Source organism: Equus caballus, chromosome 29, assembly GCF_041296265.1.
Source record: "Equus caballus isolate H_3958 breed thoroughbred chromosome 29, TB-T2T, whole genome shotgun sequence".
Taxonomy (NCBI): domain Eukaryota; kingdom Metazoa; phylum Chordata; class Mammalia; order Perissodactyla; family Equidae; genus Equus; species Equus caballus.
This window is the reverse complement of record NC_091712.1, coordinates 16,396,673-16,467,496: the sequence shown is the minus strand read 5'-3', so window position 1 is coordinate 16,467,496 and position 70,824 is coordinate 16,396,673. Positions and strand designations below refer to the sequence as shown.

The following is a 70,824-nucleotide window of genomic DNA, read 5'->3' as shown; positions in this document are numbered from 1 at the left end:
ATCAACATTTGGACAGAAGCTGTCATCTGGACAGAAGCTATCAAGGTCCCTGGAAGAGACACTGCTGATCAGATCCTCTACACCTGTCTCACACTCCCCCTCATTTCTGTGAAAGTCACAGAGTTCTGGGCCTCTCTAGGTCTGGCCTGTGCAAGTGATATCGTTGGAAGTTAACTCCCAAAACTGTCACAAGAAAGGCCCTAAAATAAACAGAGCATAGTAAAGGGTTAAAAAAAAAATTATGATTCAAGAATGAGTGACAATATGAAATTTTTTTTTTTTTTTTTTTTTGGTGAGGAAGATTAGCCCAGAGCTAACATCCACCACCAATCTTCCTCTATTTGCTGAGGAACATTGGCCCTGAGCTAACATCTGTGCCTGTCTTCCTCTATTTTATATGTGGGACACCTGCCACAGTATGGCTTGACAAGCAGTGCATATGTCTGCACCCAGGATCTGAACTGGTGAATCCCGGGCCATCAAAGCAGAGCACATGAACTCAACTGCTACGCCACTCGGCCAGGCCCTGAAGTACATTTTCAAAGCAGAGAAATTCTTCATGTCATTTTATCAAACATTAAAATTTGATAAATTGATGGCAAATTTTATTTGTGATAAATATTGCACAAAATGTTTTAATCTTTTAGTTATGCACACAGACATTCATCAAGAATCTGCATCAAAAGCTGTTCTAGAAGAAATGCCAAAGAACAAAGACATCCAGCTTGGAGATGCTCAAGTTAATCAGATTTCCAAAAGAGATTTACAACAAAAGGTGACCACTGGTAGGAGTAGAGCAGAATTTTAACCTGACTACTATAGTCTGATATAGTAAAACAGTTGTGGAAACATAATGATATTTCCTACAAGCAGCTACTAGTAGGTAAAACTGGTTTTATATTCTCTACCTGTATTGTTTTTAATTATACATTAAAACATATTGATTTGGCAGAAATGGTTAAATTTCATATCATGCAGGACTCTAATGGAGAATAGTTCGCTTGTGTTTGGCATGGACTCGCATTACTGGTATTAATTTGGATAGTCTTATTACAGCAAAAAGTTTACATAGAGAGTTTCAGTTTGGAAAGATGAAAAAAGTCCTGCAGTTTGCTTGCACAACAATGTTAATGTACTTAAAAATACTGAATTGTACACTGAAAAAGGTTAAGATGGTAAATTGTATGTATATTTTACCACAGTCAAAATTTTTAAGAAAAAAATAAAATGAGTCATAGATCTAAATATAAAAGTTGAACAACTACAACACTTCTAAAAGAAAATCTTTATGATCTTGGGGTAGGGAAAATATTTCTTACAACTCAAAAAACAATAACTATAAAATTTTAAAAATATGCTAAACTAGACTCATCAAAATTTGACTTCTGATCTTTGAAAGACACTTAAAAAAGAGACAACTCAGAGACTAAAGAAAATGTACAATACACATATCTGACACAGAATTTGTATCCAGAATAAATAAAGAAATTTTATAACTCATAATAAGCAGCAAAAAACTCAATTGAAAAATAGGGAAAGATTTGTAAAAAGAATAGAAGATCAATAAAGACATTTTCAAGCAAGCAAAAGCTGAAAGATTTTATTACCAAGACTCACACTATAAGAAAAGTTAAAGGAATTTATTCAGGAAAAAGGAATATGATACCAGACACAAATTTTTATTTCCACAAAAAAATTCAAAGAACTTAAATAGTAACAGAGGTCAAGATAGTGGTGTAGGTGGACTCTGAACTCATCTGCTCTCAAGAACACAACCAAGTTACAACGATTTTTGGAACAACTACCCCTGAGAGAGAACTGAAAACGGGATAAAAAGACCCCCTGCAACAAAGGACAGTCATGACTGAGGTGTAAGAAGAAGAAATTCCTGTCCAGAGAGAAAAAAGCCACCATTGTAACCTGCAGAGCTTTGGGTGGGAGCAACCCTAAGGTATGCAGCCTTCCCTGGAATAGTGGGGGACCTGAGTGAAGGAATGAGACCCCTACAAGCATCCTTCAGACTAAGCACAACTGAGACAGTGTCATAATATCTGGCTTTGCTAGCTATTAACTACTATGGGGAATACCCTTAGAAAAGCTATCAGACATAAGCAGCAAAAACCAGCTGTTAAAGGGCCAATGCACAAACTCACCCATTTCAGAAAGCAAACTAAAATTACCAGAAAGAAAGGTGCAAAGTACTTTGATGAAAACAGTCAGGTTTGATGAACCAGACAAACTCTGGGTGCATCTCAGTGAGAGGGGAGATCTCTCCACGGACTGAGACATTGGTGGCAGCCATTATTATGACCTAGTACAGCTGTGCAGAAACAGATGCTAGCAGATGCCATTGGAGTTCTTCCTCTGGCCTGTTAGCCCACGGTCAGCCCCGCCCACTAGAGTACTGATTTAATCCAGCTCAGAAAGTGCAGGCAGCCCTCCCTAGGGACTGGCCTCACCTAACAGCAAGCCCTTGGTCAACTTTTCAGCCTGCATAGACTGGGTGCCTGGATCTTCTGCAGGCAGGTGAGTGGGTACACCTCAGTGGGGTAGGGCATGCATGACAAATGGGTGGAGTGTGTGGAGCATTGGTGGAGTCTATGAGGGCCTCTGCAGAGGGGAAACTGGGTCCTCTCCAAGGGGCCAGGACGTGTGCACAGGCCAGGACTGTGTTGATGTTGGGCATGGGCCTGTGGAGGGTGGGGCTTATCAGAGGCAGAAGACCTGTGTTTCTCAAACAGCCACATAGGGGATCGGCCTCACCATCCAAAGCCTGAAACAACTAGGGACTTCTGGGCCTGGGGCCAGCCCCATTCAGCTGCAATCCTGAGAGAGCTGACAACAACCTTGAAGGCTGGAGGCCTACATCAACTGTAAGCTCCTGAGTCTCAGAACCAGCCACACTGGGAGCCTACTCACTTAACAGAAGAAATGCAACAGGAATGTGCTATTAGACTTTGCAGCCAACTGTGTTGCAAGCCCAGAAAACTGACTGAAGGGTCCATAGAAGCTACACACAGCTGAGCAGTACAACCAGCCGGTCAGGGGGACAGCCTAGACTCCCTGGGCACCAGTAGTAAGAACAACCCTGCCACAACAGAAGGACATGAGCAGCCCACACAGGGATCACTCCCGGAACATTTGGAACTGGTGATGAGAGGGAACCACACTGTTGGGCCTCAAAAGGTGTGTCCTACATAAGGCAACTTCTGCAAGATTGGGAGAAGTAGTTGAAACACTGAATACAGAGATATAAGCACAGAGAAAGTGGCAAAATGAGGAGGCAAAAGAATACATTCCAAGCAAGAGAACAGGACAAAACCTCAGAAAAATAACTAAATTAAACAAAAATAAACAATATACCTGATAAAGAGTTCAAGCAAAAAGTCATAAGGATGCTTACTGACCTTGGGAGAAGAACGAATGAACACAATGTGAACATCAACAAAGAATTGGCAAATATAAAAAAGAGCCAATCAGAAATGAAGAATACAATACTGGAAATGAAAAAAGTAACTAGAGGGACTCAAGAGCAGAGTAGAAGATACAGAAGAATGGATTGGCGAGGTGGACAAAAGACTAGAAGAAATCACTCAAGCTGAACAGATAAAAGAAAAAAGAATTAAAAACAACAAGAACAGTCTAAGAGAACTCTGGGACAATATCATGTGCAGTAACATTCATATTATAGGTATCCCAGACGGAGAAGACAAAGACAAAGGAGTAGAGAATCTATTTCAAGAAATAATAGCTGAAAACTTTCCTAAGCTAAGGAAGGAAACAGACATCCAAGTTCAGGAAGCACAGAGAGCACATAAACCCAAAGAGGCCCACACCAAGATATATTGTAAGGAAAATGTCCAAAATTAAAGATGAAGAGAGAATCGTAAAAGCCACAAGAGAAAGGCAACAACTTACATACAAAGGAAACCCATAAAGTTATGAGCTGACTTCTCAGCAGAAACCTTACAGGTTAGAAGGGAGTGGCACAATGTATTTAAAGTGCTGAAAGGAAAAAACCTACAAGCAAGAATCTCTACCCAGCATGGTTATCATTCAGAAGGGAAGGAGAGATGAAGTTTCCTAGATAAGCAAAAATTAAAGGAGTTTATAACCAAGAAACCAGTTTTACAAGAAATGCTAAAGGGACTTATTTAAGTGAGAAAGAGAGGATCACAAATAGGAATAAGAAAATTATCCAAAAAATGGCAATAAAATCACTGATAAAGACAAAAGGTACAGTAAAGGTAGCAGAATAACCACCTATGAAGATCATATGAAGAACTATATGCCAACAAATCGGACAACTTTGAAGAAATGGATAACTTCTTAGACTCTTACAACATCCCAAAAGTGAATCAGGAAGAAATAGAGAATCTGAATAGACCAATCATAAGTAAAGAGATTGAGACAGTAATCAAAAACTTCCCCCAAAATAAAAGTCCAGGACCAGACAGCTTCTCTGGAGAATTCTACCAAACGTTCAAAGAAGATTTAATATCTATCCTTCTCAAACTATTCCAGAAAATTGAGGAAGATGTAGCACTTCCCAACACATTCTACAAGGCCAACATCACCCTGATTCCCAAACCAGACAAGGACAACACAAAGGGAAACTAAAGGCCAACATCGCTGATGAACATAGACACAAAAACCTCCAACAAAATACTGGCAAATCGACTACAACAATGCATTAAAAAGATCACACACTATGATGAAGTGCGATTTATACCAGGGACACAGGGATGATGCAACATCTGCAAATCAGTCAACATGATACACCACATTAACAAAAGGAGGAACAAAAAACACGTGATCATCTCAATAGATGCAGAGAAAGCATTTGACAAGATCCAACAACTATTTACGATAAAAACTCTCAATAAAATGGGTATAGAAGGAAAGTACCTCAACATAATAAAGGCCATATATGACAAACCCACAGCCAGCATCACAATCAATGGGGAAAAACTGAATGCCATCCCTCTGAGAACAGGAACAAGACAAGGGTGCCCACTCTCACCACTCTTATTCAACACAGTACTGGAGGCTTTGGCCAGAGCAATTAGGCAGAAAAAAGAAATAAAAGGAATCCAAATAGGCAATGAAGAAGTGAAACTCTCACTATTTGCAGACATGATCTTATATATAGAAAACCCTAAAAAAATCCATTGGAAAGCTACTAGAAGTAATCAACAATTATGGCAAAGTTGCAGGGTACAAAATCAACTTACATAAAACGGTAGCATTTCTATACTCTAATAATGAACTAACAGAAAGAGAACTCAAGAACACAATGCCATTCACAATCACAACAAAAAGAATAAAATATCTTGGAATAAATTTAACCAAGGAAGTGAAAGACCTATACAATGAAAACTAAAAGACTTTCCTGAAAGAAATTTATGAAGACATAAAGAGAGGGAAAGACATTCTGTGCACAAGGATTAGAAGAATTAACATAATTAAAATGTCCATACTACCTAAAGCCATCTACAGATTCAACACAATCCCAAACGGAATTCCAATGACATTTTTTTTTTTTTTAAAGATTGGCACCTGGGCTAACAACTGTTGCCAATCTTTTTTTTCCCCACATATAAAGTAGAAGAAATGGGCATGGATGTTAGCTCAGGCCCAGTCTTCCTCAGCAAAAAACAAAAAAAGGTGGGAGGCAGATGTTAGCTCAGGGCTAATCTTCCTCAAAAAAAGAAAAAGAAAAAAATAGAAACAGATCAATAGAACAGAATGGAAAATCAATAAATACATCTTCACACACTTATTTAATTAATTTTCTACAAAGATGAAGAGGCAATTAAATGGAGAGTTAATAGCATTTTCAGCAAATAGTGCTGAAAAAATGGAATATCCATATGCAAAAAGAAAAAATTAAAAATTTAAATCCCAATGGATGCAAAGCTCAAATAGAAAAGGTAAAACCAAAAATTAAAAAAATAGGATAAAACATAGAAAGAAGCCTTTGTTTTACTTTATTTTTATTTTGTTTTTGGTTAAGCATAGATTTCTTGAATTCAATCACAAATTTTCTAAGTTGATAAATTGGACTTCATAAAATTGATAACATCATAAAAATTGATCATTTAAACTTCAAAAATTTTAAAATTTCATCTTTTCAAGAATTCTGTTTCAAGCCAAGATGGAATGCTAGATTTGTTCTTTTGTGAACCAAAAACTAAACAAAATGAATGAAACAGTTTTCAACACTTGGAGCATTCCTGAGAGATGGAAAACAAAGGAAGTGATCTCTATAACTGTCCCAAGTTACAGTCTTTAAAGACTTCCCAGGACATGAATCAGGGAAAGGGCACAAAGACAGAGCTTGGCCTTCTCCCTGGAGCTGAGAATCCAAGAACATCAATGAGGTTAGAGTATGCAAGACAGTAAAAGAGAGAAAAGAGCTACGCACAGAGAGAACACTATAGATATGCCGAGCGTCCCCTTAAGAATTTAGTAAAGTGCTGACTAGTGTATTCATGTGAGGAAACTATGCAAGGTTGAGAAAACACATTCCCAAAGGATTAGAGGTTTGAAAAGGGCCAGGATTAATGATTATTCATGTCAGTCAGATTGAAAAACCTCATAATTCCAAAAGCATTGTGTGGAGTGGTCAGAAGATCTTGCTTTGATGATGAGAAATAGCCCTGGCTTAAACATTGCTCTGGTCCCTTGTTGTGTTGACAGTGATGCTACCAGCTAGGAATGCCTGAGATGTTCACCCAGGCCCATATAACTCATAGTGAGCCTCAAATACTTCCCCATCAGGGCCAGTGTTTTTGCTGGACTGGCCCTTTTGGTTCTTATTATGATCGCAGAATGCACTTAATCAAGAAACCATCAGGGAATTTTGAGGAACAAGATTTATTACTCTCACTCCCCACAGTATGCCTAAGGACCACACAGCGAGGTCAGGGTTATAGATAGACCCAGCACACAGACCTGGGGCTCTGCCTTTATTAGGGTCTAAGGGTGGAGTGTCTAAGGTTTCCCATGTTCACTCTTTATTGGTTAATTTAAAGCACACAAGCTGAAATTTGGGCTGAGAAAGGAGAAGTGGGGTCACTCAAGCTGTCAGTTATCTAGGTTACCCAGGACTTTCTGAAAGAGGGGCCTTCATGGGTGGGGGCAGGCTAACTCCTTATCTGGTTATTTTGCTAGTAGCTGTGTCATACAGCTGGAAGAGGTTTATTCAAGATGAATGCCTTGTGAAATGGATGTCTTAGCAATTAAAAGCTTAATGTCAGGCACTTACATTACATCCCTCCTAACAAATCTAAGAACAAGACTTAAAAGTATCAAACTGTTTACAAGGAACTAAACTGCAACCCTTTAGCTCAAGAATACTTCAAGATTAAAAAAATCCAGCACCCAAAACGGTAAAATTCACAAACTCCAGCATCCAAAAATAGACCCACACAAATATGCCCAACTGGCATTTAACAAAGGTGCAAAAGCAATTCCACAGAGGAAAGTTACCTTTTCAAAAATGGCATGGAGCAACTGGAAATCTATAGGCACAAATACAACACTTCATTTAAACATCATGTTATACATAAATTAGCTCAAAATGAATCACAGCTTTAAATGCAAAATGTAAAACTGTAGGAGAAAATCTTTAGGACTTAGAACAAGGCAAAGTGTTCTGAGGTTTGACATCAGAAGCATGTTTGTAAGTGGAAAAAATTGTTAAACTTGGCCTCATCAAAATTAAAAACTTTTGTTCTTCAAAAGACTCTATATGAAGAGAATGAAAAGATAAGCTACAAGCTGAGGGAACATATTTGCCAACCACATATTCGAAAAAGGACTTGTATCTAGAATATATACAGAACTCTGAAAACTCAAGAATGATAAAAAATCTGATTAGAATGTGGGAAAAAGACAGGAAAACATGTTTCATCAAGAACACACAGATGGCGGGCCGGCCCAGTGGCGCAGTGGTTAAGTTCGCACGTTCCGTTTCTCGGCAGCCTGGGGTTGGCTGGTTCAGATCCCAGGTGCAGACATGGCACCGCCTGGCAAAAGCCATGTTGTGGTAGGCGTCCCACGTATAAAGTAGAGGAAGATGGGCATGGATGTTAGCTCAGGGCCAGTCTTCCTCAGCAAAAAGAGGAGGATTGGCAGTAGTTAGCTCAGGGTTAATCTTCCTCAAAAAAAAGAACACATAGATGGCAAATAAGCATGTGAAAAGGTGTTCAACATCATTTCTACTAGGGGAATACAAATAAAAACCACAATGAGATATCAATATACATGTATGAGAATGGCTAAATGAAAATAATAATAACATCAAATGCTGGGGAGGGGAAGAAACAATCACTCATATTTTGCTGGTTGGTATGCAAAAGAGCACAGCCACTATGAAAAGTACTGTCACAGCTTCTGACACAAATTAAACGTGGATTTCCCATATGACCAGCAATTGGAGTCTTGGGCATGTCTTCCAGAGGAATGAAAACTTACATCTTCATAAAAATCTGTACATTAATATTAATAGCAATTGTGTTTATAATATCCCCAAACTGGAAACAATCAATATGTCCTTTAATATGAGTGCTTAAACAAACTACACCATACCCTACCATGGAATACTAGTCAGCAATAAAAAATAATAAACGATTGATAAACACAACTTATATGGAACTCAAGAGAATGATGATAAGAGAAAGGGCAAATATCAAAAGGTTATATACTGTATGATTCTATTTGTAAACATCATGAAATAAGACTATAGAGATCAAGAACAGATTAGTGGTTGGCAGGGTACAGGGGAAAGTGTGGTCAGTGTGGCTATAAATGGGCAGCATAAGAGCACCTCATGGTGATGAATTATTTCTGTATCTTGACTGGGGTTGTGATTGCACAAATCTACACACATGATAAAACTGCACAGAACCATTCACAGACACACACACAAATAAGTACACACAAAACTGGTGAAATCTGAATAAGCTCTATGGTTGTACTAAGTTCAACTCCTTGATTTTTGGTATTGTACCAGTTATATAAGAGGTCATCTTTAGGGGAAACTGGATGAAGAGTGCATGGGACCTCCCTGAATACATGTTTGCAACTTTCAATGAATCTATAACTATTTCAAAATAAAAAGCATTTTTAAAATGTAAACTGTATGACAAAAATAACATAAAGGCAGGGAGGGCAGAAATGGAAATATGTTTTTAAAGAATACACAGAGATCTAATATCTTTTGAAAACAGATTGTGTCCAGATGCATATTTATAAATCTTTAAGCAACCAAAAAACTGAAAACCAAGTTAGAGCTAATAATCCATTAAAGAGATAAAATGGAATAAAAAATATTCAATTAATCAAGACAATGCAGAAAAAAGGAAAAAGGATAAGATGGGACACATACAAAATAAATACAAAATGAAAGGCTAAAACCTACCTTACCAATAATCACATTAAGTATGACACTTGTCCTCCCAATCTGTTTATTTTTTTCAAGAATGTCTTGGCTATTTGGGGACCTTTGCAATTTCATATTAATTTGAGGATTGACTTTTCCATTCCTGCAAAAAACATCAGTGGGATTTTGATAGGAGTTGCATTGAATCTGCAGATCACTTTGGGTGGTACTGATGTTGTAACACCATTAAACCTTACAATCCATGAACACAGATGTCTTTCCATTTACTGGTGTGTTCTTTAATTCCTTTCGGCAATGTTTTGTGATTTTCAGTGTACAAGTCTCCTTGATTAAGTTTATTCTTAAGTACTTTATCATTTTTGATGCTATTGTAAATGGAATTGCTATCTTAATTTCCTTTTCAGATTGCTCATTGCTGGTGTTTATAAACACTGCTTAGTTTTGAGTGATCTTGAAACACAACTTCACTGAATTAATTTATTAGCTCTTGTAGTTTTCTAGTGGGTTCTTCGGGATTTTCTATATATATAGAATCAGGTCATCTATGAGCAGATAGTTTATTATTCCTTTCCCATTTAGATACCTTTTCTTTTTTTTTTTTTTTTTGTACACTTTTATCTGGCTGAAACTTCCAATACACAGTTGAATAGCAGTGGTTAAAACGAGCATTCTTGTCTTGTTACTGATCTTAGGAGAAAACTTTGTCTTTCATCATTGAGGATGATGTTAGCTGTGATTTATTGATAAATATTCTTTATTATGTTGAGAATTTTCCCTCCTATTCCGTTTTCTGAGTGTTTTTATCATGAAAGGGTGTTGCATCTTGTCAAATACCCTTTCTACTTCAATTTACCTAATCTTGTGGTAATTTTACTAATCATGTTTTTCCCCTTGATTCTACTAAAATGGGTTATTACATTAATTTTTGTGTGTGTGGAACCACTTTTGCCTTCTTGGGATAAATCACATTTGATCATGGAAACAATCCTTTTAATAGGCTTTTGGTTCTGGTTTGCTAGTATTTTGTTGAGGATTTTTATATCTATATTCATAAGGGTTATGGGTCTACAATATTTTTTCTTGTGATGACGTTACCAGACTTTGGTACCAGGGTAATGCCGGACTCTAAGAATGAGTTAGAAAGTGTTCCTTCCACTTCTATTTTTTGGAAGATTTTGAGAAAGATCAGTGTTAATTTTTCTATAAATATTTGGTAGAATTCACCAGTGATGCATCTGGTCCTGGACTTTTCTTTGTTGGAAAGTTTTGATTACTGATTCAATCTCTTAACTGGTTATGGGTCTGTTCAAATTCTCTATTTCTTCTTGAATCTGTTTAATTAATGTTTCTAAGAATTTATCCATTTCATTAAGGTTACCTAATTTGTTGGTATATAATTGTTCAAAGTATCTTCTTACAATAATTTTTATTTCTGTAAAGTTGATACTAATATCTCCCCTTGTGTCATTTCTTTTTTTCTTTGTCATTCTATCTAAAGTTTTTGTTGACCTTGTTCAAAGAATGAACTTTTTATTTCATTGATTCTGTTTTTCTGTTCTTATTTATCTCTGCTCTAATCTTTACTATATCCTTCCTTCTGCTAGATTTGAGTTCAGTTTGCTCTTCTTTTTCTAGTTTTTCAAGGTATAAAGTTAGGTGATTGATTTGAGATTACTCTTTTTTGATATAGGTGTTTATAGGTATAAACTTATCTCTGTGTACTGCCTAGCTGCATCCCATAAGTTTTGGTATGTGGGTTTTTCATTTTCATCAATGCCTAAGTACTTTCTAATTTCCCTTATTTCTTCTTTGACCCCTTGGTGTTTAAAAGTGTGCTGTTTCACAGGTATAAGAAAGTGCCCCTTGCCCTGCCCGGCACCCCAGTCCTGTGACCGCTCAGAGCTCTATACAGATAGAGAAGCAGAGGCTGGGGGAAGCACAGGTGAAGGAGAGCACTCTTCCTGCTGGTGCTCCAGATCGGCCGCCAGCCAGAGCGGCACACAGAGAGAAAAGCAGTCAGTGGTCGGAGCTGGGGTGCCCCTAACCATGCTGGGCCAAGAATAAACAGTCCCTGATCGCCACTCAGCTGCAGCACGTAGCAGCTATGACCAGATAACACCACCATGCGGAGGCAAAAACCCACACCACCAAGCAGTATGAGAAAGTATGTTAAATCTCCAGACCAGAAGGAAAATGACAAGTACCCAGAAACCAACCCTGAAGACACATAAATCCATAAGCTAAATGAAAAAGAATTCAAAATAGCTATCATTAAAAAACTCAATGAGTTACAAGAAAACATAGAAAGACAAATTAACGAGTTCAGGAGTTTCTTCGCAAAAGAGATTGAAACTATAAAGAAGAAACAATCAGAATCGTTGGAGATGAAAAACACAATGGATGAGATAAGGACAAATCTGGACTCACTAAACAGCAGAACTGACAGTATGGAGGACAAATTAGCAATTTAGAGGGCAATACCATAGAAATGCTTCAGAGGGAAAAGAGAGAACTAAGACTAAAAAGAAATGAAGAAGCTCTCAGAAAAGTATCTGACTTAATTAGGAAATACAACATAAGGATTATAGGTATTCCAGAGAGGGGAAGAGGAGAATGGAGGAGAAAGCTTGTTCAAAGGAATAACAGTGGAGAACTTCCCAAACCTGGGGAGAAGATGGAAATCCACATGGAAGAGGCTATCAGATCTCCTAACTATGTCAATATAAAACGACCTACTTCAAGGCATATCGTAGTAAAGCTGGCAAAAGTCAATGACAAAGAAAAAATATTAAGGGCACCAAGGCAGAAGAAATTAACTTATGAAGGAACCCTTCTCAGGCTTTCACCAGATTTCTCAGCAGAAAGCTTACAGGCTAGGAGATAGTGGAATGATATATTCAAAATCCTGAAAGACAAAAACTTTCAGCCAAGAATACTTTATCCAGCAAAATCTCCTTCAGATATGATGGAGAAATAAAAACTTTCCCAAATAAACAAAAGCTAAAGGAGTTCATCACCACAAGACCCCCCCACTACAAGAAATCCTCAAGAAGGGCCTGCATACCTGAAAAGAAAAAAAAATAGGAAAGGGGCTACAAAGCCCTGAGCAAGGTGATGAACAGGTAGGCAATAATCAGAAAATGGCAGCTCTCTATCAGATCAAGTTGGTAAACACTTAACTTTTACATCAAGGATGAAGAAAAGGAGAACACTAAAATGAAAATAATCTCATCATTTTAATCACAAACTGACAACACAAGAAGGAACAAGATGTGATAAAAATAACATAGAGGGGGAAGAGGAAAGGGATGAAATCAGTACATTATAAGGAAATAAGAGGCTATCAGAAACTGGACTATCTCATCTATCAGGTTTTTTATACAAACCTAATGGTAACTACTAAACAAATCATTAGAACAGAGATATATATAAACAAGGAGAAAATGAAGAAAACCAACATAGAAAACTACCTAATCAAATTGGTATTTCGAAATACACAGGACAGTAAACAAAGGAAATGCAGAAGAACCAGAAAATGTGCAATAAGATGGCAGTATTAAGCCCTCATATATCAATAATCACTCTAAATGTAAATGGGTTGAATTCTACAATCAAAAAACAGAGAGTGGCAAGATGGACTAAAGAACAAGATCCAACAATATGCTGCCTCCAGGAAACATATATCAGCTCTAAAGACAAGCATAGGCTCAGAGTGAAGACAATACTCCAAGCTAATGGCAAACAAAAGAAAGCAGGTGTTGCCATACTTATATCAGACAAAGTAGACTTCAAGATAAAACGGGTAAAGAGAGACATAGAGGGGCAGTATATAATGATACAAGGGACTCTCCACCAAGAAGACATAACACTTATAAACATATATGCACCCAACACAGGGGCACCAAAGGACATAAAGTAACTATTAACAAACCTAAAAGGGGATATTATCAATAACACGATAAGAGTAGGGGACCTCAACACACCACTTACATCAATGGACAGATCATCCAGAGAAAAAGCCAACAAGGAAATAGTGGATTTAAGTGAAACACTTGATAAGATGGACTTAATAGATATATAGAGAGCATTCCATCCAAAAAAAGCAGAATATACATTCTTCTCAAGCACACATGGAACATTCTCAAGGATAAACCATATATTGGAAAACAAGGCAAACCTCAATATATTTAAGAAGATTGAAATCATATCTACTATCTTTTCCGACCATAATGCTATGAAACTAGAAATCAATTAGAAGAAAAAAGCTGGGAAGAGAACAAGTACATGGAGACTAAACAACATGCTGCTGAAAACCAATGGGTCATGGAAGAAATAAAGGGAGGAAAAAAAAATTTTGGGAGACAAATGAGAACGAAAACACACCATACCAACTCATATGGGATGCAGCAAAAGCGGTCCTAAGAAGGAAATGTATACCATTACAGGCACATGTTAACAAACAAGAGAAAGCTCAAATAAACAATCTTAAACTACACCTAACAGAATTAGAAAAAGAAGAACAAACAAAGCCCAAACTCAGCGGGAGGGAAATAAAAAAATTAGAGCAGAAATAAATGAAATTGAAACAAAAAAAGAGTGTAGAAAGGATCAATGAAACAAGGAGCTGGTTCTTTGAGAAGATAAACAAAACTGACAAACTCTTAGCCAGGTTCATTAAGAAAAAAAGCAAGAGGGCTCAATAAAATTAGAAATGAAAGAGGAGAAATTAGAATAGATACCACAGAAATACAAAAGATTATAAGAGAATATTATAATCAGACTTCAGAATCAGAATCAGAATTCTCTTATATATAAGAGAATATTATAATCAGAAAGCAGATGGGATCTCTGGAGAATTATAACAAACATTCAAAGATTTATTACCTATGCTTCCCAAACCATTCCAAAAAAATTGAGGAAGACAGAAATATTCCTAACACATTCTATAAGGCCAACATCACCCTGATACCAAGCTAGACAAGGACAACACCATAAAGGAAAATTACAGGCCAATACTGCTGATGAACATAGATGCAAAAATCCTCAACAAAACATTGGCAACCTGATTAAACGTATTAAAAAGATCATAAACCATGATCAAGTGGGATTCATACCAGGGACACAGGAATGGTTCAACATCCGCAAATCAATCAGTGTGATACACCACATTAACAAAATCCAAGTGATAATCTCAATAGACTCAGAGAAAGCATTTGACAAGATCCAACATCCATTCATGATAAAAAAAAAAAAACTCTCAATAAAATGGGTATAGAAGGAAAGTACCTCAACATAATAAAGGCCATATATGACAAACCCACAGCCAACATCATACTCAATGGGGAAAAACTGAAAGTCATCCTTGAGAACAGGAACAAAATAAAGGTACCCATTCTCACCACTTTTATTCGACATACTACAGGAGGCTTTAGCTAGAGCAATTAGGCAAGAAAAAGAAATAAAAGAAATCCAAATAGGCAATTAAGAAATGAAACTCTCGCTGTTTGCAGACGACATGATTTTATATACAGAAAACCCTAAAGAATCCATCAGAAAGCTATTAGAAGAAATCAACAACCACAGCAAAGTTGCAGGGTACAAAGTCAACTTACAAAAATCAGTGGCATTTCTATACTCTAATAACGAAATAATTGAACAAGCACTCAAGAATACAATCCCATTTACAATTGCAACAAGAAGAATAAAATATCTAGGAATAAATTTAACCAAGGAGGTGAAAGACCTATACAAGGAAAACTATAAGACATTAGGGAAAGAAATCGTTAATGCATAAAGACATGGAAAGATATTCCACGAACATGGAACAGAAGAATAAACATAGATAAAACATCCACACTACCTAAAGTAATCTACAGATTAAATGCAATCCCTATCAGAATCCCAATGACATTCTTCACAGAAATAAAACAAAGAATCTTAAAATTCATATGGGGCAACAAAACCCCCAAATACCCAAAGCAATCCTGAGAAACAAGAACAAAGCTGGTGGCATCGCAATCCCTGACTTCAAAATATATCACAAAGCTCTAGTAATCAAAACAGCATGGTACTGGTACAAAAATAGGCACATAGATCAAGGGAACAGAATTGAAAGCCCAGAAATAAAACCACACATCTACGGACAGCTAATCATTGACAAAGAAGCCAAGAACATACAACGGAGAAAGGAAAGCCTCTTCAATAAATGGTACTGGGAAAACTGGATAGCCACATGTAACAGAATGAAAGTAGACCATTATCTTTCTCCACATACAAAAATAGACCCAAAATGGACCAAAGAATTGAAGGTAAGACCTGAAGCCATAAATCTTCTGGAAGAAAATATAGGCAGTACACTCTTTGACATCAGACTTAAAAGGATCTTTTTGAATACCATGTCTACTCAGACAAGGGAAACAAAAGAAAAAATAAAGAAGTGGGACTTCATCAGACTAAACAGCGTCTGAAAGGCAAAGGAAACCAAGATCAAAATGAAAAAACAACCCAGCAAGTGGGGGAAAATATATGCAAATCTTATATCCAACAAGGGATTAATCTTCGTAATATATAAAGAACTCACACAAATGAACTACAAAAAAAAAAAAAAAAACCCACCCAATCAGAAAGTAGGCAAAGGATATGAGCAGACATTTTTCCAAAGATGATATACAGATGGCCAATAGGCACATGAAAAGATACTCAACATCTCTAATCATCAGGGCAATGCAAATCAAAACTACACTTAGATATCATCTTACACCCATTAGAATGTCTATAATCACCAAGACAAAAATCAGCCAATGTTGGAAAGGGTGAGGAGAAAAGGGAACCCTCATACACTGCTGGTGGGAATGCAAACTGGTGCAGCCACTGTGGAAACTATTATGGAGATTTCTGAAAAAATTAAAAATAGAAATACCATATGACCCAGCTATCCCACTACTGGGTATTTATCCAAAGAAACTGAAATCAACAATACATAGAAACTTATGCACCCCCATGTTCATTGCAGCATTATTCATGATAGCCAAGACATGGAAGCAACCCAAATGCTCATCAACTGATGACTGGATAAAGAGGACGTGGTGTGTGTGTGTGTGTATATATATAACACACACACACACAATGGAATACTACTCAACCATAAAAAGACAAAATTGCCCCATTTGCAACCACATGGATGGACCCTGAAGGCATTATGTTAAGAGAAATAAGCCAGACAAAGACCAACACTGTATGATTTCCACTCGTGGAATATAAACAAACTTATGGACAAAGAGAACAATTTAGTGGTTACCATGGGGAAGGGAGGTGAAGGATAGGCAGAAGGGGTAAAGGAGCACACAACAGTATCTGACAAGCATTAACATACAACTGAAATTTCAGTGTTATAAACTATTGACACGCCCCCCCCCAAAAATGAATGGAAAAAAAGTGTGCTGTTTAATTTCCACATATTTGCGAATTTTCCAGTTTTCCTTTTATTATTTTTAGCTTCATTCCATTGTGGTCAGAGAAAATACTTTGCATGATTTCATTCATTTTGCATAATATTAAGATTTGTTTTGTGATGTCACATACAGTGTATCCTGGATAATGTTTCACGTGCACTTGAAAAGAATATATATTCTGCTGTTATTGGGTAGAATGTTCTATATATATGACGTCTACTGGGTGTATAGTGTCATTTAAGTTCTCCATTTCTTTACTGGTCTTCTGTCTAGATGTTCTATTCATTATTCAAATTGGGATATTATTGTACAACTGTCCATTTCTCCCTTCAATTCTGTCAATGTTTGCTCCATATATTTTGGGGATCCGTTACTGGTATACATATGTTTATAACTGTTATGTCTTCTTGATTAATGGACACTTTTTTCAATATATAATGTCCTTCTTTGTCCCCTGTAACAGTTTTTGAATTAAAGCCTATTTTGTCTGGTATTAGTGGTCACCTGTGCTCCCTTTTGGTTACTGTTTGATTGGAATATCTTTTCTCATCCTTTCACTTTCACCTATTTCTTTCTCTGGATTTAAAGTAACTTCTTTTGTAGAGAGCATATAGTTGGTTATGGATTATGTTTTTTGTTTTATTTTTATCCATTCTGCCAATCTCTGCATTTTGATTCATAGTTTAATACACTGACATTTAAAGTAATTAATGACAAGGAAGGACTTACTTTTGCCATTTAGCTATTTTTCTCTGCATGTCTTAGAATTATTTGTCACTCATTTTCTCCATTACTGCCTTCTTTTGTGTTTAGTTGACCTTTTTGTATTGAACCATTTTGATTCCCTTCTCATTTCCACTTGAGCATTTAAAATACAGAAAGAGGGGCTGGCCCAATGGCCAAGCGGTTAAGTTCACACGCTCCACTTTGGCGGCCAAGGGTTTCACCAGTTTGGATCCTGGGTGTGGACATGGCACAGCTTATCAGGCCATGCTGAAGTGGCGTCCCACATGCCACTAGAAGGACCCACAACTAGAATACACAACTATGTACTGGGGGACTTTGGGGAGAAGGAAAAAGTTTTTAAATTTAAAATAAAATATAAAGAAAGAGAGGTTATCATGGATATTACATCTAATATCTTAAATTTATAACAATCTAATTTGAATTGATGTAACTTCAACAGCATACAAAAACTGCTTCTACACAGCTCTACCCTCCACCTTTATTGTCACAGATTATATCTTTATATATTGTGTGCTCAATAACATATATAATTATTTGTATGCATGTCTTTTAATCTAGATAACAAAAAGTGGAGTTACCACCCCAAAATACAGTAATACTGATATTTATATTTTGCCCATGTTTACCTTTACCAGAGATCTTTATCTCTTCATACACTCTTCCTCATCAACTAAATAAAAAAACATTTTAGTGACAAAGTTCTATGTGGCTTCGATCAAAACTAATTATCAGTCTCTCAGACTGTAGTTTGAAACAGCCAGCTTCAAATCTAAAATTATTCAAATGTCAATGCCCCTAAAGTCAGCATGAGAAATGAACTCTATACAATTCCTCTACCTTCTAAAAAAAGAATTTCTATTGTCAGAAAATCTGTTTATAAGTTGTAATATAAAATCTAAAAATTCACTATACTTCAGCCTCAAGGACATATGTCAGGAAAAAAAAGTCATATATACATAGAAAGTAGACTTCATTCCTATAGTATTTTTAGAAAACCTCATTATAAAAGCAAACTTGTAGAGCAGAAATACGTAATTCAATTCAACTGATTATGCCTAAGGCACAAGGAAACGAGCTGAAGCAGGAACATGGGTGGTGGGTGATGGAAAATGAAGCGGATGAAATGGGGTAATAAATGAACAAGATAATTTTTCTCATGGAGCTCACAAATTAGTAAAAATGTATCATTCTCAACTGAAAAATGATTTAGTCTAAGCTAGGAAATACGTTTAAGTGGAATAAAAAGGATACTAATATTTTTAAATGGGAGGAGCACTGTAAATGTGAAAGGCTGGTAAAGTTGAAACTTTTTTTTTTGTTTTTTTTTAAAGATTTTATTTTTTCCTTTTTCTCCCCAAAGCCCCCCAGTACATAGTTGTATATTCTTCGTTGTGGGTCCCTCTAGTTGTGGCATGTGGGACGCCGCCTCAGCGTGGTCTGATGAGCAGTGCCATGTCTGCGCCCAGGATTCGAACCAACGAAACACTGGGCCGCCTGCAGCGGAGCGCGCGAACTTAACCACTCGGCCACGGGGCCAGCCCCTAAAGTTGAAACTTTTAACACAGTCCTCTCCCCGACATCATTCTGATATTTGTTGTATGCTCTAGGAAGGAATATATTTCTTTTAATAAGCTTTACACAAGTATTTTTATCAATATATATACTTTCTAACATAAATAAATCAAAAACCTAAGGAAAATCTTATTTTCCTTATCAAAAAAGTAACAATGCCCTATCTGTACCTTGAGTAAAATGATACAATTCCAGCTTCTAACGAACAGCTCTAAGATGATATTCACAAAGAGTTAACTCTGCTCAATGCAGGGATGAGACCCATCTCCTAGTCTGGGGGAGGGGAGGTGCGTGGAATGAGGATTTATACAACATTATTTAGAGAGTCCAAAGATAGTCTGAAAGTCTGCTTTACCATATAACTTTCCTTATTGGCCCTAGCACATCTTTTCTTCTTCTTTTTTCTTTTTTTAAGAAATACATTTTAGCTTCTTAAGTGAAATACCCATCAACCAGAATGTTTTTTGTCAACCTCTTTAAGCTATAAAAATTTCATGCACACAAATTGACAAAAGATATCAATACAGAGCAAAAACATCCAATTTAAATATTTTAGGCAGTTTTATTTAATAAATAACTTCAGTAAACAGCATTGTAAAAAGTGAACTGTTAAAATTAAAAGGCACTTAAAACAAGGATGTGACTGGTATGAAACAAAATGGGCAGCTCTGACAGTGAGAAGTAACTATACAGCGGTCTATTACGGCACTGCCTGAAAGTAAGAGTCGCTTAAGTGAGAGCTGTTGCGTAAGCCACAGTACAACTTCACACGTTCACTAAGAGGCGAATTTACAGAAAAAACATCAAAGGAAAAAAGTGATTAAAAAAAGCCTTACCCCCAAATTGCAAACAAATACATTAAATGATTAGAAGAGGTGGTAAAAAGCACCAGGCTTCAAACAAAATAAAATGAATAAAACAAATTCACCCAAAGGTCCCCAATTCAGCAAGTACTATGGAAATTAAGGCCTTTATGTAAATAATGCTAAATCAAGGACTTTTTTGCAGAAAATTTCCCAATACTTTTCCTGAAGGCTTGAATTTATAAAAAGAAGGCATAAAAGTTACCAAGATTAAGTAACTCTCAAAATGGCACACAGGTTTTAAAGCTATGGTTTCCCTTTCTAACTCTCTGACTTTGTCCCATGGCCTCTGTAGATCAAATATTTCAAAACTATTTTACACCAGTAACTCCCGACACTTGTCTTTCAGATATGTCATCAGTCATGTCTACTAGGCAAATAGCAAAGTAATAAATTTAAAACAATTCTAAACTAGCTAGCAGAAATTTACTGTGGATTCTGTATAACTGAAAACTGACATATCTGTAAAGCTAAAGATCAGTTTTAATACATGATTAATAGAAACTCTCATCATACTCATTATTTTAACTACTGCCCTTCCATCACTGTAGACACACCACTCGATCCAATAAGAACTTGATTTCAACAGCCCAGGAGTAAAAGGTCAAAAAGGCACCACGTGACCTTATGATGAGGACAACCATCCTGTCTCAAGTCTCTGGTCAGTCCCTGGCATTGATGATAACATTATTTTCAAAATAATAACAAATTTTTAAAATTATACATATTGTACACTTTCAAAACCGGCACATGAGTAACCCCATGGCGGTACAGCCCTACAGCTACCTTACTGTGACTAGGAAAAGTACTGCTTTGCATTCAGTGTTGTGAAATTTGCATAGCGAGTGCTCATTTTCCCTCGTACTTCGGATTGACAACAGTTGTCACAGCACTCTTATAAATAGGATTTTCACCCTAAAAAAAAAGTGAGAAAAATGCCCAGTTACTCTACTAAAATCATGTAATATTATTTCATAAAACAATCCTGAAAGTTAGTCATTTTCATAAGTCATTTCCATTTTATCTGTCCAGATATCACACTCAATTTTTTTAAAGGCATTAATATAAGTTTACACAAAAATGAAAGCTTTGCTCTACAAACAATCTAAAGGTGCCCCTGTAGTCTGGCGTTATTCATTCTTGAGCCCTTTCTTCATTGGATTTAAGAAAGTCCTCCACAGCAGAGAATGTGCTGTTACGGTTTCTCTCCTTTGAACTAGTTTTGAATGCCTGTTTTAAGGAAGAATACCTCTCCTGAAGAATTAGCTTTTCTGCCATCAACTGCCTGATTCTTAAGCCTTTATTGCACACAGAAGGTGCTTGATAATTACTGGGAACCCTTGGCTTTCATCTCTGTGAGGCAGGTGTTCTCTTGAGGCTCTTCCACAAAAGTTAGTGACTTAGAGAGTTCTTGGGTAAGGCTGTCAGCGTCACTGAAGGCACTGTGGAGTCCGCCAAGTCATCACATGGCCAAATTTGCTTAGCATGTTAACAAAAATAATTACCATTCTTCATGAAATAATTGTTATCCTTCAATATCATATTGGTGAAATGTTTAATTTTTATTGGGATACTATATTTTAGTAAAGAGTACTGAAATCAAACCTAGTAAATGACTCCAAAACATAACCACAGAGATCTTTCAAGATCCACAAATATACTGACAGGGATGTTTTCAAGTAGAAAAATAACACACAACCCCACACTACCAGTTTCTTAAAAAATTCTCTTATGCTAGGTGCTACATTTAAATATCTGCTACAGCTTTCTTTTGTCTCCTGTTTTTATAAACTGAAAATAGACCAGGGCCAAATAATCCTGTATCAGAGGAAATTACAGTGAGTACAAATCAAATAAATATTAAATAAAAACTTAAATCATTAAGTTTTTAGGCAAAAATTAAGATTTTGAAATGCTGTTTAGGTTTATATCTCACTATAGAACCATTTGCAGTGATTTTTAAAAATATACAAAGCATATAAACTAATTTTTGCTTTTAAATTTTATTCACACTTCATCGCAGATTCTGTTTGGATCTGGCTTTCACTGCCACAATTTCTGCTCTCTAGAAGGGTACCGTTTGGTGGATGACAAATATTAACATAAATTTAGGCACTTGGATATAGTACAATATAGAATTATGTACATAATATGGAAACAGTGTAAGAAAAAAGGAAGTGACTCTGGGATGATTAGAAATATTTTCATAGACTATAGATAAAATATTGAAAGGTTAATAGAAACATATGCAAAGTCAAAGTTCATACGCAAAGTCAAGGTGTAGGGAAAAGAATGGCACATTTATGTAGAAATATATACAGTTCAGAAGTCTTCTAGGGGGCACGTGTGAGTGCGTGTTTTGAGGTGTGGGGAAGGAAGAGGAGAGAAGAAAGAGGCCAGTGCCAAGTCACCAACCGTCCTGTGTGCCATGCTAAAAAGACTGGAAATCACTGAGGGGAAGCATAGTACATGAGGGCTGGGTCCTGAAGACACAAAATAAACCACTGTGACTTCACCTCAGCAGGTAGTCTGAATACCAATGAAAACATGACAACATGCCTTAGTGCTCCCTCACTCCACCCCACCCCACAAAATACAACTTGACCAGTCATTTCAGAAACATGGAAGAACTCAGGATCCCTCAGACACAAACATTATATAATCTGGATGATAAAAATCATATATGATATCAACTTCTGAGTTCTAACCCCAAATGGAGCTAATACATTATTATACGGACATTACAGCAGACATTTTATAATGGACAAAGGAAACTGGATCCTAGCAATTCATTCTTGACCAGTTATATAGTACACATAAGTTACACTCTTTATTTCCATCTTCCTATCTGCATATGAGGCTAGTACTGCCCATTCTTTCAAATATGCCTGGAAAACAAATTACCGTTTAAATTAAGCTTCTTTAAAATAATGTATTAAATACATCTAATATTTAAGACTTAAGAAGTGTAAGGGAAGTACAAAAAAACTCAGAAGACAAAAAACAAAAGAGAAAAACACCTAAGTCACTGATGAGTCCAAAGTACAATTTTCATGGCAGAACTTACCTTTGGAGAAAAGTTTGCCTTTTCATATACACAAACATTTACACTTATTATTTCAAAGTCCATCCAAACAAAAGCTGAACATGCAAGGTTAGAGGTAAAATTAAACTATCCATGTTAGGCACCATTTTAAACGGAGGTAAACTACAGTAACCCATATTAGTTTCCATCGTTCAGAGTGCAACCCCACCCAATCCCAAAAAAAAGCAAAGCCTATTTAAAGGAAGAGAACAGGGTTATATTCAGAAATGAAGTCCTCAGTACTCAGTAAAATGTCATCCCTGTGCTCACAGTGGAATGGCTGACAGTAGTGGCTACAGAATCATCTCTCTAATGTAATATAAATAGATACACAATGCACAACTGTGGAAGACCAGGGATTCACATTTAAATTTGCCTAACAGCAGGGGAGGATAAACTAGACAATTTTTTCAATCGACTTTAACAACCATAAAGTCGATAATTTGATTTTTTTAAATGTAACCACATGGTAGTCTTATGTGCTGAAAGAATTAACAGTGCTTGCCCATTATCTGAAATATGTTAATGACATAATTAATTGATGGGCAAACCTTGGTCCCATATCAGAAAAGTCCTCTACTGGCCATGATTTGTTTTAATTTCCTGATGGTCGTTCATTAATTTCTATTGTTTATTTCTACTTTAATTTTTCTTGAGAAAACATCTAATAACCTGTAGCCATTACTTTGCCTGGATTTCACTAAGGAATAAAGAAATTTTTACTAAACTTTTTCTTCTTGAATTATCCAAAATTTTTATTTTAGCTAAAGAAGTAACATTTTATCCAAAAATTAAGTTAACAATGTAAACATTGTTTCACGATTAATTATTGATAATTCCCTTCAAAGTATAATTTAAAGTACAGCAAAGGTGAAAATTTCACCTTTTCGTAGGACGCAGAAATTTCTCTCATATGAGAAGTAACCATATGGAATTATCAATTTTGACTGTTTTTGACCTACCAAAAAAAGAAAGAAAAAAATCCCAGCAAATCACTTTCTTTCTAAAAGTGATATTCTGGACAGTACTAGGTGAGAAAGAGAAGATGCGTCCAGTCTGAGACCAACACAAAGTGTAGCAGCCTGCCCATTACGGAGCTGACTAGGATTTTCTGCCATCAAATATAACTTTGCCATTTCGAAAGTCTTAAAATCTTAGAAACAAAAGAAAAATCTGACAAGTAATGGTTTCTAATGTTATGGGTACTTCCTATATCTCTTAAAAATATTAAACATTCCTGTATTTTAAGATCTCATTAGTTATTATTTTATAAGTACACTCCCATTGGAATCAATAAGCAAAACTGTGGGGCTGGTTTCCACGCAATAAAGTGATTTCCCTGTTACAGTGCTTGCCCAGAGCAGCAGGGTCACTCTAAGTTACTACAAACGTCAAAAAGCTGTAATTCTCAGGAGGAGTGAGCCACTCTCCCCGACGGAGTCTCCTGAAGGCATGTGGTAGCTACGGCAAATGGCAGGTAAGACGCGGATCCCAGCCCAGCTGCTGGGTCTGAATCCCAGCTCCTCCACCGACCAGCCATGTGAACTGGTCAAGTCACCGAACCTTCTGGGCCTCACTCCTCTCACGTGAGAAATAAGGATAAAAGTAGCTGGGAAAGGAAAGACAAGTTCTGGATCCACCAGTCAGGAGGATGTGCTCTAATCATGACCTTTTTATCAGTGAGTTTTAGGGGCTTACATGATTATATTAAAATATGCTAGAAGCACATCATGACAATTCAGACATAAGGAAGAATCCTGTCCACTACTGATAAGAGAGAAAATAATAAGTTTGTCATGTAGGTAAAACATACATTCTCCAAAATAACTTATCCTAGCTTAAAGAATATGATAAGTAAGCCTTATTACAACTATGAAATTTTCAACTAAGTTTTTATTTAAAACTGTAATAGCATTTTTCTTTTTAAAGTCTTTCTTATCTTTAAAAAAGTTCAATGTTAGCTTTGAACATGAGAACCACTCAATAACTAAAAAGAAAAAAACATGTATAAATAAAAGGCCTTCTGGTTTTTAACGGTATTTCAAGTTACAATCAACAAACTAAGGATCTCAAAATATGTCTAGAACTAATAACAATAATATTGTTGTTATATATTGTATACTATATAAATGTTACATCAAGTTACATTTTTCTATTTTGCAATTTAGATTTGACATTCACTTTCCACTATTTAACCCTAAAATTTACATATAGAAATTATTATATAAGGATAATACCACCTAAGGCATAAGGCTGTAGTGAGGGTGATAGCTGACAGGGTGATGTCATACACTGCAGTTCATTAGCCAAAGCAACCACGGCACACGACAGATAGAGGGCTATGGACGGCCTGTGAAAGAGGAAACGCTGACGTGCTGGGCGTGACGGCCTCACGACGTGGCAGAGCTGGGATTTGACCGGGGGCCTGTCTGACCACAAAGCACATTCTCTTTTCCCTACAGCACAGCTGCTGCTTCTGTATCATAAAGCTTATTTTAAAGCACTTCTTAAACACTAACTAACACACAAAAAGAAAAGCTGTAATACAGCCATATAAATAAAGCCAGACTTTTAAAAGAACAGCAACAGTGGTAGAGGACACACAGTGCAGTAAAAAGGGATAACAGCTCACATGCAAAGACGGAAATGAAAGGAAATACGAACGGCTACTTAGAGACCAGCTTTACGTCCATAGTTTGGATTCTTGAAATTATTAATAGGACTCTTGTAAATCGGATTTTCTTGCTAAAGTAAAAGAAATAGTTTCTAATGATTTCATCAGAAAAAAAATTGACATGTATAGTGTTTAAACACTGTAAAAGAATTTTTACTATTTCTACAGTTCAGAAATTTACTAATTTTTTAAAAAACCCGAGTAAAATGCAAATGATTACAATTCATTTACAACTTAAAAATACTGAAGACTGTCACTGCCTTCTTGTGTCAAAAGATGAATACACGAGGGCCAATACTCGCCCGTCTGACTCTTTTCAAAGCATTTCAAAGCAGTAAATGCTAGCACAAATTTTCAGTAATTTATAGCTTTAAAATTTTTTATAAAGCAAGGTTTATTGAGTTATAATTTGCAGAAAGTAAATTATACCCTTTTTAAGTATAGAGTTCCATGAATTCTCAAATGTATAAACACGCCCACAATTAAGATCATCCCAAGAAGACCCCTCGTGCCCCTTCCCCGACTCCAGCCCCCAGAAACCACTGATCTGACTTCTGCCCCTACAGTTTTGCCTTTTCCAAAATGTCACATAAATGGAATCATACAGCATGTAGCCTTTTAAGTCTGGCTGCTTTCCACTCAAGGTTCTTTGTTGGGGAAAAAAAAGAAGCTTTCCATTGACCAGTCTGCTACACAGATAATGCTATTTGGGATTCTATTTTACATGAGATGAAAAGGCAAAAGAGTAGATTTAAGATAAAAATTATTAAAGAAATAAAAACAGTGACCACAGTAACCAAAAGACACATTCTTATAATGTTTTGTTTTAATGGGATGTATTTAAGATGTTTTCAGTTTTTCACTAAATCCAAGTTCTCTGAATAATGAACTTTAAAATATTTAAAGAGGACTGTAACAATCGGTTTTAGAGTTAACAAATCTTAGAAGTATTACATTTACTTTACGAACCACCTTACTTTTTAGATGTTTTGCAACTTACCGTGTCCCATTTGGCATTCATTTTTTCCTTCTCAAATTTGGCAAATTCCCTTCTGTCATGAATTATCATTAAAAGCTTCCAAATCAGCAGCAATGCAAGGCCAATAAGAACAATTCCAGCAACCACACCAGCTACAATTGGAATGATGTCTGGACCAGTGGGGCACTCTGTCAATAAGGAGGAAAGAATGAGCACACAAGGGATTAATATGTGCAAATTACAGCCCAAACTACAGAGAGCTGGGCAGTCTCATAAAACCATATCGGAAAAAAAATACAAGACAAGTGAATGTACACTCTCAAAGACGCTAGAACTAACAAGTGAGTTTATAAGAGCACAGGATTACAGTCAATAAACAAAAAGCATATGTATCTCCATATGTTATATGGAAATTTATTTTTACATAATGGAAATTTAAATTTAGAAAATAGCATCTTCTACTATAGCATCAAAAATCAGGAATACTTATGCATAATCTAACAAAACATGTGCAATACTAAACACTGATGAAAGAAATCAAAGAAGATCTGAGTAAATGGAGAGAGATTTCATGTTCATGTATTGGAAGACTCAATATTGTTAAGCTGTCAAATTCTCCCCCAGTTTGATAGATAAACTCAATGCAATCTCCATCAAAATCCTAGCAGGAGTTTTGTAGATATCAGCAAGTTAATTTTAAAATTTACAAGGAAGGAAGAGAACCAGAAAAGTGTTTCAAAAACACTCTTAGAAAAGAACAAAGTTGCACAACTCACATTACCAGATTTCAAGACCAGCTATAAAGCGACAGTAATTGAGAAGAGTGGTACTGGCTAGAGGACAGACGCGCAGATTAAGGGAACAGGATAAAGAGTCAGAAATAGGTCCACACACATCAGGTCATCTGATGTTCAACAAAGGTGGAGAAAGTTCAGTCTTTCAACAAATGGTACTAGAACTACTGGACATCCACAAGCAAAGAACTGCACCTCACTCCATATGCTACCATTAACTCAAAATGGGTTATAGACCTAAATGAAAAATCAGAAACTATAAAACTTCTAGAAGAAAACACAGGAGAAAAATTCTTATGAGTCTGTGTTAGGCAAAGCATTCTTAAATACAATAGTAAAAGCAAGATCCATAAAAGAAAAACTTGGTAAAGTGTAGTTCATCAAAATTAAAGCTTATGGTCCTCAAAAAATACTATTAAGAAAATGAAAGACAAGGAAGCACAGACTATGAGATAATATTTGCAAAACACTTATCTGAAAATGCAAAACAGGACAGAGATTTTGAAAACGTTTGGCTGTCTCTTAGAAAGCTAAATATATGCTTACTATATGTCCCCCAAATCCACTCCAAATATCTATCCAAAAGAAAAGAAAACGTACATTCTCACAAAAACCTATATACAAATGTAGAAAATTTCAAAGAATATACAAAAAAGCACCTCAAAAAACCAAGATAAAAATATTGTCTCTTCTGAGAGGCTGAACAATTCACATTTTATAATATATTTTAACCAATTACCTTTCTCAGAGTCCACACCTAACTCATGCTCAGATTTAAATACCGCCAACAATGCCCTGGTTCATACGGGAACCTGCTGAGTGCAGACACGTTCTGAGAGCTTTTCTGTGAATTACCGCACTCAGTCTTCAAACTCTCCAATGATAACACCTAACACTTGCTTTCTCTTTTCATTTCTTACTTAGTTAGTTAAATACTATTTTACGCTTTGAGAGATCAAAAATATCCCAACTTGGACCTAAAGTAACCAAGCTGGATATTAGGGAAACTGCCAATAGGCCCAAGTAGTAGAAACAAGACATAAAATGAAAAACATTTTGAAATGATCAAACCTGGAGTCTCCACAACGTGAACAATGGCCTCATTGTTCCCATTCACTGAATACGTGAAATAGAACCAGCAGTCATCCACATCCTTCTCCTTACAGTGAGACAGGGGATCAACCTGGCCTGGCTGAGGTAACTTGTCCCGATTTTCAACCTTGGTAATGTTGAAATGTGAACATTCCTGGGCGCATGTGTCTTTCTTTTCTCCTTTATTAAAGGCTCTGCACTGAACACATTCTCTGTTAAAACAAAAATTATTACACTTCAAATTTATTACCTAAAATAAATATATGCTTAAAGGTTATTGCATGTGCTACACTCAAAATGTGACCAAATGAAACCAAGAGCTATGAAAGATCTGAATAAATGGAGAGGAGAAGTACACTACATTTCTAGATGGGAAAACTAAATATAAAGATACTAGTTTCCCAAGTGAAATAATAGGTTTATTACACTTTAAACTAAAATTACAAAAAAGAAAGAAATGAGTAGTAAAATAAAATAGTCAGCCCTGGTGGTCAAGATCTGGCACTCTCGTGGCCACGGCCTGGGTTCTTGTCCCAGTCAGAGAGCCACACCACCCGTCAGTTGGGTGTCATACTGTGGTGGCTGCATGTGGCTGGGATACTGAAAGCTCTGCCACCAGGATTTCAAACACCGGCAGGGTCCCCCATGGTGGACAGGTTTCAGTGGAGCTTCCAGACTGAGACAGACTAGGAAGAAGGACCTGGCCACCCACTTCCAAAAACCACAGCCATGAAAACCCCGTGAATAGCAGTGGAGCACGTATCATAGACAGCCCGGAAGGTGAGAGGATGATGCAGAAAGGAGGGCAGGGTTCTGCTCTGCTGTCCACACAGTGCTAGGAGTCAGAATCCACTCTATGGCGCTAACAACAAATAAAACTACCCCTATCAGATATTACATACACAGAACATCAAACCAAAATAACGTAAACAATGTGTTGCTGGTACAATAACAGTCCTTTCAAGGTGCAGACCTTCAATTTTTCTTAGTTTAGTCAAAAGATAGTAATTAAGCAATTGGTAATGCTAATTTAACAAAGGTTACCACATGGATTCAATTATATAGCAAATTCAGATCAAAATAATGGTACCAGTCTCATATAACACATTTCAATATCATGCGACAGATGGTAACTACTGAGACAGAGTTTTAAGGTGCAGGCTTCAGTGTGGCAGATATCTGGTTTACAGTGTAACCAAATGTCAGCACTGCTCCAGTGGTAGCGATAATACATTGTTAGGTGAACAGCCAGCAAATACCAACTATTGCAAGCAATTAGAAAATACTTACTTATGCTCAGCACAGACACCAAGGCACGTCTGACACATCTCACAGGTTGGCCCCTGAAACTTGGGATCTGTGCACTTGCAGGCCCCACACTCACAGATGCCCCGGCCATTGCAGATCTGGCCGTTGGTGGCCATGCATGAAGTAGTGTCCAGAGAACAGTCACACGCACTGCCAGTGTAGTTGGGGTTGCATTCGCACACACGACACTTGCAAACACCATTTCCTGCAATTAAAAATATCATTTCTCATAACAGTGGTAAAAATAGAAAATCACAGTACTGATTTAGAAGTAAAAATAAGCAATAACGTGGAAGAAAGTGTATCAAAGGGATGGACTGATCCTCAGCGCTGCCCTTTTTCTACGTATTCTCCAAGCAAACAACATTTTTTATGGTATTAGATGGGATCATATTTTATAACCATTTTCAGACCCCTTTCTCACCTCCGCAAATTAAGCCATTGGATCTATCACAGTTGAAATTATCACACTCGCAGAATTTGCCAGAATAAATTTCATTTGTATTATCCCTCTTCCTACAAACACACTGTCCACAGACACACTCTCCATTGTTACTGCAGATTTCTGAACTGTTTTCCTTCCGGCAGTAAGCATCCATATCCTCACTGTTCACTTCGTCTGTGCTACATTCACAGTGTCTGCCAACACGCCCCTCGTTGCACCTAAAGAAAGAGTCCAAAATTTCAATCACATAAAATAAAAATAATTTAAAACAAGTCATGCTGTGAGAAAGACTGGGAGAGAAAATAAGACTATGAACAATCCCTTCAAACGACAATTATATTACATGGAGTGTTCATGCCACACGTCACAGACGTACAAAAGTGTACACACACACACCAGTCATTCAAGTTCATGTGGAATATATGCAAGGGGCTTGGAAAACAATCTTCTGATCAAGATGAAAATATAATCTGGCAATGAACAGGTGGACAAAACATTGGAAACATAGGCTAAACTTATTTTTAGAGTACGTTAATTACATGCAATTGTACTGGAGATGATTTCACTTAAAAAGAAAAAAAGAGTATGGTAGCTATGTTTTCAAATAATATGCTATTATATTTGCTATTATAGGTGAAGTATCTCTAAATTTAAAGGAACGGTCCAACTGTTAGTCTAAAAAAGTGTACAATAAATATACCCCAAAAAGTGTATAGAAGTTGAAGAAAAACATAGTGAGCATTAACATTTGAAAATATAATTAACACACTGTTTAAAAATAAATTTATCCGATGAGTCCAGACTTTTCAGACACACTGTCTATTTTTATAACACCTCACGCTCACAGACACTGGCTCACTAATTCTGGTAAATACACAGCAGGAATGAAGGCAAAACACTTTCAAGACAATCATTTTGGTTAAAAGATGTTTTACTAAAAATGGATCTAAATGACTCAGTCAAGATACGTACAACATAGAGAGTAAAAATGTAACATTTTAATTGTTATTTGGAATAGACAGCTAATAACCGATGGCAAAATGTAGTCATTTATTTTTCTCATGATTAAAGACCCTTCAAAGTCTAGTCATTTGGGGCTAACATTTAGATCAAAATACTCTCCCCTCCTCCTATCCCTTTAAGGAGAAAGCTGTATTCAGAGTATCTTTAGTTTTACTTTTTAATTGACAGTAACCAGAACGTGAAAATAAAATTTAAAATAATTTGATTAAAGTTTTGTGAGTAGTAGATTCTATGTTCTGAAAATAGTTTTCTTTTTAATTTTACAAAATAACTTATTTTTAAAAAATTATTACAATGTACATGTGGTATAAGGTGAACATCCTTTATTACTTCCTAATCCATTTCCCAGATAAAATCACCATTATAAATTTGATATATCTTTCCAAAACATCTTTCTACAGACATATTTTACATAAGCTCATTTAGCTCTAGAGAATTCAGATTGCTATTATATGAGAGAAAATCTCAAATGCTACCTCAACAGTTAGTTAAATATACGTCTTGGATGGCTACAAAAGTTTTTGAGTAAACAGCAGTTTTCTTAGGGAAAAAAGGCAGGGAAGAACTTTCTATAAATATCACACACAAGATCATCAAATTGATTTTGTGGTGAGCCACAACTGCTGGAACAAATGATTTATTTGTTCCAAATAGAAAGATTTTCTCTGGATGTCCCAAAAGATGGCCTGCCCGTCAGTGTCCAAGCCCACGCGCCCCTCCGTGCTCCTGCAGCCTCACGCACCTGCAGGCCCCACACTCGAACGTGCCGTTGCCCTCGTGACACCGGGGGCTGCTGGGGACGCCCTCGCTCTGGCACTCACACTCACAGATGAACTGAAGCACAACCTCCACCTCTTCAGTGAAGCCCAGAGGCTTGATTTTAATGGTTTCAGAATTCTTATTTGGACATTTATTTGAAGTTATGCTGATTTCAAACTGAACCTTGAAGGAAAAAACCAAGAAAGTATGCAATTTAAATGTACTAAAAAGTATTCTGAAAAGCTATTCATTTCTTCTACTGTTTCCCAAATTACAAACTAAGTCGCTTAAAACAAGTCATTTTTTTCCTTCAGAAAATGTTTATACAACATACCTCATCTCCAATGGAAATATTGGAGCATTTCCTTCCATTTTCCCCTGTTCCATTTACCCCATTCTTGCAGTAAGATTTGTAATTTATTGTTACTCCTTCTGGCAATTTACTGTTTTCCAAAATGACTTCTGAGGAAAGGGACTAAAAGAAAGACTAATTATACAAAACAAGGCAAGCAAAGTACTACTACAAAATAAGCTGAATGCATAAAACCAGTGGGTAAAATGAAGTGTTAAGAAAACAATATGATTTACATAATATTTGAAGCCAAATCCTGAGTGACAAGAAAACACAGAACCCAGAGAAACAGGCTCTAATTAACAAGGATCAATTCTTCAAAATAATGTACATGATTGAAAAAGTTAAGAGCATTTGTGTTTTAATTACTGGGCTAAAACATTACTGATCACACAGCGGAGGCCATATGAGGAATCCTGAGAACTCAGAACAAACATGCTCCCTGCGCTCTGGAGACCTGGCTCTGCTCCCACCATGTCCAGCTGACGAGCTGAGGTCAACAATCCACCACACAATCTGGGAACAACATGCTTCGGAGCCACTGTAGCCCCGGGCAAAAAACAAATCCCAAATCCCAAGTAGGAAGGATTGAGGCGAGTGCTTTTTCAGGATGAGACCACTGCGGACACATGGAGAAAGCTGCAGCAGCGAGCTCTCTCTGTCCACTAATCTCGTGGATGGGAGTTAGGAAAACATTAAGATATTCTGTTAAGAGGGAGAACAGCTATGGGGAAGACATGGAACAACTGGAATCTTGAAAATCTCTGTAAAAACCTCTCTCTTTCAAGTATGATCTTTCTAAAACATTTTGGGAACCCCTGACATGAGGTAAAAAATATCTAAAATTCAACCTGTCAAAGGGTTGAGGGGTGGAGGCAGTGTACGCAGCATAAAATGGTTACCACAATATTACAAATGCTACAGATTACTTGAAATGATTATTAACCAATGCTTAATGAGTATCACTAAAGGTACTCTGAATTAAGCTCCAGATGGAGAACACAATTCCTCTTTAATTTCAATTCAACTTCCTTCCATGTGCGGGGAGAAAAAATCTTACAAATCTTTTTAAAATACATAAGTCATAGATATATATATATATATATATATACACATTTGCATATATTTTATGGTACATGTACACGAGCATGTGTGTACCTCTTGAGAATAGAAAACCATATCCTCTACATATATGGCAAGAGAATTGGCAAGAAACCTTTTCCAGCACAATTCATCAAAATAGATGAATCTATAAGACACTTTGGACAGGAAAAAAAAGATTGAGGTAATCCTTAATCTAAACGTAAGTTATGTTTCACACTTGCTTTCCAACAAGGAGACCTATTGCTTAGTGACATTCAAACAGATATTTAGAAATTTTCTCCATATGCCTTTATCTCATTTTTGCTTTGTTTAGGCTATGCAAATAATTATGCTTTTGTAAGAAAAGATAAGAGTTTTTCCTCCAGATATATAGGATTTAAGTTTCATGTTGTCCTCTGGGCTTGCGTATCAATGGAGTTTTACTTTTTCAACAGGTTGTTGTCCAGAACAGATCTTATTTAAAATGTACTCACATTGTATGCATCAATGATCAACTGAATTACATTGCTGGAATTAGCAGATAATGTTCCTACTGCTGACTTAGGGATCAAATTTTTCAGTTCCTGCAATTAAAAGATAAAACATACAAAATACAAATATATTCATTCAACCAATTAGCATCTACCAAGTATCTAATATTTATTTAAGTACCAGTTCCCTATACGTTTCCTAAATAACTTAAGGAATCAGATCTAAGAAAGACTAGTTTTATAATATGTGATTAAAATGTAACATAAATCACTTTCATAAAATCCAGTCTGTCTAACTGATGCCATTGTCCCATATTTCAATTCAAACATGATTCTGCCTCTAATGACTAAACAAAAGGGTCTAGAAATTTATTCCTCTTTTTATCTCACCATATATATTTACCTTGTAAACAGGCTGAAATTCTTCAGTAACTGCAAAAATCGTCTGTATGTTATTTTCACTTAGTTTCTGGACAAGGTGAGCAATAGAAGGATAATCCTACGAAATTAAGTAGTCAAATTTAGTTATGTAAGTACATCCAATCCATTCCAGTTTTTCAGTATGTGCTACAGGCTGTCAGGTTGGCTCCGACTCCTGGCCACCCTATGAATGAGGGATGTCCACAATGTCCTGTCCTCAACAGCCCTGCTCAGCTTCTGTAGACTCAGGTCTATGGCTTCCTTTACGGGCTCATCCATCTCATATTTGCTCTTCCTCTTTTCCTGCTGCATCTGCTTTTCCCAGCATCACTGTCATTTCCAAAGACTCCTGCCTTCTCATGATGTGCCCCAAGTAGGACAGCCTCCGTTTTATCATTTTTACCTCCAGTGATGGTTCAAGTTTAACTTTCTCTAGGACCCACTCGTTCATCTTTCTGGCAGTCCAGGGTATCCACAGAGCTCTCCTCCATCACCATATTCCCAATGAGTCCATTTTTTTTCCTGTCAGCCTTCCTTACTGCCCAGCTTTCACACCCATACACAGTAATTGAGAATAAAAGGGTGTGGACCATCTTGGCCTTGGTCTCTAATTACCCTTGATGATCTTTCCTAATTCTTTCATTGCTGCCCTTCCAAGTCCCCGTCTTCTCGATTTCTTGGCTGCAGTCTCCATTTAAATTGTTGACTGAACCAAGGTAAACAAAATCTCTAACAATTTCAGTGTCTTCATTGTCTACATTAAAGTTATGTGGTCCTTCTGTAGTCATGTTTTTTGTCTTTTCAATACTTTTCGAAAATAATGATTTGCATATATAACTGGATTACTTATACAAGACTGCTTTAAATAACACAAATAATTGCTGAAATGGATGGTGTGTACATGTGGGTTTATAATCCTCTTCTATCTTTATGTGTATAAAAATTTCCATAATAAAACAGTTCCAAGAAACAAGATTATCTATGTATATGTCAGAACAATGAAATTAAAGAATTGCCAGTAATTACAGGTTGTATTATCTATCACTTAAGAAAAAGACCAAGATTCATCAAGGTTTATTTCCTCTAGAACTTGAATAATTTGCCAACCTTTATTTTCAGTAGAGACAGGGTATAGACTTTTAAAAACCATCTATAAATAAAGAGTGTAAGACTATACAAATTACTTGTTTACAAATAATATCAAATTTGCTAACCAAATGACACACGCAAGCGAGAGGAAACACAGCTCTGGGTCGAGGCAGGGAGGAAAGGCATCTGAGAAGCTCCTTTCACCTAACTGGGGCCTTTGTCGAAGCGGAAGGAAGCAAGCACAAAGCCACATCTTCAGAAACAGCAACACCAGCTTTCCTGCACAGTGGGTTAGGGCCCATACTTACCAAAATAACAAAACCCCAAACCCTGAAAAATCCACAAGCCAGGCACCGACAACACTCTTAGTATTAAACACTAAAATTCAGCACAAATCCATTTAACATGTAAGAAATTAAGCACTTACATAATAATGGCTCATTGTGTACACATCATTTTCCAAGTGACACTGTCCATCATTTGGTAAAACAATGCCACCAAGTTTCCCATCTCCAGCAAAGTGAAACCCAGCATCCGTGGAAAATACCAGCAGCCGAGTAACATTCCTCCAGCCAATCAATGACTTGAAAAGAAAAGGATTTCAATTTCAAAATACTACTCACAATAACTCAACATAAATCTCTTATCTTCACATAGGCTACCACTGTACTTTTACCCTAATTCTGTCTCTTTTCTTTATCTTCTCTTTTCACACAGCTAATAATCTTGCTGATAATGCTAATAACCCTGCATACAGCCTACTGAATAAAGCTCCTCCATCCCATGGTAAAAGTGTATCTTGCCTGGTTGCCCATTTCTTTCAGCTCCTTTAAAAAATGGACTCTTTTAAAATCAATGTCTCTCTCCCCACTAGACAGTAAGCTAACTCCCTCCCTGTGGGGCAGGGACCACACCTGGTTTTGCTCATCATCGAATCTCCAGTAGCTGGCACAGCGCTACACAGTAGGCGCTTGCTGAGTATGTGCTGAGCACATAAAAATGCCTCAGCCCGTCCCCTCCTTTACCCGACTACTGCTGTCTTGTTCGTATCCCTTCTTCCATCCTTGTTCTATCTTCTATAGCATATACCTCCTTTATCGACCCTTCACATTAGGCCTTCCTTTTTAACTACGGAAAAAATTATCTTCTCCAAAGACCTGACCTACTTAATTCCACCCATTCTAACTCATCAGTACTTTTTATTTGTTCATTTATTTTATTCTGCACCTTATTAAACAAAGAATTTAAAGCAGCAGTAAAATTCTCTTCTCTCAATGGTAAATTTATAATTATATTTGTCTAAATTTACTCAATACATCTGTGTATCTCCTCATAAGACTGCAAACTCCTTGAAGGCAGGAATGAAGTTTAGTAATGCTGGCAATCCAAGTTGAACGTCTCTCTTTTTTGCATCTAGAGAAGTAGGCGGAACAGGTCCTCTCAGTCAGCCTGATGAACAGAGAAGGACGGGAGTGGCCAGGATGCTCCAGCCCACTGGAATCCACAGGTGGAGGTGTGGAAGGCAGCCCCGAGAACACTCTCCACATGAGCTGCTAAGAGGATCAGACGAATGGCTGGACAGAAGCGGGTCAGGCTGGGCTCCACCTGGAATATTACTCTTTCTTCAGCTTTAAAAGCAGAGACTGTCCTTAAACTGCAACTACCCCAGTGAGATGTCAGAAGTAACGAGAACGTAGCAGCTAACGTTTGCTGAGGGCTATGGGCACTTTATGTGGATTACTGCGTTTAAGCTTCACAACAGCTCTGTGAGGTCGACCTATTATCATCCCTTCTGGAGGAGAAGGAAGAGCCCCTAGAGTGGCTAAGGAAGCTGCCTAGGATTAGTGCTGGCGGGAAAATTTGAAGCCAGGTCATAACAATCTAAAGACTGTTCTCTTCACCACTGTACCAGATCACTATACCCTATTATTATCTTGGATATCGGTTAGCACCTTAGCAAAGACTGGTGGAAAAATAACTATTAAGAAGCATCTGGGGGCCAGCCATGTGGCATAGTGGTTAAGTTTGGCATGCTCCGCTTCACTGGCCCACGTTTGCAGGTTCAGATCCCAGGTGCAGACCTGCACCACTTAGCCACACTGTGGGGGTGTCCCACATACAAAATAGAGGAAGACAGGCAGCAGATGTTAACTCAGGGCCAATCTTCCTCAGGGAAAAAAAAAAAGCATCTGGAATCAAGGAAGGTCTTCTAGGAATAGGGGTACTATAAGGGAAAAAGGGTGGCGGGGAATGGGACAGCAGTAGGTAATTAAGAGAAACTTTATCTACCTCACAACGTTTTCTAGTTTCAGCTCCAGCTATATTATTAAAAGGTCATTTCAAAATCCTCAACTGGTAAACAGGTCATAAAATTCTAATCACTAGTCCAATGGAGACAAGCTTACCACTGAAAATCCTGCAATTAAAATTATGAATATTATATGACTCCTAAATGTTCTCATATAGTTTACAAACTAGCACTTAAAAAGTTCTTTCTTTTTGAATTACTAAGACACAGGGAAAGACATCTTTCAAAGACAATGAGCAGAAGAAAACTGACCAAAGGAAAATGGTGAGACACTGTTTCATCTGAGCACTTTTAACGTTCCCGGTGATAACCTGGGATAACCTCACCTCTGGCACAAAGCCAGAGAGCCAGGCCACCTGGGCCTCTCCTAAAAACCCAGAACACCAGCTAAAGTACAGCTAAATTGCCCTGCTCTTTCAAATGGTGAGCATTCTTGGCTTTTAAAGCTCCATATAAATGAACTAACTAACTGCCTTGGCTTATATAGGGACAAAATGATTAAATATACTTTTATAAAACACTAATTGGGGCTAGCTCCATGGCGTTGTGGTTGAGTTTGGTGCACTCTGCTTTGGTGGCCCAGGTTTGTAGGTTTGGATCCCGGGTGTGGACCTACACTTGTCCACATCTTGTTGGCCACTTGTTGGCCATCTTGTGGTGGCGTCCCACATACAAAATATAGGAGGACTGGCACAGATGCTAGCTCAGGACTAATCTTCCTCAAGCAAAAAAAGAGGAAAACAGGCAACAGATATTATCTCAGGGTGAACGTTCCACACCAAAAAGAAAAAAATAAACAAAAACAAAACACTTGTAGTTGGAGGGAATTTAAGGGATTAAATTCTGTATTTCTCTAGAATAATCAAATATGACATGGTAATTAAGGCAATTTTTTCTATTAACTGATAGTACAGTCATACTTAAAATTTACACAAATAATATCCCTTTATAGAAAATGAATGCACTTACTCCACAAACTGCAACTTGCATGATTGCATCAAAGCCACCTTCTGGAGAATCCAAATTTCCAGATATGCGCTGTTTACCAACCAGCTCATTAAATACTTCCCCTTTATCAGTAAGACTGAGCACATTTTTGTAGCTAAATGGGCTGGTGCAGTTCTGTTCACTTGTGCAAGGGTTTCTGAGCTTGGCTGGTGTTGTACTAATGTAAGGCATCACAGTTTTCTCCACAAATGAGCCAAACCCTGTGAAGGAAAAATGCATAGAGAGATGGATAGATGGATGGTGGATGGATAGACAGACTTGCATTAAAAAAAAAAAATCAAGTATGATACCCCATGTAAGTCAATCTTTATCTTTAATAATAAGGTTTGGAAAGGAAATCATTATAATATGAAAAATTCAGGTCTAAAGTGAGAACAGGCTATACAGGCAAATGTGGTCATATTAATGAGTAATAAAATAGAATCTGAGTACTCAACATGTTTATAAAATAAATCCACAAGTGAATGAATAAATTCCTGTGAAAACAAGCATGCATTTCCCTATATCTGTGTGGTATAATCTGTGTCAAGTAACCTAGTAGCATACAGTACCAGAGGAACAAGGAGGCAGAAACATTATTAGACATGTGACAGGAGTATCATTCCCTTCAAGAAAGAAAAGGCTAAAAAACAGGCCTATTTATCTTGCAAGTATGTGGTGAAGAACAAAACTGTCATGGCTCCTACAAAGGAAAATCATTAATTTTCTCAATATTCCTACCAATTCGGAAGTCTGAAGTAATCCTCCTCATTTCATTCATCAGATCGGTTCCAAGACTTTTTACATTCTCCAAATCATCTTTCATAGAGTAAGAGAGGTCCATAAGGTAGTAGAGATCAATGGGATAGTCTTCAGCTCTCTTGAATTTTAATGCAAATGTTTGTGGCTCCCCTAATTAAAGAGAGATTAGAAAACAAAATTAGCTTGCCAGCAATTAAAAGTAAACGAGAAAAAACAAGTACATCAGATTTACAAGGTAAACACTATAAAATAAAATGTACTATTGCCATAATTTTTACAAAAGCTTGGACATTCCATAGGTAACTCAACGGTTCTGTGTACTCAATTTCAGTCACAAATACTTAAAATGCCAGGCCCTGGGGATGCAACACGAAAAGACAACAGTCCCAGTCCACAGGGGGCAAGACAGACAAAAGTCGATTTATAACTATGACAGAGGAAAACAAATAGACGGAACGACATATATTAGACTGGCGAGGGTAGGTCAGGGCCCGCTGCAGGGTACACCCAACTGCTTAGAGACTGAGGTTTTACGGGAAGATTGTTCTCTATTTAATGGGAAACCACTATATGCAAGTGAATAACATAATCATATCTTTACTCTAGAGCCTGGCAAAAAGTTTTAAAAATGAATTATAGAGACAAAGAAACTTGTTAAGAAACTATAGCAAGAATCTAAGAGGGAGATGATGAAGATTGAAACAATGAGGAAGGAGAAGAGGAGAGATGCACAAGAGGTGTTAGGTGTAACTCACTGAGGAAATACAGGATAAAGAGAAGGTTTGGGTGAAAAATCATGAAATTTTTAACTTGCAGATTTTCTAAAGACTTCTAAAAGGCAGTTGGATAAATGGGTTTGGAGCTTAAAAGTCTGTTACAGCATACAGATGGTTTTAAATCCACAAGAGAACGACCAGCAATTAAGTGGACTGCAAAGAAGAAGGAAGAAAAGACACAAAAAGAACACTGGAAAGCAACGTTAAGAGAGATGGAGAAAAACCAGGAGTGATATTGTAGAAGCCAAGAGGAAAGCCTTCCAAGAAGTTCAAAGGTGTCACTTGGTACAGAAAGGCTAAAGAAAAAAAGGCCCTGAGAAGGGTCCACGAGGCTTTGTGGTTCAAGGGGAAGGCAGAGCTGTGCCAGCACAGGTTTAGAGCAGGAGCCTGGCCGCGGGTGAAGGAGGACGGGAGGGCAGCCACGGAGGCAAGGAGCCTGGCCACGGGTGAAGGAGGACGGGAGGGCAGGCATGGAGGCGAGGAGGCTAGGAGCCTGGCCGCGGGGTGAAGGAGGACGGGAGGGCAGACATGGAGGCGAGGAGGCTAGGAGCCTGGCCGCGGGGTGAAGGAGGACGGGAGGGCAGACATGGAGGCGAGGAGGCTAGGAGCCTGGCCGCGGGGTGAAGGAGGACGGGAGGACAGGCACGGAGGCGAGGAGGCTGGCCGTGGGTGAAGGAGGACGGGAGGGCAGGCACGGAGGCGAGGAGGCTGGCCGTGGGTGAAGGAGGACGGCAGGGCAGCCATGGAGGCGGGAGTCTGCACCCCTCCTCTGAGAGAAAGGGGATGGAAACTGGAAAGACTAGGAAGAGGGCTTGTGTTTTCTTCTTTTTCTTTTTGTTTGCAGATGTGGGACTGTCATAGATTATCACAAAAACCTTAATATTTTAACAATACTAAACAAGTACAAACGAAAAAATAGGTTAAAATGTTTTCTTTATATGATGTAATCATAAGAGAGGATGGACTTATTTTCAAAGTTCACTAAATCTAAAACTTTCTGAATCTTTAACAGAATTTACTTTGGACATTAGGCAACATTTATTATCATTTCAAATATATGCGACTTACAAATATCTGCAAAAAATTTCTAAACTTTAACGTATTTCACATTTGTTTGGCAGCCGGTCCAGTGTGAGAACGAGCTGTCAGCAGAAACTGGCAAGAGGCTCATATCAAGTTGTTGTGGAAAAGCTCAGGTAGAAACAAAGGCTTCCACAGGATTGGATTTTTGTACCTGATCGTAACTGCAAAACCAACTGCTGGGGCTGGATCTGGGTGATGTCTTCTGGCTGGAGCTTCTCTGCCGTCCCTTTGCTCCGGTTGGTTACATTTTTATTTTTCTTTATATCTTTGGAGCCTCTGGGATTTTCTATGTCATCTGGATGGCAACCCTTCTTTTTTAAGGCTTCTAAATCATCACATCGTGCAGAGGTAGGCATCCCTTCTTGTAAAAATGTCTAAATGACATATAAAATACACGGAGAAATAAAAAGTATAGTGCTCAAACCTTTACATAATCATAATTGCAAATACGCAAGTAAATTGCAAAAATCAAGCGACACATCTAATGGGCTTCATTTCTCATTTTTAAGCAAAATACTACCTTTCTCCAAACCATAATAAGTGCTCTTGTTTAAAAACAAAATTTTTTCCTTGAAAGTAATACCTTTATTACTAATATATTGCTAGTAATTTATTACTTTAGTAATACTTAGGACTGACCTAGGTATACATTTCAAATGTCCCACCTTCAAATTCATAGGATCTAATCAAAGAAATTTCTTCCATGAAATCACTTATTCAGCATGGTTAACAGCCACTAATAACATACACACCCAAATATCGGACAAATATTTTTTCCCAAAATTTCCCTTAGAAATATCCTTAAAAGTCTCTCACATTATGTAGCATTCTACATCACAAGATTTTCAACAACTCAATGTTTAAGCAAAACATTTTAGCCTAAAAGCATCTCAATTAACTATGCTATTTTTAAAAAGGGGACCAAGAAATTTAGCACAAATTTAGTAAGTATTCAGGGAGGTTCGAAAAAATTCCAAGTCTTGGCTATTATTGTAAACGAAACTTTGAAAATTTATTTTAAAAAACAATACAGGGGCCAGCACGGTGGCCGAGTGGTTAAGTTCCTGTGCTCCACTTCGGCGGCCCAGGGTTTCGCCGGTTTGGATCCTGGGCGAGGACACGGCACCGCTCATCAAGCCACACTGCGGACCCACAACTAAAAATACACAACTATGTACGGGGGGCGGGGCGCTTTGGGGAGAAAAAGGAAAAATAAAAAAATTAAATCTTTAAAAAAAACAACAATACAGTGATTATACAACAATGGTCATATTTCCACAGCGTGATTTAAAAAAATAAAGTAAAAAAGGCCCTAATGGTATGTAAACAGTACTTGTGGCTTAGGGTAAAATTTCCGGTAGTAACATGATTTCAAAATGTGTTATACCTCAAACAACTTAGATGGAAATAAAAAGTTTATCAGAGGACTGAAGAAGTACCTTAGTGAAAGCAAAAACACTGCTGGTAAGATGTATGTAAAGATTCTGAATGAAAGTTTTTCACAAAATGTGAGAGTGGGGGGAAAAACAACGACTGTGTGTGTGTGTATCATTTTGAAATGTGTATACGTAACTAATCAAGTAACTAACTTGACTACTCCACGTATAGCACTAAAAGTTTTGTATTTAGTTGGCCAAAAATCTTTTTATTTTTTAATGTTGACATTGGGAAAACGAGGGAATGCCTTTTACTTGGGGTCACTTCCTTTTCAGTTTTATATGGTATTTATTATCTACCCATTTCATAGTGCTGGATAAAGTGAGGATATTTAAAAACAAAGAATACACAATGATCCAGAGTAGTTATTCTTTAAGGCAAAGAGAACACTAAATGAGAGCATTTGCGTAATTAGACAAACAATGGGACGTGAATACCGGGCGTCAGATGGTTCAGAGCTGCACCACTTTTATGTATTATCAACCCTAAAATATCACCAAAGCACAGGAGCCTAGAACATCACACACTTCCCAACAGCCAAGCCAGGAAATCCTAGTATCGTGACACTCAAGTAAAATTTCACTAAACATATTCCAAAATAGCCTTTAATAATTTAGGAATTATGCCACAAAGATCAAAGGCTAAATTATTTAAAGGATAGTTTGGCTATGTAACCCTCAACTGCAGATAAACTATAACCTTCATAAAATGGATGCTCCTGTTGGTAATAGCAGCTACCACTTACTTAGGACCTTCTAACTGAAACTGCTTTAGGTTCCATCAATTCTAATTCTTGTAGCAACAGAGATAAAGCAGGCATTTCCACACTCATGTTCCAGCTAAGACAACGGACAGCCGTGGGGAAGTGAGCCTTGCTGAGACAAACTCACAGCAATCCCTATTTCCTCCACTGTCTCCAGTTTAATTCCAGAATACCACTTTTAGGAGAACAGAAAGTGCTATTAGAAAAAACTTGATATAATAAAACAACAACTTATTTTGTCTTTCATATGGTCAAACTATATGAAATATCTGATATTTGACCAGTTACGCCTACAAACAGGCACTGGAAATGTGGAGTCAAATGCCTGAGTAAAAACAGACAGTAAGCCTTTGACCTCCTGACATTATTCACTCTGTGAATACATGAGATATCCTCAAAATGACTTCCCTTTATCTCCTGTTCTGACTTACTCACTCCTTCCTTCCTTCATTCATTCACCCATTCAACATTTAGTAAGCTTTGTGGAAGGCACCAACCAGGTTAAGCAATGTATACAGATGACAAAAGTGAATAAAATGTAAACCCTAACCTCAATGGGCTTTTATTAGGATGCAAACCAATTCTAGACAACTTTAACTCAAATAAAATTCGGAAGATTAATTTATACTTCTCCCATTAAAAGAGGGGGGAAATCTAAAACAGTCAAATTAAACGGTTAGAGTTTTTTGGGAAGATGTCCAATAGAAATATAATGCATGTCACAAAAGTGAGCTAAAATATGTACTTTTAAATTGTCTAGTAGTCACACTAAAAGAAAAAAAATTGAAACTAGGGAAATTAATTCTAACAATACATACAAAATATTAGCATTTCAACATTATTAATAACTTTTTTCATCATTAAATGTTCAAACTTTAGTATGTATCTGAGGCTTGCAACAATTCTCAATGTGGACCACCCATATTTCAAGTGCTCAAAAGCCACATGTGCCAGCAGCTACTGTGTTGAACAGCATGGCTCTAGACCATCACACGGTACCATACATAGAGTTGATGCTTATTCAGTATTCATATCCAGTACTTCCCAAGGATATAACACTAAATGACTAGGGAATAAATGGAAAGGACTTGAGCAATCTTACCGAGTTTGTGCACCATCCACAATTTGGCCCTGCTTGTATACATTCTCCACATGATTTGGCATTTGCTTTTAAACATCTATTTTCATCTGTCAGGAGAAAGAAAGAATAGATCACTTTAAGTTTTACGAGAGAAAATAATGAAAAATCAGGATCAAAATGACAAATAAGGCAATACATTTAAATGTTAAATATGAATACTACGAACCTAGTTACTAAGCTGACCCAAACCTATCCCCAGAGGTGTTTGAGGATCACCCTGGCACAGACAGCCATAAAAAGACAGTTATCTTTCTCGTCTTCTATAGCAAAGACTAGGCACTATTAACCTATACAGTTATCCTTCTTTTCAACGGCATAATTTCAGGATCTATCATGTTGGATGGTCATAACTGTCAGGAGTTTTCTTAGAACTGGGTGAAGTATGATTTCTTTTCATTTAACTCATATGACCACACTCATACCACCTCAAGCATCTTGAGCGGCTTTCCCTTCATTTTCAGTAAGTTAAACACCTAAAAAGTCCGTATCACCCAATCCATAATCCCATGATTTTTCAGGCTCTGTGTTCACAATGTCTTACGTTTCTTGAATTCACCTCAGGGTAAGCGTGCCTTTCATGTGGTAGGCACTAATACAGGCTGTCTCCAATGCATCTCTTCTGATTGTAAACCTAACGCATGCTCATCACAGGAAATTTGGAAAATACATACAAGCATAAAAAAACAAACTAAAAATCACCCATAACCCACTAAGAGATAACTACTGCTAACATTTCTGTATATTTCTTTCCAGTCTCTTTTCTATGCAGATAGATAAAAAATAGCAAGGAAGCATGCAAATATAGACATTATTTAAATGAAATTGAGGATATACATTTTGTATACTACTTTTTATACTTTATCCTAAGTGTTTTACTACAAATTCTTCAAAAATATGGCTTTTACTGACTACATATTTCATTATCGTACCTTATTTAAAGTTGCACAAATGTAGATGGTTTCCAATTGCATGTGTGCCTAGTTCACACGTGCTTGCTCACATGCACACACAAACCCTCCAAACACATATACATACACACGCACATATATTCTGAGGAACAGTCTTATAATGTAAAACTATTTCTTTATCACAAATTCAAAGAAATGAAAATACTGAGTTGAAGAGTATTCATGTTTTTAAGATTCTCAATACACACTAATTCCTATCCAGAAATAATATTCAAATTTATACTCCCACAAGCTGTACGCAAATACCATTTCACCACACCTTCAACCATGCTAACTACTTTTTCAATATAAAAAACCTTTTACTCATTTAACAGGAATAAATTAGAATATCAATTCAACTGTCAGTTACTTAAGGTTTCATTTTTTTCGTATTTTTACTGGCCATTTCTTTTGTAAATTTTCTGTTATGTCTTCTGCAAATTTTTCTGTCATCATGTTCATCTGTTTTTACCAGATCTCTACACATGTTAATGAAATTAAACCGCTTTTCAGTTTCTCATCTTGTTGATGGTGTTTCGACATATAGATAATTTTGGGTTTTATATGTTGCTGTTGGCTTTATGTAATTCAAACTTATGAATAATGTCTTTTATGGTTTCTTTCTTCATGTTTCCATGTAGTAAGTCTGTCCTATCCTGATATCAAATAACTATTCTATGCAGTGTCTTTTTTGAGATCTGGAGAACAGAACTGCATATCCTTCCAGATGCGGATGCACCATGGTTTCTAAGAGGATTAAATACATTTTCAGCTTTATTTTTCATTCCTCTTCTAGATGATGCCAACAATTTGTAAGAATTTTTGATTAAAGAGCAAGAACATCTAGAAAGTCAATGGTTCCTGGTTTCATTTTTTTATATAGGGAAGGACAGTTTATAATCCACCATCTACACATTTACTTTATTTTCTTCTAAATATATTACATGCTTTTGCTTTCTCTATGCTCACTTAGACACTCTAAAAAGATCTTTCTGTAGCATACTCTTTTTTGCCCTATCATTTTAGCATTTTACTAGCCAAACTGCTGGTCATCACTCTTGGTGGCAGAGGAGAGGGGAGCCTGAGGAAGGACCCTGCAGGCCACTGTAAGGACGCTGACCTTTATCTGAGTGACACGGGGCCACTGCAGGGCTTCAAAGGAGCAGCAAGAGCGAACTGAGGTTTTCCCAGGAGTCTAACTGGTCAAAAGCAATACAAGAGACTGAAATGAAAAGACAACTAAAGCAGTTTTTTTTTTTTTACCTGCTTGGCCAAACACATAACAAATTGAACTGATCAGTCCAATCCAGAAAACCAGTTGTAAATTCATCTGAAACATAAAATGTATATCATATTAAGAAAATGAAAAACAAGAAAACACATTAAACATAAAACATTCCCACTCACCTTATCTTCTGTCGATTTTATAAAAATCATACATCTCAAGCCATTTCTTCTCCAGCCCTCTCCACAACCCTGTCGCCCCCTCTCCGCCCTGGTTACCTCGCCCTTCACCCGACAGCACTAAAGCAGCTTCTGTACCAGACCCCCGAATCCATTCTCGCTTCTCCAGATCAAATACAGTTTAACACTGAATTACAGTCCTCAAAAAAGAACAACAGTGTCAAGTATTCTCTGACGCCATAAAAGCGATGAGCATCTTCATCGCAGGGACTCTCTCTCAGTATCTCCTGTGGCTCCAGGCTCCAAACATGCGGAGCCAGAGGCCTCCGCGACCTAAACACGGGAGCGTTCACGTTCAGCCGGGGCGAACCTGTCCAAGTCCTGATGGCGCCATCCCTTTGCTGACAACTTTTCAATAGCTTTTATTTCTCCACAGGCTAAGATCAACATCCTACACAAGACCCCAACTCAGTTTTTGAGTTTGAGCTCTTGTAATTATTTCTAAGGTAATCACCTTCTATGCATGGATAGTAAAATATTCAGTTCAATTCCTACAATTTCTAGATATACAAACTAAACCAAAAGAAAGTGGGGGAGGGGGACATAAGAAGATCCAAAAGAGGGCTGAGTGTCTTCTAGAATCTCTAAAGAAAAATTAAGTAATATTCTGTATATTAAGCAGAATACTTCATACTCCAACCATTAGGTATATAACTATTTTCTGTGAATCAAAATTTTAACAATATTAATCTATACCTTACCAGAGTTGGTCGAAGATGGCTACAGCCACAGGTCACTGACCCTGTCCCTTAACTACCTACTGCTCTTGACTAGTAGCCAGTCTAGTAAATATGCATAAATATCTGCCCCTCCCACAAGAGTACAATACAAAACAAATATCAACCAAAAAGAGGTTAGCCTTACTAGTTATCAAACAAATATAAATTAAAGCCATATAAGGTAAATTAGCAAGCCAAAAAAATGGGGGGGGGGGGGTAATTTAATCCCCAACAAACCTTACTGCAGATGGCTGAAAGAAATCAGAGATGGCTCTGTAAACTGGTATAATTAATGGAGGGAAATAATAATCTATATCAAAAACCACAAAAAATGTTTCTACCCTCTGACTTAGTAATCTAGGTACTGGAAATTCATCATAAGAAAATAACTAAAAATATAAAAGGTGATACACACACACATGCACATTCAGTATAGAACTCTAGTATATTTACAACAGGCAAAAATGCAAACATTCTCTACCCAATAATAGGGAAACGGCTAGCTGCATCAACTTGATGGACTATTAGAGTCATAACAGTAATAAAATGTAGCAACATCATAAGGTTTATAGAATAATTTTGGATAGAAAGAAGACATCAAGATGTAAAAATAACAGTGTATGAATATATAAAGTAACCAAAGTGACCTAAAGATGAGAAAGAGTTACAAGCCTAACATAAAGACAATGTTTTGTTTGTTTTAAATTGTTATAATGCTTTCTTTTCGTTTTCTTAATAACAATTATGGCAGGGTAACTGTGTGGGATTTTTTTTCTTTCTTGATAAATTTCCTTTCATAAGAAAAGAAACAATTCTTTTAAAACCCTCTGTGTCTTCCAGAGTTTGCATCCTGGGATGCTAGTCCCACAGCTGCGAGAGGGTGCTTTCACCCAGGGACAGGTGCTCAGAGCACCCTGGGACACTTGCGTTTCCCCTGCTATTAAATGCTGTTTGCATTTTCTCTGTTGACTTCCCAGAGAAAAGCAGTAAGAATAATTTGCATACTCATCCACTTTGCAACTGTGCTCAGACCAGCAAGTTCTGTTATGCCACAAGCGCACAATTTTGCTTACATGTCACTTATGACCGCATCCAAAAGACCAACAAAAGCTGAGTGTCACAGAAGTGTCAAATGCCTGACAGTTCACCTTTTAAGGCCTTCCTCAAAGGTTTAATGTGTAATAAATCCAGACAGACTATAATTCTAAGCCATTCAAATAATGTTATCAATTCCAAAGCTATGACTAAAAAGGACCTGGAATGTTAAGGCTTCCGAGGAAATGCATGACTGTGATGAATGGAGCATCTGGGCAGTTTCTACACAAAGTGAAGAGAACAAATATTTGTTCCATATATGGACTGATATGTGTTTCTTCAAGATACTACTCAGACTACTTTAGGGACCACTAGGCTACCTTGAGAAACCTTTTAAAAGACACAATTCAGAGACTCATCACTACGATAAGGTTATTGGATAGAAATGTTCCCTAACATTCTTAGGCTACGTAGCTTTAAACTATGACTTAAATGCTACTGTCCTTTTCCTTCTACAAACTTGACAAGCCAAAGATCAGCCTTCTGAAACCCTCATGCCTCTGGAAGAGCTCCAAACCCAGAAGGAGGCAAAACAAGGCTCTCGTGTTGAAGAACAGCTGAGAGAACAAGGACAACCGCTGAGAACTGCTCAAGGACAGATGTCAGCTTTCCTGTGACTGGTCAGTGCACCGGCAAGAAAGAGAGAGACACTCATTGGCTAGTGATGTTGATAACAGGCCAAGCTTTCTCTCAGGGAAACAGAGAAGCCACAGGAGACAGAAGAGGACAGCAAGTAAAAATAAAGAAGAGCCATGAGGACAATGAGGCTTAGAAGATACAGTTAGAAGTGTCCTTGGGGAAAGCAAGCAGCAGAGAGCTGGATAGTAAAGAGGAAGTGGCAGAGAGGACTCAACAGCCTCCCCTATTGATCCTGACGGCCTCTGAATGTCCTGGATCCTCCTGCATGCGTGTGGGGAAGGACACACCAAGAGCTTCCTGTATTTCAAAACCTCCTAAGGCAGCACTTCTCAAAGTTGGTCTAGGTGACAACTGCACCAGATTTACCTGGCTGCCCACCCCAGGCCTAAGAACCAGTCTCAGGGAGTGGGGCCTGTATTCCAGGTGATTCTATGGCTGAGAAAAGGGGCCCTAAGGAGCTTCCTACCAAGAGCATTCCACATACAACGGTTCACTATGAGGGGCCAGCAGAGAGGGACGCCTTCAGGTACTGTCTTACTCCTATCTTGTGTCTCCTCTTCAGAATCAAAGGTCAAGGAATAGTTGTCCACACTGGTCTCCATTTCATAACCTCCTATTCCCTCCTCAACCGCTGTCATTGGCATCCACCTCCTACCATGCATGTGAAAGCACTCTTGCAAAAGCAACTTTCCAGGCATTATCTTACTCTCTGTGTTCATTCATTCATTCAAAAGTTTCTTAACTGCCTACAACATGCACTTGGGGAATACATCAGTTTACTCCAAAAAATGAACACAAAGCAGCACTTAACACATTTCACCATCTTTCTCGACACACTCCACTCCCTGGGACCTCACTGGTTTCTCCAGACCTCTCTGCAAGTTCCCCTCAGCTGACCATGGCATGTTTTGTGCCCTATCTGGAGACAGAAAGGTCACTGTTTCGAGGAATTTTCAGTTCAAAGACAGAAATACAAATAGTTACAATACGATGTGATGGTTTCTACAATGTAGACAAGGACAAAGTGCAATGAGGACATCAAACTCTGCCTGGGCAAGTTCAGAGACTTCATGGAGATGGCCACATTGCCCCTAGAAATGCAGACAAATAGGAACTGGGCAGGCAAATGGAGAGGAATATTCCAGGCAAAAGGTTTGCACATGCAAAGCCACGGAGTCCTGAGAACAATTACAGTAACTTCTTTTCAACCTTATTTCTAAATGTATACATCTGGGTGACTCCTCTCCCTCCTCCTCCAACTGGAATTGTCTCGTTCTTTCTATCTTTACAGAAAAAAGACTAGAAAAAATATATTTATATGTTATCTGTAGTTAAATCTGGTCGGTGGGATGAGTGATTATTTTATCCTTCTAATTTTCTACAATAAGTATAAATTATATTATGTTAAAATCTTAAAATATCATAAAGGCCAAAAAGAATCTTAAAGTACTTAGGAATTTCTGAGACTTAAATTCTAAGTTGGAAAATAACAGAAACCGAGACCAGCAGGCCAGGAGGAGTTAGGTTACAGAGCCTTAAATGCCATCCACACTGAAAGAGTTCAGATTCTATTCTATACATAGTAGGGAAATTGAAAAAATTGGGGCATAGTAGTAACATGACAACATACATATGGCAGAAAACTAATGAGGTAGAGGATGAGTGGCAAGACAGGAGCTACAAGAAGTAGAAAATTTACTGCCAAGGTTCAAGTAAGAGGCAACAAACGTCTGAATTCAGACAGTAGCAATGGAGAAGTGAACACACAACTGAGTGACCAGGAGGCAGCAACGCAGCGTCTGACGTTGCTGAGATAAGGAGACTGAGAGAGGGAAAGGAAGCATCGCTAAAGAAGACAGAAGGAAAAGGAAGCTGGGGGAAAATAATGACTTTTGGTTCAGAAATGTGGAATGTGAAATGCCTGTGTGAAATCTAAGGAAGATACCTACTGAGAAGTGAAGACATACGCATCTGGATCTCAGGAGGTAAGTCAGGGTTAGAGATAACATTACGTAGGTGGCAAGTGAAATTATGAAAATGGATGAGACTGTGAAGAAAAGACAACTTAGAAGAGAGAAGAGCTGAGGGCAGATTTGAAGAGGTGAAGACAGAGGAGAGAAAGAGCACTGGATGGAGCCAGGCCTCCAGAGCTCAGGGAGTGTACTTCCCTGAAGAGAGGGGCAGCGTCTTTTCTCTAAGTCAGGCAGGGGTAAGAAGCTGAGAGTTCACGCCTGACAGCCCATGGTTTTTTTCTGAAACAGGAAGTAAGGACAAGTGCTGGGAGAAAAGGAGGTGGGAATGGGGGTTGAAGAAAATATGGAAGATGCAATAGGATTACAGAGCACTGCCAAGGGCCCTGCAGGTGAGGGATACCCTAGTTTATAAAGGCACGTTCAAAACACTCACCTTACCTGAAACTCCCTGTTAGCCATCTGTTAACCACAGACCAGGTCTTGGTGTGTCTTACTCAGCTACAGCATCTAGAAGTGCTTGGTACAAAGTCAATACTCAAAAATTTTTGCTGAACGACGTTAATTTGTATGACATTTCTCTCCCACATTACTCAGAAGCCCAGGAAAGAAGAGGTTCTCAGAATTAGTTAATATGCAGATCCTCTTTAAATAGAAAACAGTCACTGTAGATACCCTAGTGGTAACAATTTTCAATTCATTTTAAGTATATACAAGCCGCCTTAAAGCTAGATTTAAAATGCCTCATGCTCCTGGCTCTAAAACAGTATGAACTGAAATTAATTTACACATACAAACAAATACGATCATAGGCACTGAAATAATTATTACTCAGTTATAAGGTGGTCAATCAGATAATCCAGTTGGTTGTTTATTATTACAATTATTAGCACAAAAACACAAAATTAAAAAAAATTTCTTGTAGAACTGCTCAAATCGCTGAGACTACCTCGCATGGTCCTTCGACTCAAACTTGAAATTGCTGCATTAATCCCTGTTCACAGAGCAAGTGCAGAAGGAAAAAGGCGGGGCAAAGAAGTGGTGGTGCTGACAAGAGTTAACAACAAAGGGGACAAAGTCCAGGCCTCGAGAGGACGTGGTGAGCGGAAAGGGGCTTGTGCGAACCAGGGAGGGAAAGAGCTGGGAGGTAAAACAGTCGGGTTGAAACTTCAGAGCCTGGCAGCCTTGGGTAAAAAGGTCTCAGTGAGGATGTAGCTATGGTAACTGTTTTAGCCAGGGTTCTTCCCCAAAGCAGAGCCCAAGACAAGAACAGGTGTGCAGGCAGGTTATTCGGAAGGTGACCCAGGGAAAGAGAGAGGTACTGAAGACACTGAACCAAGAAAAAGGGAAAAAGCCAGTATCAGGGTACTCCGCTTACCACAGGGGGCGGCTGGGGGTGTGACCTTTCTGAGAAGGTTTGACAAGTGTACAGAAAGTCTGTTCACAGGAGGGTCAGCGGGGAGAAGCAGGTTTACCAATTCCAGTCCCGGCAGGTAAAAGTTTGCCCCAGGGGCATTAACTCCGGCACACTTCCAGGAACTACAGTGCGTCCGCCCAGAGGCTGCCACCAGCCTCCGCACCCCAGGGACAGAAAAGAGGGCCTGCTGGAGAAGCCCCGGGGTGAAAAGAGGAGGCACTCGGGGCAAGATGCCGTCAGCCAGAAGTGAGTCAGGCTGGAATCAAGGGGAGGCCAAGAGAACGTGAGCGGGACGGAAGAGGTCCAATCAGTGCTCTCAACGGCCACTGGGGCTGGAAAGAGTCGAGGAAACCGCTGGAGCAGAGCGTGAAAAATATCATCTGCACGGATGCTCGAGGCCCCCGAATGAAGGCAAGAATTGGGGAGGTGATATAAGCCAGGTGACTCACATAAAGACACATACACATATTTTAAAACAAATGTAAAGAACCCTTATTTCAAAGATTTAGTATTTAAGACCCATGTAGCTCTTACTCATCTACCACAGATGTGTACAGTTGACTTGCCATATGGTCATCTTCTAGAAGTCATTTCTTCACGTCCTCTGTATCTAGCACAGTCACAGTATCTCAATATTTAATACAAAATAAAGAAACTAAAGATAAAGATAACTGGAGATATTCTGAGGTATCCAAAAAAACAGTAAGCCTAACAATGGGTCGTCCCACCACTGTACCATAACACGGACCACAGAGGTAGAGCCTGGACCATGGAGTTGGAGTCCTGCATTCCACCCTCTGATCAACCACTAACCAGGCAGGTGACCCTGGCAAGTTATGTAATCTGTGCCTCAATTTCCTTATCTTTAAAATGGAGACAGTAGTACTTACCTTATAGGGGTTATGTGAAGATTAAACAAGCTGGTAAATATAGAACACTTAAAAGGACATCTGGCACATTGACGGCACTCCCTAAGTGCTGCTTGTTACCATTATTAAGACACATTATAGCTGGAGCTCAATAACGACTTGACTGAATAAAGAGGTAACTATATTTGAAAGTTTCATTTTCCATAAGAAAATTTTGGACTGATCTGCCTGAGGGAGACACAAGATATGGAAGAAAGGATAAGGTGTAAGGGTTAGAAATAACATGCCTACAAACACTAGGTTAATGCAGATTATGACAGCCATTCAGATACAGCAAAACCCTATTTTACTGTATAGTAAGGTTTAATCAGATACTATCATATTAATAACATAAGTATAATTAGGTACTTATTTTAGGTTCCGCAACTGGGTAGGATTATTCTATTTAATGTGCTTTCTATCAATGAGATTCCTAGTAATTTGTATGTAAAATAATAAAAGCAGCAAAACCTCAGTGTTTTGTATTACCACATTAGACAAAATACAGATATTTCTGAAGGCTAATACCACAGAGCACCTCAAAAAAAGATCAGGGTGTGGACAGCATATCTAATACAAACAGAAATAAGGAAGAATGACTTGAGGCTTCTCTCAGGGGGAAGCAAACCTAGGAAAGGCTAAAAGAAACTGCCCTGAAAAGACATCTTACTAGTGGAAACTTGAATCAAAATGCCGCGTACAGTCTAAGTTCATCCAGGGACTGCTGCCCAATGAGGACCACCAAAAAGAGGCGGACCCACTTCTTCAATTACAGGGCCAGACTAGGCACACACGAGGCACAGACAAGAATAATACAATACACTGCATTTTGATGATTTAAGATAACTTGTAACAAAGTTATCTTGCTTTTATCTCAATACCTTCAAATGACTATAATACTGATAACAGCTAGCTATCTCCTCCAAGCAACTCTAAGAGGTTGGGAATACTATCTTTGCTTTACAGATGAGGAAACCAAACCACAGAGAGGTTAAATAACTCACAGATGGAAAATGAAACCAGGCCATCTGATCCAGAAGCTGTGATCTGATTCTGTCCTTCTTTAAACTGTAACCTTTGGAAGCGTACTTAGTCACTATTTTGAAAGAAAGAACATCTTCCAGTGTTAGAAATGACTCAGAGCATAGATATGGAAAGGACCTAGAATGTTCTGTGAGTTTATTTCTTAGGCCTTCAAAGCGAATGGAGGCCAAGAAAAGTTATGTCAATTGTCAGATTTCATGAGCATACCTACAGGTTTTGTGTGTCATTCCCACAAAAGCATTTCACCCTAATACCATTTTTTACCATGTTCAATTTTATCTAAGAGGTCATAATTCATTCCTTGAACAACAAATAACCTTAAACACCGCCCCCCCGCAAACAATCTCATTTTAGTGATTAAAATCCCAATATGTGCAATTGTTCCCACTGACAAAAAGTGTACATAATTGTTTTAATCTCCACTGTAATCTCATCTTTATTCATCAAGGCTAAGTGTGGTTTTATGTTCTGTTCAAACTTAAACATACACTCATTATTTTTTTTTTTTTTTTTGGAGGAAGACTAGCCCTGAGCTAACATCTGCCACCAACACTCCTCTTTTTGCTGAGGAAGATTGGTCCTGAGCTAACATCTGTGCCCATCTTCCTCTACTTTATATGCGGGATGCCTGCTACAGCATGGCTTGATAAGCAGTGCGTAGGTCCGCATCTGGGATCTGAACCAGTAAACCTCGGCCCACAGAAGCAGAACACACAAACTTAACCACTATGCCACCAGGCCGGCTCCCATTTATTAATGTTTTTAACAATGTCACAACTCATTTGGCATTTCCTTTGACATTTATAGACAAAAATCTTTAAAAACTTTATATGTACTATATTTATAGAAATTAAACAATTACACTTTAGAGAAAAATTACTGGAAAAAAAAGAGGTGAGTTACATTTACTTCAAGTTTTAAAATAAGCTGCCCAAAAGCTAAGTAGTACAAAAAGAAGTCATCCACAAGAGATTTCTTCCTATAAAATCTTTGCAGAAGGGCATATTTTTATTCAAGACAACTAATTCAATTAAAGTCAGCAGATATTTATTGCATATCTATCATGTGCCAGCCAACGAGTGACAAAGCTGGGATGTGAACCCACAGCCCAATTCAAAAGCCCAAGCTTTCAATAGAAGTAGGTTTCTAATAAGAAAGGCTAAGGGTTCTCACCTTCAGATACTCTCTTCAGGAGAAGAGAATCTGATTCCTTCCCTTTCTATGTCCTAACCTTTTAAAATCTTTTCAGCCTAATGGTGAAAAAGATTTGGATACCCACAACTGAGGAATAACATAATACTCCCCTAAAAATATAGTAAAGTTGGATTCACCCCAAGTCTGTCCCACCATCATTATTTTCTGTACCTGCTTTTGAAAGGGTAAAAATAAACAGGCCATTAACAAATCAGTATTTTAAAATTAATGTAGCGGCCGGCCCCGCGGTCGAGTGCTTGAGTTCGCGCGCTCTGCTTCGGTGGCCCAGGGTTTCACCGGTTCGGATCCTCAGCGCGGACGTGGCACCGCTCATCAGGCCACGCTGAGGTGGCATCCCACATGCCACAACTAGAAGGAGCCACAGCTAAAAATATACAACTATGTACTGGGGGGCTTTGGGGAGAAAAAGGAAAAATAAAATCTTAAAAAATAATAAAATAAAATAAAATTAATGTAGTCCAGAAAAAGAACCAGAGCCAGACAGAAAGCCTCAGTGATGAACACGCAGTTCACCCCAGCTGAGAGCAACCAGAAGGGAGCGCATAAACGGAAGGAGCTCGGAGAAGCGCTCCTCCCCTCTACTCCATCAAGTCTGAGGGTGAGTTAGGCATGGTTCAGCCAGGACAACAGCACCTTCCCCCTCACAAGAACAACAAGTAACACTCAACATTTTTTTCTCTGTCTGGCAGGAAGAGGTGTGTGGTGGTGATCACGGAGGTGTTTAATGGCCCAAATAATAAGCTAGAATGAATGATTAACAAAAACTTAGAACACAGATATGGAAAGATGAAGATAAGAAAAGATGAAGGGAAAAAGAAAAATGGAGGTAACGGGAAAAAGAAGAGGCTAAGAACTCCAAGGCAGAGACACAGCTAACGCCTCCTTTGAAGTCCTTTCCACCCACTGCGCACGCACACAGAACAGTGGTCTCCACTGGAAAATCTCCTAAAATTCACTACTCCCACCCAGGAGAAAAAAAGGCTTTTCACGAGCACCGCCTCTTCTTGCCCAGTTGCATATCAGCCTGGGGCTAACAGGCTCCAACAACAAAGGTCTGGATGCTCCAAAGCTATAGGCTCACCAATCTGAAACCTGAGAACAGCTCACAACAGGGCTAGGTACTTTAAGAAAATGACAGAACAACAGACCGAAGACAAACTTCATCATTAGTGACTACTCCATCCTCCTTCTCCAGGAAAATGAGAGTACGGACGATCAATCGTGATGACCCACCACCCAGTCCACAAATGCGAGGGAAAGATAAAGAATGGATGCACCGCATGCTGTCACCAGAAAGCCCTGAAGATAAACAAGCTGGAAGTGGGAGGAGGCAAGGGTGTGGAACTGAACAACTAGGAAAACCTCTACAGGACAAAAAGTGAAAGGAGGGGAAGAATCTTCTCTGGAAATAGCAGAAAATCTAGAAAAAGTCATTATGCTCTTCAAGGAATTTAGAAAAATATCAAATAGAGCTTATCTTAGAGCAATCACAAACAGCAAGACCACAAAACTACAGGAAAAGTGTGCAGAACAAAGGAAGGAAATTTAAGTCGAAATCCTCTGCAGAACTCACAAACACAAGGAACAGAATCAACAGGACAGGAAGAGCAGGCTTAAGAAAAACCACATAGGATTCAAAATAATAAGTCAAGCCAATCAGAAACATGATGACACAGCCAACAGTGATCCATTAAGTAGATAACTGGTGTATCACCCCCATCCCCCAAAAAAGGTTGGCCTTATGTGAGAATTAAGAAAAAAATGAATAATGCATTAAATTCAAAAAATTGGGGAGGGAGCACAAAATAAACTTAAAGACTGCAGAAGAACGGACTTAAAATACAAGCAGAAGAATAAACACTTTAAAGAAAGCTATTAAGCGATAATATTAAGGGCTGATCCACGATGAGCACGAAACGTTGCCTGGACTTGATCCTTCCCAGCTCCTCCTGCCACTCAAAACATAAGACGTTACCTAACAATTAACAGTTTTCAAACCAGCCTAGTGAGCTGTGTCACAGATTTTGCCTTTCCCTGCGAGGGGAAAAGAAGAAATTAGCAACTGTTTTAGTTGAGAAATTTTACTTTGGGGCAAGTTTACAAAGATAACTGTGAATGGAGCTGGCAAAGAAAAGTAACTATCTTGTTTAATGGTATCGATAAGCTCTTGAAAGCAAGATTTGTTCCATGTAATTCCAATTAAGGAGAACTGTAAGCTATGTTCCTAAACTGTGCAAGTTTATCTACTTTTTAGGTGAATCACTCCAAAATTCTTACTTGATCAAAACTTTAACAAATTTCAACCATATCTTTTGTCTCATCTCCTCTCGGCCCTGTAGTGCAGTCAAACACACACAGTGCTGGGTATATTAATTTCTCATTTCACTAGCAGTAAGCTGGGAATAACATCTACCTCAGAATTGTTGCAAGGATAAAATATGACCATGAATATGAATGCTCTTAGCAACAAATATCCTTATAGTAATCCACAGATCAGTTCACTTGATCATGGCATTCTCTTCTCCCTCTCCAACACATTCACTGGTCGTAGGCTTCTAAACATAAGAACCTGAGTGACTACTTAATAAATGGGTCTCCATCCTTTTACATCCATGTTTCTTTAATAAGCACAAATCCATTCCCTATTGTGTTTTTTGTTGTGTTTTCCTAACATAACATAATACTAAATGTGCTTTTTCAACCTATAACCTCCTCCTCCAATAATCAAATATAAGCTACCATCACCCCTTTAGAGAAGGACTGAAATCACAATATGAAATAAATCATAACATATAAGATATTGGGGAACTAATAAATTACTATTCCTAATTTCATAAAGAGTATGAAAGTTATTTACATATTCATTCAATGAACATTTATACACTGAAATGTGACAACCATAATTCAAATGGTACTTTCCCCATAAATTTTTCATGTAAATACTTTCTTCATCACTCCACTGAAACTACATTCATTACGACAAAATAAAATACTAATTTATCTTTTAGTTTTCTGACTTTTTTTTGGGCCTTCATTGGCTCTTCATCTCTTCGCCAACCATAATAAAGAATTAACTACTCCTTTCATTGTGGTCCCATAACATATTCTTGATAGTGTCCAGCAAAGTAAATGACAACCTCAGTTATGGTCAAAATATGGTGCCCATCTCTCATCCACATCTTTGCTCATACCATTCCAAGCTCCTCTAGAAGGCCTTCCAAAACCACTTAAGCCAATGCTGATTATTTCCTAAAAACCTATCAGAGAATATTATCTGGAATGGTACATTCTGTAAAAATAGTCTCTGGTATTTGTTGTTTCCCTAGATTGAAGGCAACTCGTCCCAACCAGGCAATACACTCAACAGCAAGGTCCACATCAACCTCTTGATCTACACCCACTCAGCACAGCACTTCTCAGGTCACGGGCACTCAACACACTGAAGGATTAAACGTCACTACAACAGAACTACTTCCTGACAAGGAGATAACAGTAATAGTTGTGTCTGGTTAGCACTGGCAGGTTTTCGTAAAGCAATAATTTCACACAGCACTGATCCTCTTTGGCAATGATATAAGAAAACGGTTGCTCATGAGAGAAAGAGAAGAGCTGCACTCGACAGTTTGGGTCAAGCAGCGGCTATCCTTCAGCTCAGACTGAGAGCATGAGGGACGCTTCTTGATGGTGCAGATGCAGAAACCAAAGCCCTGGAAGGTGAAATATTCCAACAGGGACCACAGAGAGATTCAGGGGCAGAGCTCACACTGAAACCCAGGTTTCCCACCTCCAAATCCAGAAGCCGTAACTACATCAAACCGCTTCTCTAATAATGCATTTAAAAAGACTGAAGTGTTTTTGTCTTTACCTCAAACATGCCAATCACAGGAAGAACCCGCAAATATCCAAGTCACTCACTAAACTGTCACAAAAGGAATCAGAAATTCAGAGCAGAAATTGGGGAAGGGAAATGCTTTTCTAGATTCTTTTTCGTCCACCCAGCCCCTGACTGTTAAGTGTTCCCAGATTCTCTCTCTGGCCCCTTTTCACTCCACACACTCTCCTTTGGGATTTCCGTCTGCAGCCTATAGCTTCAACTAGCACTTAGAGACGAAGGATTCCCAAATCTAAATCTCCCAACCAACCTTCTTGTTTTGAGCTCCCAATCGTATCCAACTGCACTCGTAGACATCTCCACCTGTGTCCATGGTCACCTTAAAAACTCAGCATTATAAATGCATCCTCTCCTCTCCCTCCAGTCAACCAGCACCACCCCTTCCGGTCATATTACCCACCCGGGCAAATGGCACCACCTAACCAGAATCCTGGTCACTTTGAGTTTCTTTCATCTCTCTTACCTCAGACACCAAGTTTTAGCAACCTCTCCCTCCTAAATATACAGCAGTTCTTTTACCACCAACCCAAATCATCCCTGAAACCACTGATCATCAAATATTTTTGATCACTCACCTTTATTACTAAAAAAAATTGGGGGCATACATGGACCCAAAATATATGCATATTTATTTATAAATTAAAATATATGTACTTCTACAGCAATATAGTAAGACATAATAAATCATAATAAAAATTTTAAACTTTAGAGCCAGCCCTGGTGGCCTAGTGGTTAAGTTTGGAGTGGTCTGCTTTGGTGGCCCGGGTTCAGTTCCTGCGTGCAGACCTACACCACTAGTCTGTCAGTGGTCATGCTATGGTGGCAGCTCACACACAAAAAGAGGAAGACTGGCAAAAGATGTTAGCTCAGGGTGAATCTTCCTCAGCCAAAAAAAAAAAAAATTTAAACTTTAAAACAATGAGATTAAAAAATATGTATCATATTAAGTCATACTTTCTTTCTACACTCCAGTGAGTCATTTTATACAACCCTGGGGGCCAGGAACTTGCACTTTGGAGACTGTGTAATGAGGCTGGTCCTGTAAGTAAGAAACAGATGTACACGCAAGTGCTTGTGTGTGTCTACACACGTCCTACGGATATTTGAAGCAGTTTCTTTTTACTCACACACACAGCTCATGATGAGATAATATATACATGTTTTAGCATATTACTAAATAGTTAACCTTCTCATCTAAAGCCACAAACCGAAAATACAGTTTTAAGGTACCTGACTTCTAAAAATCCACATTATATTATCTTATAAATAAAACTTAACTCTGTGAGTCTTATAACTAGTCATCTTTTAAAAAAGAAGAGAAATTTACAAGTATAGTTTGGCTCCTTTTGCACACAGCTCCTAAAAAAGAGAGACTTTTTTTCAACTAAGACTGAACTATTCCAAGGCTGCTAATGTCAGTTCCACAGACGCAGCTCCTTTCACCTAGGTACATACTGTAACTTTTTTCAGTTTTCTACAGCTATAGACACTGCCACCATTTCAGGACCCTGAAGACTAATGTGCTCTTCCCTACCCTTATTCCTGTCAACCCATCCTCCCTACTCCAACACTCCCACTTCCGCAACATAAAAGGACAGCAAGCCTATAACATATAATCAAAGTCAGAACAGACCTGCTAACACGACAAGAGAGACTGACATATTGGCACAGGATAATCCTCTAGGATTCTACCCAAAACCTGACAGATCCTAACTCTCCATGCAGACTGCAGAAATCTAAAATTTAACAGGCCATAGGAAGCCTCTCAGAAAATTTAGCTTGTCATACGTTTAGAAATTTAAATTCTCAGAACTCAAAAGTTCTGAAATTTTTACCAGTTACAAGATGTTTCATCTCATCACTCTAGAGGGTAGGTAAGAGCAAAACAGTGCACTTACAGGATATTAAAGAAAAATATTTTCTTCAGATAGAATATTATGCTATACTCCCCCTGTGCTGAGAGTCAGTTTATCTGGCAAGAAGCCAAACAATAAAGCTATTGAGTGGCAAGCATTTCACAAAAACTAGCACCACATTCAACTGTTGGATTAATTTCCACTATTTTATAAAGTGACCAGATGTCCCCAGAGTTCCTCCTGGGGTGAAGAATTTATCAACACCAATATAGAATTGCATTTTCACTCAGTGATGGTAATTTGGGGCAGATTTTAATTATACTGATCAGAAAGCTAAGAAAGCCACCTGAATGTTAAAATTACTAAATCCAGTGATTTTCAATATCGTTGCTGCTATACTTTTCATGTGCACCATGGTGAGGGCATTAGAAAATAATCAATATATAACTTAACATTCTTTTTAAAAGAATCAACATTACAAAAACAAAAGTTTAGGTCCGTGAAGTCAAGAGAGATGACTTAAGTTGGAGTTTATTCGCTTTCTATTTACAGAAGTAAAGTATTAACCATATCCCCTGTCTTTTTTTTTTTTTTTTAAAGATTTTATTTTTTCCTTTTTCTCCCCAAAGCCCCCCGGTACATAGTTGTATGTTCTTCGTTGTGGGTCCTTCTAGTTGTGGCATGTGGGACGCTGCCTCAGCGTGGTTTGATGAGCAGTGCCATGTCCGCGCCCAGGATTCGAACTAACGAAACACTGGGCCGCCTGCAGCGGAGCGCGCGAACTTAACCACTCGGCCGCGGGGCCAGCCCCTCCCCTGTCTTTTTTTTTAATAATTTATTTTTAATTGTAGCAAAATACACATAACGTAAAATTCACCATCTTAACTGTTTCTAAGTGTACAATTCATCGATATGAAGTACATTCACACTGCTGTGCAACCATCACCAGCATCCATCTCCAGACTCTCCATCTTGCAAAGCTGAGTCTGTACTCACCAACAGCAACTTCCATACCCCTTTCCTCCAGCCCCTGGCAACCACCCTTGCCCTTTGTCTTTCTGACTCTGGCTGCTCAGGAGCCTCACATGAGTGGAGGGGTACAGTACTCACCTCCTGGGCCCAGCTCCTCTCACTCAGCATAGTGCACTCCCCTTACTTTTACACAGCAGAAAAGTGGGAGCAATGGAGTCGGGCTTCTTTTTAAAAAGCCCTTTCTTGAAATGTGGTGTCCTCTAACTCAAGTTGAGCTCACCATCGCAGACAAAAGCTTTGGACTTCATCCTCAAGCATCCCATCTTTTTAACTAGCATTCTAATAACATCTTCCATTTTATACTGAATTTTAGGAGAAGTAAAATGGGTTTTCCTCAAATGCCTGTAACCAAAATATCGATTTGTTTCAACTTTTTTCTATTTATCACTTCATCATCTTCAGTCCCTCACTTAATATTGATCGTGGAACCAAAATTACTTAAAAATATGAACATTATAGTGGGACTCTTAAGTCAGTCCTATCCCCCGGGCCTTGATGTCCACAAATGTAGAATGAATAACTTCCAACTAAAATTCCTTAATCATTTCTAAAAGCAGTCTATTACACAACCTCTTGCAAAAGCTTATTTAGTTTAAGAAAGATATCTAATCAAAGTTCATTTTGCATTTGCTATTTTTGTACCATCAAAACAAGAAAAAATAACAACCCAGTAATTCCACCCACCTAAGTAGCTATGTGGATGCAACCCAAAGAAACTTTACTAATGATGTTATCAATTACATGCGACTTTTTTTATTTTTTTCGCTTTTTGGTGAGGAAGATTGGCCCTGAACTAACATCTGTTGCCAATCTTTCTCTCTTTTTTTTTTCTCCCCAAAGTCCCAGCACATAGTTGTATATCCTACTTGTAAATCATTCTAGTTCTTCTATGTGGGACATAGCACGGCTTGATGAGCGGTGCTAGGTGGGCCCCAAGAATGCAAACTGGCAAACCCAGGTGGCCAATGCAGAGCGGGAGAAGTTAACCGTTCACGCACGGGGCGGGTCCCAAATTTTTCTAAACCATTTTAATATACCAAGAAGGAATGAAAAGGAGTCAGTATTTATTGAGCATCTACTCTAAACTGTTTGATATTTTGCATTTGCTTTTCACAAGTATACTGTAGCAAAGGAGGGTTACCTGTGTTCAAACACAGGCTCGACCCTAGCTCTCCACTTACCAGCTGGATGGCCACAGGCAGATTACTTATGCTCCCTTTGCCCCAGTTTCTTCACAAACAGCACCTACCTCATGGATCGGTTCCAGGATTAAATGACAAAACAATACATGTAAAGTGCCTAGAGCTACGCAGAGCCCTCATTGTCACTCCTATAATAATTATTACTTTTACTATTAGTGTAGGTATTCTTGTTCCCATTTTACAGGATGAGGAAATGGGAGGTTAAAGAGTGTACTGTACTAGTGATCGGAAGAGCCAGTACTAGGTTTTGACTCAAAAGCACAAAATTAACAAAATAAAAATTGCTTAGGCATTACATACTGGTATTCTTAAAAAAACTTGTTATGAAGCGTGAAGAAATGGCCCGCGGTGAAGCCGCGTCAGGAACAGGTCGGGCACTAGCTGCGGGGACGCCGGGAGCCGGGCCTGCGTGCCCAGGGCGCCGGCGCGCCAGTGCGGCTCTTAGAAATATTAAGTGAAACAAATAAAACACGGGATGCCAACCCTGCGCCTTCTTCTCGAAGCGGCTCTCCGACGCCCCCTCTCGTTCGGGCCCACCCCGCGGCCCCGGCGCCGAGAGCCAGCCCCTGCCTTCTGCAAGTTGGAAGCATGAACAGTTTTCCTTATGTGGAAGCTAATGACTAAGCTCAGCGCTGCTCAGGGCAAAGGCAGCCCGCGCTCGAGACGGAGACAAAGAGCACCGTCCAGGCCGGTCCCCAGGGCCGAGACGGCGCGTCCTGGGAGGCCTGCGTCCGCTCCCTCCCCGCTCGCCGGCGGGGGGCACCCCGGGCGCGGCGCGGGCCGAGCGCCTGTCCCGTCTCCGTCCCCGTCCCCGGCCCCACAGCCGGCCAGGGCGCTCCGAATGGCAGGTGTCTGAGCGGCCGGTCGCGGCGGGTCCTCCGCACGCCCCCGCCCCCAACGTGACAGCGCCCAGGCCGGCGAGCCTCCGCTCGGCGCGCGGGGCGGGCTCTGGGCGCTGCGGCCGCGCGTGCGGCGAGGGAGAGGGCGGCGGCAGGGGGACGAGGTCCGGCAGAGAGGCCTGGCCGCGGGCGCGGGCCCGGACTTCCTCTCCTGCCCGAAGGCTGGAGGCCGCCTCCCCCACCCGCCCCAACGCCCGCCGAGGTCCCGGCCTGGCCGCGCCGGGCGGCCCGAGGTCCAGCCGCGCCCCGGAGCCCGGAGGCCGCCGCCCGCCCCGCCCGAGCCCCGAGCCCTAAGCCCTGAGCCCCGACCTTCTCCAGGCGGCGTCCGGGCCCCGCCGGTCGCTCGGGCCTGCTGCTCCGCGGCTCCCGCTCGGCCTCTCCCGGGGGCTGGCGCGGCGTCCCGGCTCTCGGGCGCGGCGGGCGGTGGCGGCTCCTCCTCCTGGGGGCGGGGGAGGAGACTCGGCGGCCGGGGCCACCTCCCCGCAGGAAACGACCCCCGGCACCGCCTCCTCGGCGCTGCCCAGCCCGCTCCTCCGGCCGCCGCCGCCCTCTCCCCCCGGAAACGCATTCCTGGCCCGCCGCGTCAGCCGCGCCCCGGGCGAGGAGGCGGCGGCGGCGGAGGGAAGGCCCAGGCCCGGACAAAGGAGCGGGCCCGCGGGGCGCGGAGGGCGGGGCGCGCGACTCGGCCGGGGCCTTCGCGGTGCCTCAGTTTCCTTTTCTGCTAAGGGAGAGAGGTGTAAGGCCCTGGCGAGCTGTCATAGTATCCTCCCGTAAGAGAGGACCGGACGGGCCATAGGGAACCTGGGGTGGACTCTCCTTGTCCGCCTGTCTGAGCTTCTGCTCCCCCAAAGCCGTACGTCTGTTTGCCTGACCAACCGCCCCGTGTGTCCGAGACTGTCCCGGAGCCCCTGCAGTCCCAGGCACATCGAGACAGTCACCCACCCGCAGGGCTTCATGGCGGCCAAAAACGTTTTCCTTTTGGAAGGGAGCTGGCTAAAGCCAATACTGCTTTTCGGTAGTGATAGTTTGCTTGGCTTGTATCTAGGACGAAGGTGAAGACTTAGGAAGAAGGTGGATGCCAACAAAGATGGGGACGAGGAAAATTGGAGAGAAAAACTGATGAGATGGGGAACTGCTTTTGTTAGATTAATCTGGAGGTCAATTTATGGGAACAGGGATGAGAAGGAAAAGTTTCATGCTTAAGAATACAACTTCTGTTGGTCCTCACTTTTTTTAGTAGGTGGAGATGGGGGCTGGAAAAGGAACATTTAAAAAAGAAGAGAAACATTCATTATGAGAATGGCTAGCCACATTTTGATAAGAGAATCGAAACCTGTGCCAACCAACATCATACTGAAACCCAGTGATTCAGAATATGCTGCTGACAAGCTGCCATTCTGTTAGCAGAAAAAGTTCTGCATTGCCACCTGGCGAGCTGCAACTCTGTGGGGAATAGAGCTCAAATTATAAGATTTGTGAAACTGAGAAGTGTTTCACTTGAAGATTAGAAGCTGGGATGCCTATTGAGTGCCAGTCTTAAATAAGAGAAAATAAAATAATCCAATCTATGGAAAATTTGCACATTGCTCACCAGCAAAAGCAAATCTGTTGATTAGGTAATCTGAAAACCTGTAAAGAAATGAGCATGGTTTTTCCTTCTTAATGGTTAACAGGCTAAATGATGTTTCTGTATTAGTAACCCGATTGTAAAGCTGCCACTAGCCCTTAACATTCTTGAATTTAAAGATACTGGTCATACTACTATTCAAAATTAATCAGAATTGGCCTGGTGTCACCTAGGAGATTATAGTTCTAAAGGGAAAGCAGAATTGATCCAGGCTTGATTTGCGCCACATTTCCCAGAATTTTCTTCCGTGTATAAGATTTGAGGAGGCAATCTTTGCCACAAGAATGTTAGGAAGTTTACATTTGCACAGACGTAAACTAAATTAGGTCAATGGCGTTTTAATCATCTTTTTAATCCCAGTGTCAAACACTGTTCCAGGACACATAATTGGGGCTCAGCTAATATTTGATAAATGAATAAAGAGGTCGTTTTGCTCCACCTCGGGCAGGCCAGAGCATTTGGCTAAACTGAAGTGTAAGAGTTTACGTGTGGAAGTCATGAGCTCTGAGGAAAAGAGAAATTAAAGAAATATGTTCTTTAAGATAAGCAGTGATTGGTCAGCAGTATGACTCTACTTGCAATTTCATATTACATATTAATCGATGGACAGTTCGCTAATTATGAAATTTATGAGCTCTCCAAACAAGGGTTGGTCAGTCTTACCATGCGAAACAGGAAATCCTAGTAAGTGGGAATAGTGCAAACCACATCGCTAAATCATATCATGATAGAACAGCTATTAATATTTCGAATTTAAGACAAATCATACTTTACCTACACTGTCTCCCGATTATTATAAATTGTCTTCTGACATCTCATCATAAGTCCTTATGTCAAATAATTAAAAGTGGGCCTTTCCTTTAGTTTTGGCACCGTAGTACTATGTGCTCTTCAAAATGGGTCTATTCACCTACTGTTTTCTAAAGTAGTTTCAGAGTTGCTCACCAACAAAGACTTGATTGGATGCCCAAGTTCATTTCAATCAGTGTTTAATCTTTATTTCTATTTATAATTAAAGGCTAGGCTTACATAAATGAAAGGAGCCATTAATATTAAGTCAGGTACAAAAGAGCCTAAAGGGTTCTTGAGAAACCTGATTATTTTTTCCGAACAGTGGGATCAGTTTGATTATTGCCCTTTAGACCTAGTAGGTTGTATTTAATCACGTGATTATGGAATACAGGATTGGGAATACGAATGAGTCAATGTTGGCTTCAGGAGTGGAGAGCTGTCTTTTTCTTGTAGTTGAGCACTCTCGGGAATATTACTTAGCCTTTCAAATATTACTCCATCCAGTAAGTCACAAACCATCCCGTGCTAACTCTTCAATCTTTGAGAGTGGAAACAACCCTAAACGGTATAAACTTTTATGGACAAATAGTTCAGTATGCATTGATTTATAAATCATTTACCAAGTGCAATAATCATCAGAGGGTAAGATCCCATGGGGTTTGAACAAAGGATGAACACCTGCATTGTGAGAATAGAAGTACACCCAAGGCCAAATTTTTTTTTCGTGTTGGGCATTGACTGAAACATTCTGGCATAATCCATACCAGATCATTTTTAAATAAGCAAGGTGACTTTGTGTCCCAGTAAGCCCAAGATAGCCCCAGTTTGTCTGTTGTCCAAGCATAATTATTAATAGCACCCCTCTTCATTCTCAAAAGTACGTACATCCTGATATGGGTGATAGATTGTGTGGTCGGTCACCCTATAAATTAGACTGTCCAGACAATGAGGAGTGAGAAGAGTAGTTTTCGAAATTCAAAGGGGGTGCACAGGACACACTGCAAATCAGATTCCAGGTTGATAGGTGAAGACTAATGCTAACGTCGATGATAAGGAAAAAAGTTGTGTGGGGAGAAGTGTGCTGAATTACACAGTTCCTATGTGATGAAAATGCCCTACTAGGACATTTAATTAAGGAAAATCCTTGGAAGTAGCCTGGCTGATCAATTAGACTTAGGTTTTAAGTACCATTGTAAATGTGTGTGGTGGCTTCCAGAGCAAATTGGTTGACAGTAGCTAGGTGAGTCTTCAGCTACTTGGCTAAGAACTGTTTCTGCAGAGTGACCAAGATATTTTTTTCTCATCTGCCACCTCCAGCTACTTAGAGTGTAACTCCTTTAAAACATTAGAAAAAGAAAAAGATGAGTGAATGGGGATAGAAGGAATAGAAGTCTGATAATGCCCTATAATACCAATGTGGAAGTGCTTCTGAATCATAAATAACCTCATTCCTTTTTCTAAGAAACTAAACTCCCTCTATTAACAAGTGAATCTGTGTGCATTGGTTAAAAATAAAGCAGCCCTGGGAATTACTGGCATCTTGAAAAACAAGAAAAGGCGAGACAGTCCTTCTAGTGCTCCTTTTTCTGTCTCCAAATATATAAATAATATGCAAATAATCACATAGTATAGAAAAACTGAAAGTTTATTTATTTTGCAACTTTTTGGTTTTGGCTTGAAGGTTTTGATTTAGAGAACATTCCTCAATACCCTGCTGTAATTGCTGGAGGAAGCATGAAAAATTCAGTTTGCTGCAAGGCAGCCACCAACCATGTATGTATGGTATGTGTCAGTGTGTTTGACTAGCCTGTCCTGAGGCCTTAGTTAGTGCTTTATTCCTTTGCTTATTTAAAAAGAAGGTAGAAAATGTCAGAACAGTCTGGCCTGAATTGCAATGTGTCCCTTATAGCTTAGGCTAGCCATGAAGTCTTTTCCTTTTCTAAATAGTTAACAGTTGCTGGATATGGGTCACGGATGAATAAGGCTGCCTCAACTGGTTCTGCTTCCTGTTTTCCATATATAGCATCCTCGTTTTTTCTCTTGCTCAGTCCATAGAGTATTGCCTCCACTGGGTGTGAGCATTCCCTGCCAGCATTTAGATGCTGAACATTTTTAAGAGCCCAGAGGGGAACAGTGTTTTTAGGCAGCTCTTTTCAAACACTGGGTTTCTTCAGCTGGGGAAGGGAATGTGCCTTCCCAAATAAGAATGAAGAATATGCCAAATATAAGCAGTTGAATAGCACTGGAGTTATTTTTAGGAACCAGGGTCACTCAGAACAGGAAATGATGGTGCTACTAACAAGTTATGGCTAGTGACTATAAAACAACATTAATCTCTTTCCTCTTTTAACTACTTTTGAGTATCTTGAGAAAATTTCGCAATGTGAATTAGGAGCAGCTTGATTTTAGGCCAGATTCATTAGGGAGTCCGAAGGCTAAGTTAGTTAAAATATATATTTGTTTGGTAAGTAAAAGCACCATCTTTCCCCAAATTAATCCCCATAATATTAATTTGGGGATTAATAGAGTTCTTGCTGTGTACCAATGTATCAGAAATCATGAGTCCATGAACCCCCTGTAATTGTAAACAAAATTTAATTTGTATATATAGATCTGCATTTCTGCAGATATTTCTGATTTCAATGGTATATTAACCCCAAAACATTAAGAATCACTATTTGAAGCCCAGATATGATCAGTCCCTTTTATAGACCAAGAGCCTAAACAAATTTTTGTTCTTGTCCTGGAATTTTGAGTTATACATTAATTAATCTTATCTAAAACAATTTTTTAAACATCAGATAAACATGTAAATATTTTGTTATAGGAAGATTTTCACTGCAGTGTTGTTTAACCTGTAGGAGGTAGAATAGAAAAAGTACAATCATTTGTGATCAAACTTCATAACTAAAGAGTGTGCTGTTTGTGTTTGCTTTGCAAGGTAAAATAAATTTCAAAGGGAAATAGAACTTCTTCTTTCAAATTTCCAACTTACATATTAGGGTTTCAATGCCTTCAAATTATATCTAAAAATCACTCCTGGGGCCGGCGCCGTGGCCAAGTGGTTAAGTTCTCACGCTCCACTTCAGTGGCCCAGGGTTTCGCCGGTTCGGATCCTGGGCGCAGACACGACACCGCTCATCAAGCCATGCTGAGGCGGCATCCCACGTGCCACAACTAGGGGGACCCACAACTAAAAATATACAGCTTTGT

At 38.8% G+C, this 70,824-nt stretch overlaps 1 protein-coding gene across 4 annotated transcripts; it reads right to left on the bottom strand.

Moving 5' to 3' along the window:
- Positions 1–19,721: 19,721 nt before the first annotated feature.
- Positions 19,722–65,744, bottom strand: ITGB1 (integrin subunit beta 1). 4 transcript variants are annotated; one of them, XM_023631884.2, is made up of 17 exons: positions 65,502–65,661; positions 47,104–47,170; positions 44,855–44,940; positions 41,704–41,926; positions 39,673–39,843; positions 38,914–39,152; positions 36,064–36,219; positions 34,531–34,626; positions 34,131–34,220; positions 32,536–32,676; positions 32,185–32,384; positions 30,399–30,637; positions 29,957–30,179; positions 28,646–28,878; positions 26,802–26,968; positions 25,792–25,872; positions 19,722–20,957 (listed from the first exon to the last, which is right to left on the bottom strand). In XM_023631884.2, the coding sequence occupies exons 2-16, from the start codon at positions 47,168–47,170 to the stop codon at positions 25,798–25,800; spliced, it is 2,406 nt and encodes an 801-aa protein (XP_023487652.1). In that variant the 5' UTR covers positions 65,502–65,661; the 3' UTR covers positions 19,722–20,957; positions 25,792–25,797.
- Positions 65,745–70,824: the final 5,080 nt, after the last annotated feature.

Bases quoted from the DNA above. Each gene is read 5' to 3' on its own strand.
- ITGB1 (XM_023631884.2), bottom strand. From the start codon at position 47,170: ATGAATTTACAACTGGTTTTCTGGATTGGACTGATCAGTTCAATTTGT. The intron at 39,844-41,703 runs GTACAAAAATCC...CTCTTTAATTAG, and splicing joins GGTTTTGCAGTTACGATCAG to GGGAGCCACAAACATTTGCA. The intron at 30,638-32,184 runs GTGCGTGAGGCT...CTCTTTCTTTAG, and splicing joins TTCGAGTGTGGGGCCTGCAG to GTGCAACGAGGGGCGTGTTG.